Source organism: Rutidosis leptorrhynchoides, chromosome 3 (genome assembly GCF_046630445.1).
Source record: "Rutidosis leptorrhynchoides isolate AG116_Rl617_1_P2 chromosome 3, CSIRO_AGI_Rlap_v1, whole genome shotgun sequence".
Taxonomy (NCBI): Eukaryota; Viridiplantae; Streptophyta; class Magnoliopsida; order Asterales; family Asteraceae; genus Rutidosis; species Rutidosis leptorrhynchoides.
The window spans coordinates 391,629,779-391,701,867 of NC_092335.1; the positions used below are offsets into that span (position 1 = coordinate 391,629,779).

The window sequence follows — 72,089 nt, forward strand, 5'->3', positions numbered from 1 at the left end:
GAGAACTGTTCGAACACACCTAAAATTGTTCGACCATGCGTAAAAATTGTTCGACTACGAATTCTCATAGTTTTCTCCAATTTTGAGTTCTCATGGAATCCTCACTGTAACAATCGATGTGGGACGGATGCCTCCCACCTAATTGGACATAGCATCCCCACTGTGCACGTTGGTCTGTGGTGGATTGTAACATCCGTCCCACATTGGTTGGAGAGGGGAACGAAGCATGCCTTATAAGGGTGTGGATACCTTTCCTAGCATGACACTTTTTGGGACTACAAGCACAGCAGATCCCATGAGAACTCTGCAGTTAAGCATGCTCAAACGAGAGCAATAACAGAATGGGTGATCTCTTGAGAAAGTGTTCCTCATGTGTGGTCGCCAAGAAAAAGTGGTGTGTTTGCGGGCAAAGCGGACAATATCATCCTATGAGGTGGCTGGACTGTTACACCCAGGAATCCCCTAGGCTCGGTCATTAAAGTTGGTATCAGAGCTTGTTGACATATGTTTATGTAATAGATTAGTGGCGTACGGTTTTAATTATGTAATATTTTGTATTTACCTTTAATTACCATGGTAACTTTGTAAGTCATGTAACTTGGGAGGTTGTCATATATAAACAACCTCCCCACCATTTTGTTATCTAGTTATCATATTTACACCTACAAGTTTATCTTGTTTCTCTCTAGTGTTCTAGACAACTAATACCCTAACCCACCAATACATAACAAAACCGATCGGTTTAGGCATCAATAGGGACTAACAATTGGTATCAGAGCAGGACTTGCTATCTTGCTTGTAGATCCAAGGATTGAAGCCTCTTGATTCATGTTTTGAAGTATTTGGTGTTCTTCGGTTTAGGTATAACGATAACTCACTTGTTGATTAATTTTTTGCTAGATTTTGTTAAAATTATCGATTATAACTGCTTGAAATCTGCCTGAAATTGATTTGCTAAAACTGAAAATTGCATGTTATAACTCAGATTCAATAGTTCTTGAAAGATTTATGTATGAAAACTGCAGAAAAAGCTTAATCTGTCTTGTTTATACTATTGTGTAGATATTATTTAACATGCTCTTACGTCTTAAAATTGATTTATGTATTAAAATGGGCTTGAATACGTGAGAATATCTGTTAAATATTGTATTTAGTTCATGCTTATGTACCAAGTTCATGTTTCTGCTGTTATGATTTACTTCTCACCATTTTATTGCTTAAAACATGAATTAATCGTAATTTGCATGATCATAACTACTCAAAATGGATTAAGGATACTTAAAAGTGATAGGACCCTTGACACATGAATATCAACGAATGTGAAGATTAACCATTAAGATTGAGAGAGAAAGTCAATCAGTCAAGATTGACTTTCCACGGCTCTCTTGAAAATCTCTACATAATAGTGGCTAAGCTTAGCTAATCTAGGGAGTCTTGGATCCTTTATATAGCCCTCGTATAAAGGATCCTCCTTAAGGCTAGGAAACACGTTTTACTCCTTCTCGGGTAACTAACAATCTCCCCCCAGGAGTGAGACGGGTTTCCAAAAACTAACTCCCTAGTAAACATACAACATTACAAGGAAAGAATCAACTATTGCTAACTAACTCCCCTCTGAATGATGTACGACCATTGATGAAGATCTTGAAATCTTCAAAACTTGATGTCATCGTTCTTTCAACGGTCTTTGAGTTTGCACCGCGGAATGCTCAAGGTAGACATTCATCATTGCATCACTTCATGTTGATGAAGAATACCTCGAATTCTTAGAATCTCCCCCTTCAAAGTACTTGGGCTTTCCTACGTGAACTAAGAACGATCTTGAAACAAGCATCTTCTAACTTAGCACGATTATCGAAAAATTGCTAAAGTCCCGGCTTTTGACTAAACCCCAGTGTAGAAAGATCTTCTTTGAAATCACTTAGCTCCCCCCAACACTTGATTTGATTAGTAAGCTCGAAAAACTTGAGAAACTCCCCCCGAAATGTATGGGGCATACGGCCAATCAATTGTGTACTCATCACATCTTTGATAGCCTCAATTATTCATATATTGCCGGTATCAATATAGTTGGCTTTGACGTGGCTCCTTCAAAGTTCCTAACGTCTCCAATACTCCCCCAAGGATGTGGAAGTCCTTTTCGTTTTCCTTTGCTCACTCGTCAAACAAGTAATGCTTTGACTTTGTCTCTTTGAAGTCTGAGTCCAATACCGTACGCGTATTGAAGTCACACGCACATCACGTCAACCATATCTATATATCCCCCACAATGATGCTCGCATGAAATAAAAGCTTCATTGTTTAAATGGTTGACGTGCTCGGCAAATCTCCAAAATATCATATAGGACGCGTATGAGAAAAGCCGTGTGAATTCGAGCCTCGAAAATAATTGAAAAATATGTTTTGGAGGTCCAGATTCGGTAAAGGACCATCTCTGAAAATTTTGATAAGCTTTAGGGGCTAAAAATGTTAAAATTTGAGCCAGATTCGGTATAGGACTGTCTTTGCAAAAGTGTGTAATCTTTCAGGGACTGAAAGTGTCATTTGTCAACTAGATTCGGTAAGTGGACTGAGTGTAAGCCCAATAGTGACTCGGTAGGCCCAAGTAAATATTGTATTCCCTTGTTGGGCTAGATTGATTGAATTGCCCATTGAGATTCGGTACCAATATAACAGCCCAAAAAAGAAACAAATACAATACCGAATGTATTGAATAATCCAATCAGGCATCTGACATCACCAATACCAACTCATCATCAATACCGAATACCATCAAAACTACCGAATATCCTGGAGTATACCGAATCGGATAGTGAATCAATACCGAATGAAATACCGAATCATAAGCAATCCACCATACCGAATCAGATTCAAGTAAAAATGCCGAAGCTGTTTGTTTACCGAATCCATAACTGCTCAGTGAATCAACCGAATCCTGTTCTTCAACAAGATTTGTACAATAACCTTCATAGAATCATTCAAATCCAATATCTGATGAAATTGATGCTTAAAATAGAGTGTAACACCTTTTAGATGCAGCGTTTTAGGGATTTTATTAAGAATCCAGATCCAAAACTTCATCAAAATAAAAATTCGAATCTGAGACAGTATCGGTTATCATCAACTGCACTCAAACATGATTTTTCGAATTCATCACTGTTAGGATATGATTCCTTCACAAATAATGTTGCAAATGATGTGTCTAACACTCGTCAATCAACAATCAAACGTGAAATCAACATAATCGATCCAATTGATTCGTTGACCGAATATGAACAATCGTTGACTTTGAGAATTCGGCTTCTATTTTGTTTCTCCACTCGATTTAACAATTCACGAAGCATAAGCAAATTGTGAGGAATTCAAAACAATTTTCAGATCGAAAAATGATTGAGTAAATCACTCCAAAGTCATTGATCTTCATGTTTTCAGTAAAACGAAGAACACGAGTTCAAATTCAGTGAAACTATGGATGTAATTTGAACTTGAAGTAGTAGTAGCTGAGGAATCATGTGAAGAACGAATTACAATTGAAAATGTGTATTGATAAGCTCTGGATATGAATTTGACATTTTGGAGCAAGTAATGAATAAAGGATCGATGTACAGTAGCTGAATGATCATAAGTATGATTTTGATATTTTGTTGTTGAATTCTGAAATTGTGATCTGATATGAAATCGTTGTTGTGAATGCATTGTGTTTTGTGATTTGAATAAGTTTCGATTTAGATTCGGTAAATGAGATTCGGTATCGAATGAATCTCATTTAGTTGTGTTTGTGTTTTGGTGAGATTCGGTATCGAAATTTTTTTCGATAATTTTTCGAAATTTTTTTTGAAGATCTTCATATCTTCATGATGAAGATGAAGAAGGTATGATGGTTTGGTGTTGAAGGTTTGAAGGTAGTGGGAAAACATTCATGAATATTCATAGGATCTCCTTCGTTTTGTTGAAGGTTAGGCTCTGAAACCAATTGATATGACCCTTGACACATGAATATCAATGAATGTGAAGATTAACCATTAAGATTGAGAGAGAAAGTCAATCAGTCAAGATTGCCTTTCCACGGCTCTCTTGAAAATCTCTACATAACAGTGGCTAAGCTTAGCTAATCTAGGGAGTCTTGGATCCTTTATATAGCCCTCGTATAAAGGATCCTCCTTAAGGCTAGAAAACACGTTTTACTCCTTCTCGGGTACCTAACAACTAGATTCATTAATTTTTAGCCATCAAATCCTGTTAAATCTGCTTAATCTACTCGAAATACTTGAACTTTTGTCACAGACTACTTGCTTGAAAACCATTTTAGGGTTTGATTTTGCTCGAAAACCTCTTAGGCTCAACAGATAACAGGAAAACCCTAAGGTTTTTGCTCGAAAACTTGAACTTTGACCCACTTGTTGACTGAGATTTTGGCTCCAAATTTTAGACCCTTGGCCAATACCCACCGAAACCCTTTTATCATATAGGTTTTTAGGTAGAAAAGGACATGTCCTTGACATAATCCCTTGATTTATGTCACAGAGGACAAAGGACTTGTCCTTTTGTGCAAGGGTTTTTGGTCAAAAGTCAACCTTTTTAAATGTTTGAATCTGATTGAAGTTGTTCACAGACAACCTACTCGAAAAACTTGCAAAAACTGAACTGTTCTCGAAAACAGTGTGAAAATTGTGACACTTTGCTCGAAAACACTTTAAAATCTTGAACTTCTGCTCTAAAACAGTTCCCAAATTTCAAAAAGTGTTAAAAATTTGTTAGTTACTTTGCACGAAAACCTTGCTCGAAAACCCCAGGCTGCTCGAAAACTTGCTTGAAAACCTTGATTTTTGTCTTTTAGTGCTCGAAAACTTAGTTGTCAGAAAACTTGGTTTTGTTCGAAAACCACCTTGTTTTAAAGGCTTGGTTTTGTTTGAAACCCTAGTTATTTGCACGAAAATAAAGTTTTGCTCGAATATTTTGGTGCTCGAAAACTAAGTTAGTGCTCTAGAACAAAATTGTGCTCGAAAACTTTACCTGCTCTAAAACCTAGTTGCCTGCTAGAAAATCAAGTTTGTGCTCGAATAATTTGGTGCTCTAGAACTAAGTTATTGCTCTAGAATCTAGTTGCTGCTCGAATACCTGCTCTGCACAAAAACTACTAGTGCCCCAAAACCTTGTCTGCTCGAAGTCCAGATTTTTGTTTGAATATCTGTTTGCTCGAAAACTTTGTCTGTTTTGAAATTTGGCTTTGCTCAAAAACCACCCTGTTTCATAAAGGTGGTTTACACCAAAACCCTAATTTCACTGCTCGAAATTCTTGATCCTCTTTGCTCAAAATCCTTACTTGACAATATCTTGTTGAACCTCTACTCTCTTGCATCACTCTGTTACCATTCTTAGTTAAGATGGCAACTGCAAACCGTGATGCTCTGGTCGTGGGCTCGGATACCCGTCCACCCATGCTGTTCGAGAGATTGTTCAACGAATGAAAAGGAAGATTTGACAACTTCATCTATGGAAAGGGAGAACAAACCAAAAATCTTTGGGCGTCATTTGTCAATGGCCCAAAGGTCTTTCTTCACCCTAAAACTGGTGTAGCCCTAAAACCCTATAAACTTCAGGGTGAAGATGCTAAGAGAGCTCAAGCTGACATTGACTCTAGGTCTATCATCATGCAAGCCCTTCCCCATGACATGTACAAATCCGTCAGCTCCCTGAAATCAGGAAAAGAACTTATAGATGAAATCACTCGTCAAATCTGCCGCAATGTTTAGCAAGCAGCTAAGTCTCAAGAGATCATCTGGCGGTTTCAGCAAAAACAACAACAATCGAACCTCATCCAGCTCCTTGTACTACAAAAAGCCTGAAACCTCAAACGAAAAGATGCTGAGTACTACAAGAAAAATATACTACTCGCACAAGATGTTGAAAAAAGGATAGGTTTTCAAACCCTCAGATGATGTTTGGCTAAACTGGTCAGACAATGAACAGGAGCCAGAACGTGCCAATGTGGTCAAACTAACCAACATGTCCCGCGCACCTGATCAAATTTCTTCTGATGTTGAGGAAGAGGTACAACTATACACTGATATAACTCATGAATATTATAACTCTGTACATAACAATTCTGAATTTATATCTGATATACTGCATGCTCCCTCTGAAACTCCTAGTGTTCAAGACTCTGACCCACGTGTCTAACTTAATGTGCCCATTAGTACTGAACCTGTCCCTAGCAGTCAAGATAGAGTGTTTCCTGAACTGCTTGATATGTATATTGACAACTTTGCTAAAATGAGTAAAGACCTTAGATCTTTTGCTAGTCAAATTAGTGGACTACAAAATGAGAACCATAGGTTAAAAGCTGATTTGAAAATCAAAGTGTCAAACAATGCATACATGAACCTTCAGAAGGATCTAGCTGAGAAAGTAGCACAACTAAAAGAGCTAGAATCTAGTGTGAGACCTCTACGCATAGAAAGAACATACTTTAAGTTAAGGAATGAGGTTCTTAGTGAGAAAATTGATAATGCAGAGAAAGAAATTAAGAAAATCACTGACTCTAAAAAAACTCTTCTAGATACCTTAGAGCAAAAGATATGAGAACCCTTACATGACCTTGCTAAGAAAACCTCTGAATGTCCTAAACTAGCTTCAAATAACCTAGAGCTTCAAACACATCTAGGTCAATTTGAAGAAAAACTGTATAGAACCGAACAGTCTAAGGTTGTATTAGCTAGTCACATCTCCAATCAAACCCTGTTCATGAATCGACCAAAGAACTCCACTCATCCTGACCAATATGGCTAAAGCTGAGCCCTGTCTGTATGATTGTAGATACTTAAATATTGGCCTACCTGCATGACTCACATTTGCATCTAATAGTGAGATTTAGGAGGCATTGGCTAAACGATCAACCAAAATGAAATGAGAAATTGCTCTAATCTATGATAAAATAAATGCTCTTTGTTTGAAAAAGAAAAATTCATTTTCACATGAGAGGATACTTGATATGTTTAAAGAGAGTGAAAATTCAGAAGGTCAAAAGCGTATTGTCTATTTACCAACACTAGTTTTAGAAAAATACATCATTAGTTAGAAAAGGAACTTGATGAAAACAAAATGAAATCTTTTGACAATGAACTTAAATTTCAATTGATCATAAAAGCCTTGCTACACCAAATCTCACTCAATGAGTCCACCAATGATCGACTTGTATGAGATGTGCATAAACTTGAAAAATAGATTGCTAGTCAAGCGACTACTTTCTGTGAAATGATCTCAAAGACTCCCTCACTGAAGGATCGTCAAATGTCCTCATTCATACTCTAAGGGAAGAAATCGTTGAATTAAAACTTCAACTAAAAGGCTCTAGAAAACATGTTGAACTTATTGAAAAGGACAACATCGATTTACAAGTAAAAGTTTTAATGAAACGCGACAATGAAATTGCTAAGAAATTTTTTGGTCCATCTGTCACACTTGGTTCTAAACAAAACTCTTTACTCCAAAAGGAAATTGAACCAATGCAAGAGAAATTTGTACCATGGGTACCAACTTATTCTCAACGAATTCTTCCCCCACATCACCAAGGTTTTCCTTACACTACTGTAGTGAACTCAAGGAAACCTGTCATCCCGGCTGTCACCATACTAAAGAACCCTAATGCTGGCTCTCATATAGAGATGATTGTTACAAAAAGGGGTGCTGATCCCAAACCACCACATTTCGCAACCCTGCTGAGAAAACCAAACAACCCTGTTCGAAGAATAATCCAAGAACAAGGTGGATATGACTACTCAGCAAGAAATGTTCTAAACCACCCTGAACCGTCTATCCTAGGTAGGAGGGGTGTTTCAAGGAACACTTTCGTTAATAATAAAACTAACCACTCTAACCCTTCCTAGAGCAACAGTGGTAGGACATTGAAACAAAACCCCAAAATCATCAGAAACCTGCAATGTAAAAATCTTAACTATAAGGAGAACTATGTCTCTAACAATGTTTCTCAAAGGGTATCTGGTGGTTTAACTAAGATTTAAAACTGAAATAGTCGCAAATGAGCATAAATGGCTAGACAATCATTACTTAACAACATGATTCGTTTTCAAACTGAGCCTAAATTTGGTGTTTTAAATTCCACAGGACCTGAACCAAAACAAAGCATTTTGAAAGCGTGGAAACCCAAGACTGAAATAGTTCAAGCATCGTCAAGTCTTGCTTCTCAGTCAGGGCCATCAAAATGTATTAGATGTAACAGACGTCTGTATTTTGGTCACCAAAACCATGATTCGTGTGTTGTAATTAATCTTCAGACTTTGTTGAATGAACCATCTGATGGACTTAATGTTTTAAATTCTCTGAAAGTGTCTGCATACAAGGAACTCGAGATAACTGGGGTACCTAAAACCCGTGCATAACTCTCTTTTGCAGGTTATCCCAGCATGTGTTTGGTATTTGGATTCTAGTTGCTCCAGACACATGATTGGTGATAAATCAATGTTGACAAACTATGTCGACAAGTTCTTAGGTACTGTTCGCTTTGGAAATGATGAACTTGCAACAATCGAAGGATATAGAGATTATGTGTTAAACGGTGTAACCATCAAGCGCGTGTCTTATGTGAGAGGCCTTGGTTGCTGTCTCTTTAGCGTTAGTCAATTCTGCGGCAGTGATCTCCGCGTGATCTTTGAAAGATCCATGTGCTGTGTACAAACCATGGAGGGAGACGATCTCCTGTATGAAAATGTTCCTCCACCCTATATACGTTGGCTATGAAAAACATGTCATCCAACCCACAGCCACTTTGTCTGGTTTCAAAAGCTTCCTCCAAAACCTCATGGTTATGGCATCACCGGATGTCACACCTGCATACTCAGAACCTCAACAAATTGGTTTCCAATAATCTTGTTGATGGTGTTCCACTTATCTCATTCGACTCCACTCACATTTGTCCTGCTTGTGCAATTACTTATGCTGCATATGGATCTCTGTGGACCAATGCGTGTCTCTAGTCTTGGCGGCCGGAAGTACATTCTGGTAATTGTTGATGATTACTCTCGTTACACTTGGGCCAGATTTCTGAAAAGTAAATCCGAAACTCCCAAAGTAATCATTGATTTCTTGAAAAGAATCCAACTGTCTACCAATAAGCTTTTTCGCATTCTCATAACTGATAACGGCACTGAATTTCATAACTCCATACTCAATTCATATCTTGATCATGCCGGCATCACCCATCAAGCTTCCGCCGCCCGTACTCCACAATAAAATGGCGTTATTGAAAGACGAAATCGTACTCTTGTTGAAGTAGCAAGGATAATGCTTGTCTACTCCAAACTCCCTCCATCTCTCTGGGCAAAGGCTGTCAACACTGCGTGCTTCACTCAAAATCGCTCCATCATCAATCGTCGATTTGACAAACCTCCATACAAACTTCTCTTTGATCGAAGACCGAATGTGAAGTACTTTCGCATCTTTGGGTGTGTTTTCTATGTTCTGAACGATGAGGAAAATCTTGGAAAATTTGATGTTCGTAGTGATGAATCCATTTTCATTGGCTATTCGCAGGATCGTGTGGCTTACGTGTATATAACTGTCGCACTTGCATCATTAAAGAAAGCACAAACGTTAAGTTTGACGAAATGTCCGGAATGATACTTGGACACAACGGTTCACGACCCGGTCTTAATCCTTCTACATCTGAATCTCCATTCCAACATGTTCCACTTGCAACCTAAGATGACTTCGATGTGTTATTTGAACCCATTATTCCACCAATCTCTCCAATTCTCGCAGTAGTTCCTGAACATATTCCCCCAGAATCAATAACTATTGGTTCTTGCCGTGGGCGAATCTCCTTTCGATGAAAGTGATTCATATGATTTCCTTCTCCTGGATGACCTTGACACAGGAGTGTCTTCGTCAACCAATGCTCCCACTGTCGACTCTCCTATTCCAATTATTATGACGTCTCCCCTCGAAACTGATGAAGCTTCTCCCTCCAATGAAATAAACATTCCTGTTTTTAAAGAAAAAACTCCTCCTATTCTTCCCACGGTTCAAAATATTGATGTACTCGTACCTCTGTGGGAAGAGAATGCTACCTATCCTACTGTCAATACAGAACCAATAGGATCGTCATCCTCTTCATATGTTGATACCTCCCTTGACAATGAAGCCAATTCTTCACTTCTGCACACCACCAAATGGACCATGGATCACCTAATTCATCAAATCATTGGTGATCCAGATGCTCCAGTTCGTACTCGGAATGCATCAAACAATGAATGCCTCTTTGCTGCCTTTCTGAGCAAAGTAGAACCCAAAACAGCTCATGAGACTCTTCAAGATCATGACTGGTCAATCGCCATGCAAGAAGAAATTCATCAATTCAAACGTCTTGAAGTGTGGGAACTTGTTCCACGTCCACCTAGCAAAACCATCATTGACACCAAGTGAATTTTTAAAAATAAGAAGGATCCTCACGGTATTGTCATCCGTAACAAAGCACGTCTGGTTGTCAAAGGCTATAGATAACAAGAAGGGATCGACTACGACGAAACATTTGCTCCTGTAACTCGATTAGAAGCCATCCGTCTGTTCCTGTCCTATGCTGCTCACAGGCGTTTACCGTCTATCAAATATATGTAAAAACTGCTTTCCTAAATCGCGTACTTCAAGAAGAAGTTTATGTCAGTCAACCTGAAGGTTTTGTTAATTCTAAACGTCTCAGTCATGTAGATCTCCTGTCCAAAGCCCTTTATGGACTAAAACAGGAACCCAGGGCTTGTTATGAAACCTTGACTGCCTTTCTTCTTAAAAACGTCTTCTCCCGTAAAACCATCGACACGACTCTATTCATCAGAAAACAAAATGAACACATCTTGTTGATCCAAGTCTGTGTTGATGATATCATATTCGGTTCCACTTCCCCTGCTCTGTGCTATGAGTTTTCTGAACTCATGAAAAGCAAATTTGAAATGAGCATGTTTGAAGAACTTCACTTCTTTCTGGGTTTGGAAATTAAACAACTTCCAAATAGGATTTTCATCAGACAATCTAAGTATATCCCTTATATGTTCAAAAAGTTTAATTTTCCCGAGATGAAAATAACTCTACCCCAATGTCAATTAATATCTCCGTACATGCTGACCTGGACGGACAACCGTTTGACCAAATGCTCTACCAAAGCTTGATAGGTTCCTTGATGTATCTCACTGCGAGTAGACCTGATATCATGTTTGTTGTATGCCTGTATGCCCGATTTCAAGCTAACCCAAGATATTCCCACTACAAGGCTATCATGAGTATATTCAGCTATCTTAAGGGCACCGCTCATCTTGGACTCTGGTATCCCTTCGGGACTGGATTCAATCTCACGGCATTCATGGATGCTGATCATGGAGGTGACCAAGTTAATCGGAAAAGCACCTCCGGAGGACTTCAATTCCTAGGTTGTAAATTAGTCAGTTGGTCATCTCGCAAGCAAAACTGCATCTCACTTTCTACTGCTGAATCTGAATATATTGTAGCCGCGAGCTGTTGCTCCCAAGTCTTGTGGATGCAAACCCAACTTCTTGACTATGGATTCAAAATCTCGATCTATACTGACTCTCAGAGTACCATTGCTATTACCACCAATCCGGTTCAACACTCTCGAACCAAACACATTGATATTCGCTACCACTTCATATAGGATCATGTTGAGAAAGGGAATGTTGAACTATACTTTGTCCCCACTAAAAACCAACTAGCTGACATACTTACCAAGGCCTTAGATGAACCCACGTTCAAATACTTGGTTGGTGAAATTGGCATGATTGATTTCTCTGCCATCTAGAAACACGGCAAGTGCCTAGGGGGAGTGATGTACTTGCCTAGGGGGAGTATTGTGTTTTTCAAAATCTGATGCATCATATTTTAAGGGGGAGATAAGAAAGATGGCTCTCACATAAATTACAGTGTGAGACCCGGTGACATAATATGATTTTCAAAATCCAAACTGGCTTTTTCACACATAACAGTGTAAAACCCGCATATTCAAAACATAACTCTCCTAACACCTGCAACAATCTAGGGGGAGTTAAGATTCAAATCTCAGCAATGACGGAGGATGTGTCCTAGTGACTGCCTCAGGAGGATGTGTTTAAATGACTGCCTCAAACCAAACAGTCAGAAATGATGGAGGATGTGTCCCAGTGACTGCCTCAAGAGGATGTGTCTAAATGACTGCCTCAAAAATCATAGTCAGCAAATGACGGAGGATGTGTCCTAGTGACTGCCTCAGGAGGATGCGTCTAAATGACTGCCTCATGATTCCGGACTCAAAAGAAGTAAAACCTGAGAAAATTAAAATTTGAAAAATAATTGAAGTTTAAATTTTAACTTAGTTATTTCACATAATTTGTTAAAATTCTTATGGTTTTCGAACTGTCCAAAATAAAATCCCATTAAATCCAAACCTACTTCAAAAACTCTGTAATTTTCGAGCATCACCAAAAGTAAAAAAAAAACACATGCTCGAAAACTCAATATTTTCGAGGAAGTTCAAAATCTGATGGTTCTCGAGCACAAGTGACTGAAATCAAAGGTTCTCGAGCAATATTAAATACACTAGTGATTCTCGAGCAAACCTGACTAAAAACTTAGTTTTTTAGTCATCAAGGGGTTATAAAAGATTAAAAGTTTTCATTTGTTCCTATCACTTTCAAAACCAATTTTCAAAATTCAAACCCACTTGCTCTCAAAGAGACCTCGACGACCACTGTTCATCATCTTCAACCCCGCTATAATTTGGTATTTGTTTCTTATAATTCTGAGTTTAATTTCATTAAGATTATGTATGTATGAACTAAATGTATCTTGTAAACCCTCAATCTAGGAATAAATACTCTGATTTATGTGTTGATTGTCTAATCCTTATTTATGCTCACATGAACTTTCGAACCCTAGGAACAGAAATAACACCCATTAGTGATTAAACCTATGAAATTGTTTCTTTAATCGACTTAGGGTTGATGCTAGATGATGACTATTTTAATTCGATGATAAAAAGGGGATGAAATCTAGGGTTCGTGATTTAGTATACATTCAACTGGTATTAGAACTTACACATATGCTTAATAAGTTAGGATTGATGCTAATTTAACATCTTAGAGTTGAGTATAACATGATTTGATGATTCAATCTTTGAAACCTTCATGTGTGTTCAAACAGACAGAGTGCTCGAAAACTTCATGTTTTCGACCGCTCGATGGTCTGTATTGTTTACCATTGTGAATCGGTGCTTCAATCCAATGCAAACTGGAATCGACCATATCACCATATTCCTGCTTAAGATCTTCTATGGGATTGTGTTTCTACCCAATGTTGATTTTAGCCGTGTTATATGGGATCGTATGATAGAAATCCACTCGGCTCCACTTTTATCATACATCCAATTCCAGAGATTCTATGCCACAATCTTATCAAACCTCTTTTATGAAACTAAATTATCTCCTGATCCACTACCTAGGGATCTCACTAACCCTTTTGTAGAGAAAGAAAGTATCTCCTTTATTCAGAGGCGAATTGGATCTAAGAATGTAGAAGCTCAACCTATTCCACCTCATTTACTGAATATCGGACCATGCAATGATCCACGAATAATAAGTTATCTGAGAGAGATAGGAGCTCCTATGGATCCCCTACAACCCGGGGAACCTGCCCAAGGAGCTGATAGGGCACCTGGTGAGGGGTCTAGTAAGCGAGGGTCTAAGAAAAGAAAGTCTGAGGGGAAAAGAACTGAGAGTGATAATAGGCCAAATAAGAAAACCAAACCAAAGAAAGTAACATCTGAGCAACTCCAAAAGGCTCTTGGTGATATTGATAGGAGTGATATGATGGAAATGAGGGTGTGGTTGAAAAATCAAGAGAGGTTATGCGGACAGGGTGTCACGACCCTACTTTTTTCATTATCTTTTACCGTTTATTATTTAACATCCGTTAATTGTTATTCGTGCCACGTCATTTTTATGACCTATATTATTATTTTAGTAATAATGTATTAATTATTATGTGTTATGTGAATATTTGTATTCATATTTTAAATTGTACGTTTCTACGTGTCGTGGATTTCTATCCAGCGAATCTTTTCCGTTTTTCAAACCAACGGTCAAACTTTTGGGATTTTTAAATCCAAATTATTTTAAATATGATATTTTGATATCATATGATTATATATAGTGTTTATATATTTTATTCGTCGCGTATTTATTATCTCTCCGAATAATTAATCGCGTAGTAGCGTTTTCGTGTTTCGGGCTTCGATCGAGCTTTCGGGCCACAAGTAAACTCTTTATACATCAAATTGGGCCATGTGGGCCCACACTTGTGCATGTTTCGGTCGAGACCCCATGGGGAGGGGGGTAATTTGACAAAACTTGGAACTTGTTTATCCCTTGATCAAAATTGGTTCACTACTCCTTCATTTAACCTAATTACATTTTATTTTCACTTCTCCCTCTCTTTTTCTCTCCCTTGGTCATTCACCATCATCAACCATCATCATCATCTTCTTCAACAATTTATATTGGAGATTTAGGGCTTTTATCATATCCGGATTCACCATTTCAAGATCTACGCAACCATACTCTTGATTCTTTGATTGGGGTATATTCATTAACCCTAATTTTTCTTTTCTATTTCATTTTTACTGATTTTTATTATATGTTGATGCTATAGTACTTGTATGTTGTTGTGTTGTTGATTTGATGCTTAGAAATGCTCGATTTCATATGTTTTCGGTTTGATCAAAAGCGTACAGCAGTTATTTGTTTAAAATCAGTATACTTAACAGATGTTTTTGATTAAATAAAGTGTATAGATGAGTTCCTCTTATCAATACAATAATTTTAGGCTTTGGATTCATGTTGTTTTGAGTTTCGGATCAAAAGTTATGCCCGATTTAGGGTTTGGATGAAATTAAAAGGTAAAAACAATTTTGATCAGTTGGGATCTGACTTTGTGACCATATTTGGAGTCTCTAGGGTGTACCATTGGGTTAGGATTGATGATTGAATGAACATTCATGTTCGGGTCATCAAAATCCGAGCCACGGATCATCCGGAAAGGCTAAAACAAGATTTAAAACGGATTAATGAATATGTTTGGCTAATGGCTGTAGGTCACGGCTTATGAACTGAACTTAGAGTGTTCTTGAGCTCACTAAGGTTTCGGGTTAGTTGGTTAGATGAGGATATATATAAAATACGTCAAAAACCGACACCTGAGGCTCAAGTTATGACCCGACGAACGTTTAATTAAACTTATGGTTATAAAATTGAACCTTATGTTATAAATAATGTTTGGCATTATAATTAAATTACTTATGATATAAAAGTAATTATTTTTAATTAAGACTTATGATAGTATATATATATATATATATATATATATATATATATATATATATATATATATATATATATATATATATATATATATATATATATATATATATTTATTATATCATTTATTAATTACTTTATGATTTAATTAAACTTTTAGTTAAACTGATGATTAATAATACTTTTATTATTAACGAAAAATACTTATGATAAGTGTTAAACTTATGTTATGAGATTATTGTTATAAGACTTATAATAAAGATTAACTAATTATTTAATTATTATAAGACTTAGTTATTATTTATTTATAATACAATTTAATTATTAAATACTTATGGTTTAATAAGTATATTAAAATACTTATGATATTATTAATAATTCATTATTAATTAATAATACTTATGATATGATTAGAAATTCATTTTAAATTAATAATACTTATGTTATGATTAATATTTAATTAATTAATTAAATACTTATGTTATATTAGTTATATCATTTAAACTTATGATAACTTTATAATTCAATTTAATTTAAAGAAACTTTTGATATGACATGATTATACAAGTATGACTTTAAATAACGTTATAACTTATATTATTAACATAATTCACACTTTTAATTTCAACGTTGACTAATTTAGACCAAGGTTGACTTTTGAGTTGACTTTCGGTTGACTTGACTTTCTGTTGACTTCTGTTGACTTTTCTAATTAAGGAAACTGTCCTAAAATAGAAAATTTTCCAAAAATAGAAACTTTCCAAAAATGGAAACCTGCTAAAAATAGAAACTTTCTAAAAATAAAAAGTACGTGTTATACGCTGTCATGATCATACAGAAACTTACTGAGTGTTGTTCTATGTTTATTTGCAACAAGTATTATAGCTATCATACTAAGTCTTGACCTAAGTTAGTAATTTATATCGACCTGCTTTATTTATAGGTCGGTGTTGTGATCATTCTTGATCACTTTACCATTTGTTGTCACATTTCTGTGTTGTTGCTTCGTTACGATAAGGTGAGTTATAGTCTCATTTTTCTATTTTATATATTTTGGGATGAGAATACATGCATTTTATTTTTCATATTGGACACAAGTGGAAGTTGGTTTAAATTATTCATTGTGAGTCGAATAAAAATATTCCCTAATCTGGTAATTGTAATCACTGGTTTCTACTGGTGAACACGAATCCTATGGATAGATCTATCGGGTTTGATAACCCCATTTCGAGCTAGTCGCGCTAGTAATTTATAATCGGAATGTATTAGTACTTCGTAATTATTTGAAGATACACCTGTTCAGTGTATATTGTTGTTTGGTAAGGGTATGGAAATGGTTAAGTGATTACCAGGTGGCTCACGGGTTAATGGATTAATGTTTTTATATGTTTTTGAGCATATAATTTTGTGGTCCACAATGGGTCTTTATGTTTTCAAACATAAATTTTATGGTTTAAATTAAATATTTTTGCAATATTAAACCTATAATTCACTTAACATTTTTGTTGACAGTTATTCGCATGTTTTATTCTCAGGTTCATGATTGATTGCTTCCGCTGTGCTTAGAGAGTCTTCATATTTATGATGGCAGCTTTTGTTAAACATTAACTAGCATTCTATTTGATACATTAAATTGTGGGTGTTTGTTGACTTTGTTTTGGTCAACTTTTGGTTAAGTATTTATGTATGGTTTTTCTAAACTTATATATTTTGGTAGGTTTTCTTTATAGGAAATCATTTTTTAAATAAAGAATGCAAGGTTACTTATTAAATTCATTTAGAGTTATGATCAAGCTGTGGGACCAAAATAACGATGGTTGTCAAGTGTACTTTGACGGGTCATTAAAGTTGGTATCAGAGCCTTGGTTGTAGGGAATTAGGCTGCATTGATGTCGTTACCCAAGTCAATATGGTGCATTAGTGAGTCTAGTCTACAGTCCGGCCTATAATGTATTATTATATGTGATTATTTGTATCGTATTAGTATGTATATTGTTTTCATATACGTACATCTCCTTCATATGTTCTGAATCCGGGAGGAACTCCCATTCCACTTTAAAGGTATCCTCCGACTCATTAGAGTTTATCTTCTATAAGAACACATCAGTTAGTGAAACCGAGGGATGTCATTCTTGACTTCTAGAATTCTCGACATTTCTATGTCATCTATTATGGTTATGTATATAACGTTTAAGTTATATTACGCAAGACGTCATTCTTGACTTCTAAATGCTCGGTATTTCAATGTCAGCTGTTATATTTAGGTATATAACATTCTTGTTATATTATGTGCCTTTGTGTCGTTATGCCTTGTGCTTTGGGTTGCGAACCAGAAATGTCATTCTTGACATTTAAAGATTTTTGATACTTCAAAGACATTTTTATGTCATCGTTACTCTTATTCATTACTTTTGATGTTTTTGTCTCTTGTGCCATCATTAGCACATTGTTTAAGAAATCGTTTTAGAGAGATTGTGTGGAAATTCTAGGTTAATCGCGTGTCCTGACCTCATGTAGTGCTATTGGAATGGAACTATGAATTAGTATAATATAATGACGTCAGGCCAACGTGATTATATTACAGTAATGCATAAAGAAATTACAATATTGTGACATGAGGGATAGAAAGCGAGTCAAAGAAAAGTTTTACACCGCTCATTCAGAAATTCCAAGGTACTACATGGGTAGGGAAAAATACTCATTATCTTTATTTGTTGATATACGAGAAACTCGTTTTAACCGAACTACCTATCTCATGCTTTATCCTTCATACCTCACTTGGTAGCAACAGCTTCGCACGTGAACAGTTTTGGCCCAAGGACTTATGTCCTGATAATAGTCAAAACAACATTTAACTCATTGGTTTTCATGACCTCGTAACATTTGTTGGTCAAATGTCGCACGACAATTCAAGTCCTTCACTCAATCTCCAATGATCTTACTTTAACTTGTAACCTTTGAAATATGAATACCCTGCTTATCATCAGAATTTTTTTACACATTTGTTTAATTGGGCAGTCCTCATGAGATTTATGGACAAATAGAAGTAGTAAGATTTTCTGTCACGTATGTAATTTATTCTAAAGCCACTCCTTTATTGAGTTGTTTTACCGAGTCAAATTGTTTTTTATAAGATGGTACACGTTGTACATTCTTCTAAATTTACTAAGAACTTCGTTCCGTTTATGTTGTCACATCAAACGTTTAAAGGTTTTTCAAAACTTCTTTGGTTGGTTATATTAAAGATTTTCGTATTAATCTACAACGGGTATAGATCACACTTCTTCTCATCCTTCGTATAGGGATGAAACTTACCATTAGGATCCTTGTTAAAAACTCTTACGCCACTTTGGATGGCGGTCTTATAAAATTTGTTAGGAAGTCTTTGCGCTCATAAAATTTTCATTCTTTTCACTACAAGAAAACTGCGTTCTTAGGACCCCTCATCTAGGACCCCTGCGAAAAAGCGTCCTAAGCGACTAAAAATTGGGACGGGGTAATTCTTGGGGTCCTATAATATCCTAAGCTAATAAAGTGGGGTCCTAAGAATAGGACACATAATTTTTGGGTCATATTATTGATACGCTTATAAATCTTTGTCCTAAAAAGATGTTTGATATGACACACAATTTTAGGGTCCTATTATTTTTTAGGACACCTAATTTTTGGGTCATATTATTGATACGCTTATAAATCTTTGTCCTAAAAAGATGTTTGATATGACACACAATTTTGGGGTCCTATTATTTTTTAGGACACCTAATTTTTGGGTCATATTGTTGATACGCTTATAAATCTTTGTCCTAAAAGGATGTTTGATATGACACACAATTTTGGGGTCCTATTATTTTTTAGGACACCTAATTTTTGGGTCATATTGTTGATACGCTTATAAATCTTTGTCCTAAAAAGATGTTTAATATGACACACAATTTTGGGGTCCTAATATTTTTTAGGACACTTATAATAAGGTCACAAAAATAGGACACTTTTATAATAAGGTCGTAACAATAGGACGCTTGGGTATTTGAGGTCCTAACTCTTAGGACCCTTAAATTCGTAGTTGCATAAAAATGTACTTAATAGGACACTATCTTGTTGGTGTCTCAAAATGATCAACCAATAAGATAATACGGTCACAACAATAGGACGCTTGGGTATTTGAGGTCCTAACTCTTCCTACCCTTAAATTTGTAGTTGCATAAAAATGTACTTAATAGGACACTATGTTGTTGGTGTCTCATAATGATCAACCAACAAGATAATAAGGTCAGAAAACTAGGACGCTTGGGTATTTAAGGTCCTAACTATCATATGACTATATTAGGACCCTTACTAAAGTCGTATAATTGCACTTTTGTTACAAAAATTACTAAAGTATTATATAAGTTAACTTCCATTAAATATTCAAAAGCATTGATGGCGTAGTGGCTTATGTGTTATTATTTCAAGTGATTGACCTGGGTTCAAATCCATTTTATGTCTCTTTTGTTTCTAAAATTAAAAAAATATAGTTGGGCCAGATTTAAGCTGGGAATTGTAGTAGGACCAGATTTAATGGATTCATTTTTTATTTTCGAAATTTCAGCAGGGAATTGTAGTTGGACCAGATTTAATGGATTCATTTTTTATTTTTGAAATTTCAGCTGAGAATTGTAGTTGGTCCATATTAAATGGATTCTTTTTTTAAAACCATAAACTATTACATTAAATTCATGAGATACAAAACAATATAGGTAACAGTTAACATCATTAGATTAACAAAGCAGTTATGTTTACAATCCATTGAGCCTACACATTTTACAACTTATAATTCACATTTCTCAACAACATTTCTATCCAATAATCCTTCCATATCGATGCCGATTTTCCATCGGTAGACCCTTAACAATTCATTGAATAAACATGGTTGTCGATCAATAGTTAAAACATAGCCCAAAAAACATGATTGTTTCTTTTGCAGGATAAACAAACGTGTAAAGTTTTTATGTTTCTTAATGAGCTCCCAAACCAACATTAATGCAGAAATAGGTTATGTTTCTCAATGCGTATTCAGTGTATATATATTCAGTTTACATGATTGCAAAGTAACTCACCCAAATAATACATAATTAATGATATAATTAATGATGTTAGTTAATGATCTAATTAATGATGCGAATTGAACACGACCCCTAGCCTTTTCACATTTACTTGGGATAGAATTATTAGCATTGAATTCTGCAGTTAAGAAAATAAAAGAATATGAGTAGTTGAATTCAGTTCTGCACTCAATTGAATTCTACAGTAGAGACAAAACATAAAAGAAACAAAACAAATGGAATCCTTTCTTTTTAAGGTATATTAGTTGAACTTTGGATCAGAAAGGGACTAATGGCCGGTGACAGTTTTAAGCAACAAGTCAACAACAAATTGCATACAAACATATATACAAGTAAAAGGGCAGAGTTAGTCAACAACAAACATTAAAAAGGAATCACCTTTTTGGGTGTTCTTTGTTTCTATTAGCATAAAGAACATAAATTCGTGCAGCCCCATTGATTGGTTCATGTTAAAATGTATTAATTAAAAACTATGTTGTGATGATAAACCCTAAGCAAAATGGAAGCAATCCAGATAATATGAAGGAAAAATGGAAGCAAATAAACTGATCATCATATAATTAATAGAAATTACTACTAATATTTACATTAAATTAAAGGAGTATAATTTATACAAAATCTAAAAGATACTGACATAAATCTAGTTATATGCAAATCGGTTTACAAAAACACCCAACTCATAGGCCCAAAAACACGACATGCATTCCGGTATCATGAGTTCAAACCCATGGATGTGTGGAAAATAACCATGATGGTCAGAGATAGGGCACGGCATTGCCACGTCAGCAAAAGGACGGCGGTTAAATAACCATAAATATTGCAGCAAATCAAAAACCCTTGTTCTCACTGCAACCACCATCTCCAGCTCTGGTGGGAATGTTTCATTTCAAATTTGTAAACCGACATGCTTTTCCTCTATTTTGCAAGAGGCAAACATAATTAAACCATAAACATAAACAGCCTCTTTAAGTTGGCTGTTCGAAGCTTGCTTGAGATATTCAAGCCCATGATCGATATGTCTACCGTCAAAATAACGTATCAAACCCCAGTGAAATATCGCATTAGGGTTTCCAAAAATCGTACAACGAAATAAAAAAACAAAGAATCTAGGGTTTCCCCAAGGTAATAGAGACCTCCGATCTAGGGAAAGCCTTTTTAATACTAAAGGATCTTTGGAAAGCTTCGAAAATCTTTTGCAAACCGACTTACACATGAACAACTGGTCAGATGAGTAACTTCCAACTCGAGATAAAATTTCCACAAGCATATCTTGTGGAAGATTTTCGATCATCTTTGGTTGAGTAACTTCCATTTTTTTTTAAATAAAAATAAGAGAAAAAAGGATGAAATTGGTGTACTTAAGAGAAATGTGTACAGGAAGATGATTGAAAGTATAACAGAGAAAAGACTTGAGAAGAAAATATGCAACTTGCTTTCTGGCATTAAAAGTTGATTTTTGGTGAAAGTGAATCGACAAGTTACCACGTGTGCACTTAATGATGATTTTATTTAAGTATAAAATATACTTCTAATTTTATTTCAATTAGTATCTATAACAAAGTCAATATATATTACTAGCAAATAATATTAAGTAAAGGATTACATGGCAAATAATAACCATTAGATTATTATGAGGACTATTAGATCAAACTCAATGATATATTTTCCAATTTATGATATAATTCTAACTTGGTACAAAAATATGAATGATAATCTATATATATATATATATATATATATATATATATATATATATATATATATATATATATGTATATATATCTATACATATATAAATATTGACTCCTTAGTCAATAAATGAGCTCCATATAAATGTAGGTATTTACCTCAAAAAAATAATTTTCCCCTCAAAATAAAACAAATTATTATATTATTTATTAGGTTTCTTCAATTCTTAATTATCTTAATTATTAAAAAAAGTTTAAAAAAAAACCGCCGGCCCAAATGCTTTCATTTAACTATGTTTCTTCCTAGGTTTGTTCAAAAAAAAATAAAAATAATTTCAATGCGATTAAAACAAACCGCCTCCCTTCTCTTCTTCCCCTCTGTCGATCCTTCCATTACCCCTTGCATTAACTTCAATTTCATTATGTTCATTGATTTCTATCCCAATTGGTTCAATTGCAATTGTCTGTTACTTCTGCATGTAACCAAACGAATCGCTTTGTAGCCTTCGGTTTCAATTGCATCTAAATTCAGAATGTGGTTCACCTCCCCTATACGGTACAATTCTTTGTGTGTATAAATTTCAATTGCCTGCTTTATTGTTATGCATATTAATAACTAATAATTCAATTTCTATTGCAATGGCATCTGGTAAAGCTAAGGTTGCATCTGAGGTTAACACAAACGCATACGCCTTCCTCAATGAGTTGGAAATAGGAAAACAATCGCAGGTCAAGCTGATGATCTGCAGAAGTTGGGACACACATACGGTTTACGGGAGATATTTGAGCACGGATTTTATTGCCTCAGACGAAAAGGTATGTATAGATATGGGCCATTGATTTCTTAAATCCGATTATGACTATATTTGTTAAGTGTTAACTGTATTTTTCCCTCATGCACCGAGTCTTTTCCCTATTGCCTAGGATTGTTATGGTTAATTGTTTCTGTAACTTCGCCTCCTTGCACATTAAGTTGGGTACCTGAGTCCCCTATAATAGCCATTGTAGAGGGTTAGTGTGATGTATTGGGAATTTTTTAAAATTGGGGAACTTCATGGTACTCTGGTTATACAAATTATATACCTGTGTTCAGCGACGCCCCCCCATTTTCTTACTGAATCTATGGATTATGTAAGTGTTTTGTTTGGTCATGCAGGGCAACATCATTCAGTTGACTGCCAAAAGCAATGTTGCACATCACTTCATTGCCCGACTAAAGGACGGTGTTGTTTACTTGCTGCATGGCTTTGATGTCATCGCCAACCGAACTGAATATCGTATCATGAAGGACAACAGCCTCATGATCGAGCTCACCGGCTCCACTTTCCTCAGGAGACAGTCAACTTCTGACACCACGGGCTTTACGCGCCATCCCTTCAATTGTATTGAACTCGAGGACTTGGAGCCTACAATGGGCAAATTTGTTGTCGGTATAAATTTCAACACTCTTTCCCTTTTTAATACATTACATTTTTCCCAATTAATGTACTCCTCATCTATCATTATCTTTTAGATGTAGTTGGCTATGCTGTGAACATTGGTGCACCCGATCCGCATAAAGCAGGATCCAACACTCTTGAATTTGATCTGGCTAACGAGAGGTAAGCTCACACTTTTTCTTTTGACACCGAATCTCAACTACTGTACCAGGCCACAATTCCATGTTTCAGCCCATATTCCGTTTCTTTAAAGTTGTTAGTTTTAGCTTTCGATTGTTTGCCTTCTGAATGGACCAAGTTTTTGCAATGTCTTAGTTTCATTCGTCTCCGCTTCATAACTTTGCTGCTATGCTAAAGACCGTTTCAATTAATACAATTGCTATTTCCCACCCAAAAAAAAAACCAACCACTTTTTAATTTTAGTATTTAACCTGCCGTCTTAGCGACAAGGCCATGAGGTAAAAAAACTACTTTCTCACAGTCTACCTACATTGTGGCATTTGAAAGCGTATATTACGTTACATAAATCGACTTGCTAATCGTCGAATAACTGATCACCAATTTAAATGTGTAAATGCTTAGTAACAGGTACATGATTAAGAATCTAACGCAACGTTTAGGTTCACAGAAATAAAATAGGAAAAATAGGTTTAGATTTTCCCTAGGCAATCTTTGATACACTCAAATCCTATCGCTGTCAATCGTGATATAATTGTTGTTCACCGACCAAATCACACCATGCACCTACTAGGATAAGAGTTGGCTGATATTTATTTATATGCAGGGGTAAAGCGATCCGAACTACACTTTGGGGCAGTTTGGGGCCCGCCTTCCTGGAGAGGCAGCCCTCCGCACCTGCATCCTACTACATTCTCTTGAGCTCGGTTACCGTCAAACAGGGTTACAATAGTAGGTTTTGGCCATCACCAACCTCATCTTTGTAAGATTTATAATATGCTGTACTAAATTTAGCTCCCATTCATTCGTAGATGCGATAACTCTCTCAAGCACGTCCGCCACACTTCTTATAGACGACCTCCAAATACCAGCACTCAGTGAATTCAAGCAGAGAGTAAGGTATTACTTACAATTACATCACCAACTTTGTTTATATGTTGTCTATTACCACCCGTCTTAACTTACAGCTCGACTATCCTTGCAGTGCCATTGAAACCCCCGTGATTGTTCAACCTTCTGCTCCAGGGTGGCAGTTGCCGCCGCCAACTGAGGGGACACTTCGTGAGCTTCTAGATATGGTACGCAAGGGCAAGAAGAACATCGTGAGTATTGCTAAAACTTTGTTTTCACCCACTACTCCCATTTAATGTAGTCAGCTCGCCTAAATCACATTTATTTGATACACGTTTAGACAGGGGACGCATTCAAATGTAAGGTTGAAATTGTCAACATCCGGATGAAAAACTTTTGGTACTACAATACTTGCAGTGTTTGTCAAGCAAGAAAGGGTCTCGAAAGGAGATCTGGACACCACTGGTGTGAATCGTGCCAGGCTAATGTTCCTGAACCAATCACCAGGTATTTGTCACCTTTTCCGCCACACTGGACATTATTTACAAGAGGTTCTTCCTTCAAAACCTCGGTTGTCATCCTGATTAATTTTATACCAACTGCTAATCAACAGGTTCCGCGTTATATGTGACGTTTGAGATGAGACGGCGAAAACGGTTATCGTGCTCTTCGACGACACTACCGAGACGTTGACCAAGAGCACTGCGAAGGCTCTACTAGCTGAAGTCGATGAGGTAATAAACGACATTTACATTCACTTTGTTTGGCCACTGTCACCTGTCTAACAATACGTATAATCTTCAGGAAACATGTAACACTGTGCTTCCGAATGCACTTGCAAACCTGCTAGGGACCACACAATTGGTCCTGTTGAAGACGGCATCGTACTATGATCAGGGCCCGTACGAGAGTTTCAATTGTATTAAGGTTTATGTGGACGAGCTGGTTCCCACAGAGCAGCCCTCCCCAACTGACATGAAAAGGCCTGCACTACCAGGGTCAACGTCATCCTCGGTAGTTGCTCCCGCATTTTCAACGCCCAAAGCACCAAAGAGGGCCATAGAGGTCCCTACACCAGCAAAGGATTTGGAGCGTTCCAATCGGCGCAAGTAAGTGTCCTCTTCTCCCCGTCCTCCGGTTTGTATATCTGCCACCAACACATACACACACAGAGCCACGTATATAAATATATATATATATGTATATATATAAATATATACATATATATATCCCTATACATGTATATATGAATTCCTGTATTCATGTATGTGTGTATATATATATACATGTATATATACACATATGTATATATGTATGTATATATGTCTATATGTTTGTATTTGTATGTCTGTATGATCATCGATTAATGCACAAACAACCCTACACATACCCTGTGCTCTTCGTTACACTTCTGTATCAACTCTTACATCTACCTTTTATACTGTTGGTTAGGTTTGTTGTCACGACCGACTCGGGGGATGAAGACCCTGCTGATGAAGATAGCCAGCCTGAGAAGGAGTCTGTGTGCTCTGAATAGTAGGTTTCGCTTGATTTGTCAATAAATAGCTCACCTATTGAGCCCTTTCCTTTATGTCATTGGAAGTTTTGAACATGGTTTGTTTCCCGTATCACACAAACAGTGGCAGAAGGCAAACAACCCGTGGCCACGTTACTATGCGAGAATATTACTGTTACCGAATTCAGCAACGGGAAAGCGAGGGCACAACAATTCTTAGAGGAGGTCGGTTATTCCAGCAATACTTGGTTGACGCGTACACCGCCGTAGAAGAACAAAGGTTGAAGTGGCTACGACATCACCAAAATGAACTTCGGCTTGATTTGTATAGCAATGTTTGTGACGCTGTTACAAGGGGAGATACATCAGCCACTTCAATTGGGAAACGCATTATTCTGCCGTCCTCGCACACAGGCAGCCCACGGTACATGGTTCAAAACTACCAGGATGCAATGGCTTTATGCCGGGAATATGATAACCCCGATTTGTTTATCACTTTCACTTCCAACCCGCGCTGGCCCGAGGTCGATACGATGATCTCCTATATCGATGGGCAAAAATCAGCTGACCGACCCGACATTGTCGCTCGAGTATTCAAGATGAAACTAGACGACCTCATGGCTGACATAATGAAAAAACAAATTTTTGGCACATGCCAAGCAGGTATTTTTCCCGACTGTTTTCCTGTATTATAATATTATTATATTTCAGAAATCGTAATAAACTATTATAAATGTCCATATTTTTTTTGAATATTCTGTTTAAGCTCATGTTATCTATTTATATATTTTATGTATATTTTTTAACACATTTCCCTATTTATTAATAATAAGTTTTAATTACATATTTTTACATTTTAGTCGACAGCTTATATTAAAAATAATTTGCTCCTCACCAGATCCTATTCTATATAATTGGCAACTTCAAATTTTTTCACAATGTTTACAATCCTACATGATACATACACTTTCATTAGCAGGCCCACAGTTTACTACCATTTTGTTAATTGAATTCCATTGTTACAGGTATTCATATCATTGAGTTCCAGAAACGGGGCCTGCCACATGTACACATGTTAATATGGTTGATCTCTGCTCACAAATGCAAAACACCCGCTGCTATTGATGACATAATAACAGCTGAGATTCCATCTGAGAAAGATGATCCGGAGGGGTTTCGGGCCGTTACTGAATACATGTTACATGGTCCGTGCGGTGGCGTCCATATGAACGCTCCCTGCATTATTGATCGACAATGTTCCAAGCATTTTCCGAAGCCGTATTGTACAGAAACTACAATTGACGAGGAAGGATATGCTAACTATAGGCGACGAAACAATGGCGTCAGGTTCACTAAAAACAACACCCCCCTTGACAACAGCTCCGTTGTCCCCTACAACAGGTACCTGTTACTAAAATACAATGCCCATATCAACGTTGAGTGGTGTAATCGATCTCGGGCAATAAAATACTTATTCAAATATTTAAACAAGGGCCCTGATCGAGCAACAATTGTCATCCAAGAAAATCTAATTCCGGGTGATGAGTCCAGTGGAGACAAGGTTATTGATGTTGATGAGATAAAAAATTATCTAGATTGCCGTTATTTATCCCCCTGCGAGGCTGTTTGGAGACTGTTTTCGTTCGACATCCACTACTCTAAACCATCCGTCATTAAGCTGTCATACCACCTGCCAAATCAGCAATCGATCACTCTCCATGACTCACAAAAACTGCCTGCACTTTTACAAAGGGAAAGTATTAAAGAGACGATGTTCACCCAATGGTTTGAATTGAACAAGCAAGATGAGTTTGCACGTACCCTGACTTATGCAAAAATCCCTACACATTATGTATGGAATCAAGATGCTAAAATATGGAGCCCGAGAAAACTTAGAACCTGCATCGGTCGCATTGTCTACTCAAACCCTGCATCGGGGGAACGTTACTACCTGCGTATGTTACTAAATATAGTTAAGGGCCCCCGGTGTTTTGAAGAACTACGTACAGTGAACGGTGTTTTGCACCGAACGTTTAAAGACGCGTGCTTTGCATATGGGTTAGTAAATGACGACAAGGAATGGACCGAGGCTATCTCAGAAGCAAAAATATGGGCTACGGGTTCACAGCTACGTGAGTTATTTGTTACTATGTTACTCTTTTGTAACATAAGCAAACCGCTTCAACTATGGGAATCAAGTTGGGAGGCTTTGTCAGACGACATCTTGCATAAAAGAAGGAAACTATTTAACTTCCCTGATCTAATTCTGACAGAATCCCAAATTAAAAATTATTGTCTGTTGGAATTACAAGCCTTATTAAATAGAAATGGCAAGTCCCTGGATGATTACCCCGACCTACCACAGCCCGATCCATCTATGCTAACCCAAATGGACAACCGTTTAATTCGGGAGGAGCTAAACTACAATATAAAAGAAATGCACCTGCTCCATGAAAACCTGTTCCGTTCACTCAATCCCGAACAACTAACGATATATCAACGGGTTATAGATGCAGTTACTACAAAAAAAGGAGGCCTCTTTTTCTTATACGGTCCCGGGGGGACTGGCAAAACATTCCTGTATAATACCGTTCTCGCAAAACTAAGATCAGAAAGGCTGATTGTTCTCGCAGTTGCATCCTCAGGTACGTACATTACTTGGGTTTTTTTTTAGGCATTACATTATCATAAATATTTACCACAAACAGTGACTTTCATTTCATGAAAACTTAATAACAAGCCTCCTGTCTCAACAACAGGTATTGCATCTCTCCTATTGCCCGGCGGCCGGACTGCCCATAGCCGATTTGTGATCCCCCTAGAACTTATGGAAAACAGTACATGTGGAATTAAACAAAAAACACACCTAGCGGCGCTTATCCAAGAGGTTAGCTTAATTATTTGGGATGAGGCTCCCATGACGCAGCGACACGCTTTCGAAGCGTTAGATAAAACATTAAGAGATATTTTAGGAGCTAAAGATGATGCAAACAGGTTTAAGTTATTCGGCGGAATGCCTATCTTATTGGGCGGCGACTTCAGACAAATACTCCCCGTTGTTACAAAAGGTAAAAGACAAGAGGTCGTCCACGCGTGCATCAATAGATCAGATTTATGGGAGCATTGCGAGCTTCATACACTTTCGCGTATTATGCGGGTCAACGAACACACAGTCGATGGTCAAATTGATGCCCGCAAACGCACTTTCAACCAATGGGTTCTAGATATAGGTGAAGGGAAGGTCCCCGCATTGTGTAAAGATGGAGAGGATGAACCAACCTGGATACGCATCCCCGCTGAATTCATTGTCAAATCTGACAAACCCCCCATTGAGGCAATTGTAGACACAATATTCCCAAACTTCATTAGTAGCCAAGAAGATGAAGATTATCTGCGTGAAAGGGCAATTTTGACCCCTAGAAATGACGATGCTGCTGAAATCAATAAACATATGTTCAAAAAATTGCAAGGTGCAAAGATGACGTTTAAAAGCTCGGATGAAATTTGCAAGGGCTCAACCGACAACATCGACCAACACTATTCATACCCGGTTGAATTCTTAAACAAGCTAAATTTCCCCGGCGTACCCCCACACAAACTGAAACTCAAAATTGGACAGCCAGTCATGCTACTACGCAATCTCAGCCCTAGCACAGGGATGTGTAATGGCACACGCCTCATCATAACCGACTTTACCAAGTTTGTCCTTCACGCTAGAATCATCACTGGATCACATATAGGGAAAATGGTCATAATCCCTAGAATAGTCCTTACTTCAACAGAAAAAAAATGGCCCTTTGTCATGCAGCGAATCCAGTTCCCAGTGCGGCCATGTTATGCGATGACGATAAACAAAAGTCAAGGGCAATCGTTGAAATTAGTAGGCCTATACCTCCCTAAACCTGTATTCAGCCACGGTCAATTGTATGTAGCTCTCTCACGCGTAACCGACCCCGATGGCCTGAAAATCGTGATGATGGATGACAGTTCTGATTGTTTAAAGGACCACACAAGAAATATCGTATACAAGGAAACGTTCAACAACTTAAACCACCAACTATAACGGTAACACTTAAGCCTACTTATAATTTCGATTTTAATTGAATATTATCACTTTATTTTTCTTAACCCTAATTAGCAGTAACCTCCTTACACACAACATTCACACACTATAATTCTAAAAACTCGGAACCTAACTGGTGCTGGAATGCCGATTTCCCATACCTTATATTTTTAACTAAAAAACCTTTTGCAGGAAACCCGCGCCTCCGTGTTAACAGGCACAATGCAAATTATATCCGGCCCGTTACTTCCTTTTACATAAGGTACACTTTCATCTATTTTCATAAATGTTAACAATGTGCTGACATTCAAGGTATAAAGACCCTGCTAATCTGTTTACAATTGTGATTTTGTATGTTGGAAGATAGTGTAATTTTTTATGGATGTTATCATTATTGATAGGGGTAGATTCAAGATAATGACTTTTGTATACTGATTCTAAATCTTTTTACTGTTAGCATTACTTATAGCATTCTTTATGCAACTTTTTTTTTAAAGTATATAGTCGCTATATCTTATGTGTCGGGTAGTAATGTAAGTTTCCATTCATTTCGGAATTCATGATACAATAACTGTGATACATACAATAACTGTGATACAGACTTCATCCATTGTAGAAAAGTCACCTGATTAATTTCATAAAATGGGAATCATTGCAGGCATTAGATTTACATGATTGCAGAAGGGAGACAAGTTGGAGTAAGACTTTTGTTTAGCTTAGTTAATAACATACAAGCTTATGGTGGAAAAACTCAATATGTAAAATGGGCATGGGATGAAGGTGACTCTTTGTCTGGCCCTTAGCCTGAATTTTATTACTTTTCATCTTCACACAATATTTCATTCACTTGCATACATTGTAGTTTTAACAAGTCGCTCAACTGCAGGTCAGCTCCTTTTGAACAGCCAGGAAAGTACCCACCGCCTGATCATTGGAGTCACCTACTTATGAATACAACAATGCTGCAACATAATGCTCAGTTCATGGATCTTCCTTGCAAATTTTCATTTTACAGTTATGTTTACTCATGTGTATGTGTATGTGTACGGACTCGACTTAATAATTGGTTCATTTATATTTTACTTTGTCCACTACATTTTTGGATAAAATCTCTAGCACAATGTTGCACGTTTAACCGCCTTGCAACAAAACCTCCACTTTTACAGCAAAAACCACACCCTCCTGGACCCAGCCTTCAAGCCATGGCACAACCGAACGTAACACATCAACCGTTATCCTCTTCGTGCAACGCACGGGCAATAAACCTAGTATTACTAAATACTGACTCCAAACAAAATAAATTATTAGAGTTTTTAACTTCATATACCCTTCTTAACTTTTAAAATCACATATACATACCCACTTACATAAATTAATAGTATCATATATGCCCATTACTAACATTTGAAAAAGCATATTTACCCATATAAACTAATAATATCATATGCAATTTGAGAGGTTTCTTTTACAAGAAGATTTTTGGTGATACAAGTTTTCTATATTACCCTTAAATTGCTATTAGGTTAATATACCATTTATGGGTAAGATAGACAATTTATATCCTAAAATAACTAACTATACAAAAAATTTATCAAAACTAAATAAAAAGTGGGACCTACAAGTCCATCACAGCACACAGTCCATTAATTACCCACATAATAATTACTACATAATATGGATGCATTTACCTTACCCATAAAGTATGTTACAAGTTACAACCATTTTGTACTATGGTATTTTTTTTTATCTCTTGGATATAGAAATTACAACACAAATAAAAACTAAAATCCGTCATAATCTATAAAAACTTGATCTCTTTGTGTTTTCACCTTCACTTGGACTGCCTTGACCACGAATAGTTCTACAAAACACAATAATAATAATAATAATAATAATAATAATAATAATAATAATAATAATAATAATAATAATAATAATAATAATAATAATAATAATAATAATAATAATAATAGCAATAAATAATAAATGGATCTTAATTAATAAATGGAATGATGATTTTTAATAAAAATCACTCAAAATGGCACCCACTCTCGTCCCAATTTATGTTTACTACAACGGTGAGTATTCGGATGATTGGAAATGGTATACACTTGGCTAAAGAAAAACGTTCGAAAAAGTGGAGTAATTTGATAATTTATATGGTGTTGAGGTATGGAAGAATGGACATGTACTCGTATTTATATAGGAGAAAACCTAGCTAACCGTTGCAAATATATCCGTTGTATAATAATCTTCTATTCTTATCTTTTAAAAGGGATAATTTATACGGTGTTTATATTTATTTTAATAATAATCTTCTATTCTTATCTTTTAAAAGGGAGTTTGGGGTGATGTAATGACATGTTTTAGGCTATTGTAACATGTGCTTCAAACAATTGTAAAATGCTATTGATGATGTAATAATTAAAACAATTTAAATTTAAATTAAATATGTGTATTCTATAACTAAATGATCAAAATATTGTTTTCTCAACTTTATACGCAACTTGATTTCCAATGTATATCCGCCAGAGTGTTCCCTTGCACACACAATCAATCCTTATACATAATCTTTTACATTTTATATTTTTTCTAAACCAATGTAATTTCTTTAAATAGCAGTTTACCCTTTTCAAAATCAACATACATTTTATTCCAATTTACACTTCAACTTTTAAGTGTCCATTATCTATCCACCATTTTCAACACCCAAATACAAAATCTAGGATCATGAAAACCTGTCTTCCGGATCATTGACCCTCATGGTGTTTGCAATGCATTGAGTCACGATTCCATAATCAGATCAGAGAGATCATAGTTATTCTGATTGTGGAAACGTGACTCAATCCGTTGCTAACAATAGCATGATTTTTGACCTGTGGGTTTTGGGCCTGAAAAAAGATCTTAGAAAGCACATATCTCCATCTTTTTCATCTTATAGATATACATGTCTTGCAAAAATAAAACATAAAAAAAATAACATCACTAAAAAATAACATCACTAAACATTATGAAAAAAGATCATGAAAAAATAACATCACTAAACATTATGAAAAAAGATCATGAAAACCTGTCTTTCGGATCATTGACCCTCATGGTGTTAGCAATGCATTGAGTCACAATTGGTAGTGAGGCATACCCAATTTAGATGAAAATTGTAGTGACCAATTTAGATGTAAATTGGGTCATGCATCAATACCATATGGGAACCAATGAAGCTCCATCTTTGTCTTTTGTTTAAAAGATGAAAATTTTCTAGTTTTGTGTTTAAAAAAAATGACATCACTAAACATTATGCATTGTTTGTTTGTACAATACAACCTTTAAAATTGATAGATCCACTATTTTTTTCATCTTCATTGGTTCCCAAATGGTAGTGAGGCATTACCAATTTAGATGATATATGTGTACTTGAGAGATTTATTTTACACGAAGATATATGATATATATGATGGGAAATACAACCGAAGATAGAGAAATAGGTTGCTTTTACAAGAAGATTTTTGGTGATACAAGTTTCCAATTTTACCCTTAAATTGCTATTAGGTTAATATACCATTTAAGGGTAAGATAGACAATTTATATCCTATAATAACTAACTATACAAAAAAATAAATCAAAACTAAATAAAAAGGTGGGACCTACAAGTCCATCACAACACACAGTCCATTAATTACCTTACTACTGTTACCGATAAAGTAAGTTACAAGTTACAATTTACAACCATTGTGTGTTGGATATAGATATTACAACACAAATAAATTAAGTACAAGTTACACTCGTACAACACTAACCATTCTCTATATTTGAAATTTGAGATTATATATGTATCATAAGAAACATAAATTCTGTCATCGTCTATAAAAACTATAGTTTTGGGATATTTTTTATAAATACAAAAGAACTAAATGACACACACACATTTGCTTAAATACCAGCATTAGTCATAACAATATTTTTCATAAGTACTACCAGTATATATTGTCAGATTATAGGCCCCTTTAAATTATGAGCCTTGTTCTAGCACACATGTTGAACACTCACAAATCCACCCCTGATCATGATAAATTTGATTTTTATCTGTAGCAGCAACTAAAGTATCATCGTCAACAATGGCCCCATCCAAATCGCCTCTAACCATATCAATAGTCTCATTTTCTACAAGTTGAGGACCCATCGGTGTGTCACTCTACAAATGTGTTTCTACATCATCGATACAAATTTGTTCATCCATATCAAAATTATCTCTAGGTGTTGTCTTGATCACAACTTTCCAATCATTACAAACAGGATCTGCAACATAGAATACTTGTTGTGCTTGCGAAGCTAGGACATAAGGCTCTTTAGTTTGCTTCAGACCTCGAAAATCGAGTGTCGTAAACCCATTCTCATCAACTTTTATCCTGGAACCACTTGATATCCAATCACAATGGAACAAAACAACTTTATTCTCATCACCTTACTGCAACTCGATTATATCTTTTAAAACATCGTAGTAAGTGACATCTCCCACAATAGGATCGTTATCTCTAGCACTTGAGAAGCTACTTGTTAGAGCCTGAAGTATGACTCCGCTATTTTGTGTTGTCCTATTCTTCTCTACATCTTTAATGTGAAATCGGAAACCATTTATGACATATCCCTTATGTTTCTTTACAACCTCACTTGGACCATTTTCCAATGTCTCTATATCACTTGTGATTCTGTTATCCCGACTAGTCATGTCCTCATCAACCTGATTTGAGGCAATTTATTTATACAATAATAAGTTTGGCTCAGTTATATCATCACTACATTATCGTAATAAAACTAGCAAAAATAACTTACGTAATCAGACAGCCACTCCTCAAACTCCTGACTATGTAAATGTTGAATGTCACGCTTACATTTTTTCGGATTTTGATGACTAAGAATATTCAGATGCTCTCTGCAATCAAAGTAACAAAAAGAGAATAATGTACATTATCGTCAAAATTACACAATGTCATATAAAAAATAATCTCATAACATAGTAAATTTAAATAACTTACGTTCGTAAGAAATCTATTTCACTACAATTGAACAGCACATGTGAGTGTGCAATAGCCAAAGTGTCATAGCTGAGTTTTACTACGCTTGTTGCATCAATTGGTCGACCAGGCATACAAAATATTGGTAAGACATTATCATCACCACCATCATCATAATTTCGGCTAGTCTTATTATGTATGGTCTTGACATCACTGGCTAAATACAGAAAACAAAATGACAAACACTCTTCCGCTAAATATCCTTCTACAATTGAACCCTCGGGTTTACTCTTGTTTCGCACATAAGATTTTAATGTACCTAAATACCTGAGTGGTCAAAAAAAGTTTATATCAGATTCAAAAAAAAAGTTGTATTCAAACGAGTATAATTTACTACAGCATAAATGGTCACCTCTCAATTGGATACATCCAACGGTAATGAACAGGCCCCCCTAATCTGGCCTCTTAAGCTAGATGAACCAATAGATGAATCATGACGTCAAAAAATGATGGTGGAAAAATCCTTTCTAAATCACAAAGTATTTTTCCAATATCTTTTTCCATGTTAAATAAATCATTAGGATTAAGAACTTTTGAGCATAATTTTCTGTAGTACCGACATAAGTTCATGATAACAGAACGCACATACTTCGGTAAAATATTTCTTATTGCTACGGGAAGCAACTGCTGCATCAAAATATGATTATCGTGACTTTTTAGGCCTAACATTTTTGGAGTAGGTTTTACCTGAATGCATCTAGAAATATTAGCAGCATAACCATCTGGCACTTTCACCTCTTTTAGCAGATTACAAAATTTTCTTTTTCTTTTTTATCCATTTCGAAACATGCAGGAGGCAAATACACTTTGTCATTTGATAAAGGTTCTGGATGAAGTTCATGTCTAATACCCATTTCTTCCAAATCACGACGTCCTTTTAAATGATCCTTGGTCTTTCCATCTATATTCATTAACGTTCCAATGAGACTGTCACATACATTCTTTTCAGTATGCATTACGTCTATATTATGACGTATTAAGTTATTTTTCCAGTATGGTAACTGAAAAAAATACTTCTCTTCTTCCAAATATATGGTAAGGATGGGTTATCCTTCACAAGTTTTCCAAATTTTATTTCAAAACCTTTCAGCTCCGCAAGCACTTGTTCCCCTGTTAAGCTATGCGGTGTCCCTTCACATTCTTTCGTTCCATCAAAAGAATCTTTATCCATACAGAAAGGATGCAACAATTCCAACCAGCGACGATGTGCCATGAAGATTTCTTTGTAGGAGTTTGATAACTGTGTTGATCTGGTTTCCTTATGGCATGAAGGACAAGCTAATTTACCTTTAATGCTCCAACCCGATAAATTCGCATACGCAGGAAAGTCACTTACCGTCCATAACAAAGAAGCACACACTGTGAAGTAACTCTTAGTTGATGTGTCATAAATATTAACTCCAGTATCCCACAACTCTTTCAACTCATCAACTAGAGGTTGCATATAGACATCTATATTATTACCTGGAGCAGATGGACCGGGTATAAGTAAACTTAGGAATAAAAAAGGTTTTTTCATGTACAACTATGGAGGTAGATTATATGGCATCAAAACAACAGGCCATGTACTATGTGAAACACTCATGTTTCCAAAAGGGTTAAACCCATCACTCGCCAAACCAAGCCTCACATTACGAGGTTCTTTAGCAAATTCACTATTCTCATAATCAAATGTTTTCCAGGCTGGTGAATCTGTAGGATGTCAAGATCTACCATCTTTCATACGACTCTCTTCATGCCATCTCATCGACCCGGCCGTTTTAGGTGACATAAACAATCTTTGCAAGCGTGGTATGAGTGGAAAATAACGCAACACTTTTGCTCCAACCTTCTTAGCTTTATAATCACCGTCATTATCAGCTTCTGTGGTTGACTCATTTTCAGAATCATTATTAATTTGTTTATATCTTGAGGTCTGACATACGTCACACTTAATTTTATCCTTGTTTTCTTTTCAGTACAACATACAATCATTTGGACAAGCATCAATTTTCTCATAACCTAGACCTAAATCTCTTATTATCTTCCTTAATTCGTACAATGACTTTGGTATGGCAGCATGAGAGAAGGCTTCCCTCATTGTGTCAAGAATCATGCTGAATCCTTTTTCATTACATTTTCCAACACATTTTGAATGGAAGAGTCTAATAATGAACGAAAGAACAGAGAACTTACAGCAGGGATATAATTCTTTCTTTGAATCTTCCAATACTTTATTAAAATTTTCATCATTTAAGTTTGGTACAGTCTGATTTTCAGTTTGTTGGATATCATCTTCATCTTCATCTTCATCTTCATCTTCAAACACATTAAAGATGCATTGGGCCAATGCTTGCATATCATCTTCATCAGCATCTTCAAACGTTGGTGTATCATCCGGTTCGAAATACACATTTGGAATTTTATAACCTTCGAAAAACCCGTCACATAGCAAATGTGTTTTACCATGGACCCAATCAACCCGTTTGTGATTACCGCAATATTTGCATGGACAATATATATGACCATCTTTTCCCTTTTTAGAGAAAATACGTTCTATAAATTTGTCAAGTCCTTTTTTGTATGCAGGGGAAGATCCACACAAGGATATCCAAGTCGAGTCCATCATATATAGACCTGTATTCTACAAACACATTTAATTGGACATAAATTAACGTGGTTCAAAATCAAAGATTGTACCATAAGAATTAAGGGGTATGGACATGAAACAAAAGAAATTAACCTGGTTCAAAATCAAAGATTTAAAATTAAGGGGTATGGACAAAGCGTATGAAACAAGCTGACCCAATTTTTCGATGATTGCAACTTATATCTTCAATTACGTATTAACTGATTAATAATCGATTATTGAAATTAACTTAGATCTGTAAACACATCTTCAAAAACTGATGATGATTGCAATTGCAATTAAATATGTACGATGTTATTATAAATTGTTAATAGTAATAGTAATAATAATTATTATTATTATTATTATTATTATTATTATTATTATTATTATTATATGATGATTTTGATACATCTAATAAGATCTAATACGAGTATAAGTTTAAGATAAAGATTCAAATAATTAATAAAATTTAAAATAATATACATAATGTAGGTTAAAAGTTGGCCGGTGGTGTACGGATCATCACCCTTATGGTTTAGGCCAGGTATAGGGTTATGGTACATGGTTTAATGTTTATGGTATATATGATATAGGATTTAGGGTATCGGGTTTAGGATTAAGTGTTTATGATTTAATGTGTACGTTTACGGTATATGGTATAGGGTTTAGGGTTTAGGGTTTGGGGTTTAGGGTTTAGGGTTAAGTGTCTATGATTTAATGTTTAGGGTTTAGGGTTTATAAACCCTAAACCCTAAACCCCGAACCCCAAACATTAAATCATAAACCCTAAACCCTAACCTTAAACCCTAACCCTAAACCAAAAACTCTAAACCCTATACCTTAAATCTTATATCGTAAACACTGAACCATACCCTAAACCCTATACCCTAAACCATAAAGGTGATGATCCGTACAGGTATAGGGTTAGGGTACATGGTTTAATGTTTATGGTATATAGGATATAGGATTTAGGGTATCGGGTTTAGGATTAAGTGTTTATGTTTTAATGTGTACATTTATGGTATATGGTATAGGGTTTAGGGTTTAGGGTTTAGGGTTAAGTGTCTATGATTTAATGTTTGGCGTTTAGGGTTTAGGGTTTAGGGTTTATAAACCCTAAACCCTGAACCCCAAACATTAAATCATAAACCCTAAACCCTAACCCTAAACCCTAACCCTAAACCAAAAACTCTAAACCCTATACCCTAAATCTTATACCATAAACACTAAACCATGTATCCTAAACGCTATATGTAACGACCCGAATTTTTCTGACTACTTGATTATACTATTTACATGATTTAAAAATTCTGTCTTGATAAGCAATAAATTTTAATAAGTCTTGAACCTCCGGAAAGAGTTTTACACAAGCTTTTGATCACCCTTTTATTCCGATGATTCACGAACGTCATAACTTGATTTAATTGTTTAATTATTGTGTTTATATATGAATTTATATATATTTAACTTGAAAATATGAAAATTAAATATCTCATTAAGTATATTAACAAAGTATTATATATATATATATATATATATATATATATATATATATATATATATATATATATATATATATATATATATATATATATATATATATATATATATATATATATATATATATATATATATATATATTTTTTTTCATACTACTAATTTAAAGACTTTTTTCAAACAATATATATATTACTATTTAAACGACGTAATTAACTTATGTTAAAATGTATTTATATATAATGTATTATGAGTGTAAATACATCCTTACAAGTATTGAATACACTTTATAATATACCAATACATATAAATGATAGCTATACTCGTATTTCCGTTCAATTTCCTCAAGAATTCTACTCACATTCACACGGTATTTTTACCCTTATTATACACAGCTTCTAGAAGTATTTACTATTGGTATATACTAATAGAAATCTGCAATTATTTGTGTAATATGTCATCCATGATCTAATCAATTTAATATATCATGCATGACTTAATACAATTTAACTTATCTTAGATATTTTCACTAAAAGCCAAAATTATAAGCTTATAAATAAGGACCATTTTAACTCATTTTTACTCCACATTTTCTAAAACTAAAAACACACACTTGAATGCTCTCATATCATACTTTAATCTCAGAAACTTCCCTCTTCATAATCAAAGTAAAATACTTCTCAAGATCCTTGTTCAATTCCTTGTATAGTTGCTATCTTATTATACTTATAAAACTTGTAAAAACTAGAACTTGTTTTGGTGAACACCAAGCTTGTTTGAAAAACTAATCTAATCTTTCTAACTTAACTCTAATAACACTTATTTATATGTATTATGATGTTATATTAAGTTAATATAAGAACTTATAACTTGTACATATGAAGAACACCTTGAAACTTAACATATATCCTTTAATCTCCATTCGGTAAAAAGCGGTTTATTTTGGGATGGGAATTAAAAACCTATCTTAGAGTTTGAGTTCCAGGCTAAGACTTTTGAAATATGTTAATATATGTAAATAAGACTTCCAGTATTTTTTTCATGATTTTAGACAAAGTGGAAGTATTTTATCAAAAATCATATATTGGGTGGATGCCGGGATTTTTCCAAATCTGTCCACCGACTCAAAAAGAGGGTAAAGCTCTAAAAATTACTACTTGGGATGAACTTTTCGAATTGTTTTTGTAAAATTTACTTCTTAATGAATCCATAGCAATTTGATTCACTTTAAACGGAGTTGTAATGAATATTTAGCGAGCAAAACAAAATCTGCTAAAATTAACGTTGTATGGACGAAATTTATATTATAAAAACTATATTAACCATATCCTTGTTAACTTTTCCTATATCCTATATATATTTGGACATGTTATCAGTAGTATAATAAAATATTATAATCTTGGTTAATTCTGTGATTGTATATATGTATAATAATATTCTTGGTATATCCTAACACAATAAGTATACAATACGTTTTGATAAATCCTAAGACAATACGTACACAATACGTCTTAGTTAATTCTAAGACAATACGTATACAATACGTCTCTGGGTTAATGCAAACACAATACGTATACAATACGTCGTGGGGTAACTCTAAGATTTTATATATATATATATATATATATATATATATATATATATATATATATATATATATATATATATATACCGATTATTGGACTGTTGGACTTTTCGGACTATTTTGGACTACTAACAAAGGACTACTAACAATGGACTACTAACATAAAATGTTAAAAATTATTATATAAGTATTTTATGAACTTGCTTTATTTTATTCATATGTCGTATTTCTAACGACCCGGCTTCGTTTTACCAAAAACACGCCCTAAAAAAAAAATTCTGGGACAGTACATCTGGACGGCGTCCAGTTATCTAGACGGCGTCCAGCAGAGAAGACCAGGACGGCGTCCGAGCCATTTGGACAGCGTCCAATTGAACTAAAAGTTCATGATCAGTTTTTCAAATTCACGCGAGCGGAAAACCCGCTTCCCGACACTTTTAAACGAAACAACTTTCACAACACCTCATATTAAGTAAAACTAAGTGATTTCCGTAATGAAAATAAGTTTTACAACACCGGGCCCACAATGACCCGTTTTACAAATAAAGTAGCGATTTCGACCCATTTAGCTCTTTAGACGGATTAGGACTCTACAACCCAACCCAATACCAAGAGCATAATCCCGGGGACTACCAAATCCCCAATCCGCGTCCAAACATCCAAAAGCTACCCCATCGAGCCCAAGTGCTCCTACGCATCTAGTCTAACAACTAGCTAGCTTCATAACACAATACCTGTAAAAAGGTAAACAACGAGAGGGGTAAGCAAAAAGCTTAGTGAATGCAATAATTATACACATACATATATAACCTACTTACTTGCAATCACTTACACATTTACCGCATACACGCTAGCAATATAATTAGCATACCATCGCAAAGTATAACGCTAAATCTCCAATACGCAAGCTAGCACAAACGATAGCATATAAGTCGAACAATATAATATGCTACACTACAACACATAACCATGGTTAACCAATCGTACAATGGAATGGCGCTCGCGAAAGGCCATCAGAGTTCACAACATCCATTAGTATACTTAGCACCTCGTATAACTAAGAGTACCATAGACCTCACAATCGTCCTAAGAGTAGAACAATTTACCGACAATCACCGTTGTCACGCCTCCCGATCCTACGAAACACAACCAAGCCCGTCATCCATAACATCATATGGGAATTCTAAGATCTCACCACAAGCTAATGATTACTAGCGCACACTACCGCAACAAACGGTATCTCATACACTCAACGTTCAGAATTCCCACTTAGGAAAATATGGGAAACACCATTATCCCTTCAAATAATCTCGGCTATAACTCGTAATAAGCTATATCCATAACTATATCACCCAACGCGATCTACTAAATCCACCACGTCGTGAACCATGTCTTGCATTAATCCCAATCGAGAAGGATTCATGCTTCCTTGAAACTCCGTGCTCCATCGGTTCATAAACGTACTACTCAACCGGTCATTCATGAACATTCTCTGGACCGAGAACCAACTTCCTCCGGATCCACAACTGGGTCATTCCTTCAACGAAGAAATTTCGGTAACCCCAAAATAATCACTTAGGAGCACCACTTTCCCACCAATTGATCCGCACACAACCATCCGTCACTGGATTAATCCAGGACGACAATAATACACCACGAGTTAGACGAAACATCAACACTCGAGACAAGGTTTCTCCCTTAAACCCTACAACACATCCATACACTATGGCTTCCTAGTACTATCATGGAAACTATTCGTGTACTAGAATCCCGTCAGCAGCGAATTATCAACATAACAATTCGCAATTCGCCACACGACCCACAAAATATTCACCAACGCCGGGTGAATCCTCCTACCTAGACCGTCCATTGAGGATGGCTTCGACATTTCGATACAACCAACAGGTCACATCACTAGGGAAAATATTCTCGCAAACAAACAACATCCGCGTGTCTCGATGTGAGACAATCAGAATCGACACTTTCCTCTTCACAGTCATCCGTAAAGTGGAATAATCCACTGACAATCTCCACGATTACATTTACCGACAGGGAAAATACGATATTCATCACGATATCGAACTCGTTCTCATTCAATTATACTGTCCGGGTTTCACGACAACCCAGATTTTTCACTACAAGAGCACCCGCAACGACAACTTCATTCTCTCACTCCGGGATCTCAAACTTCACATTTGGTCTCATACCACACATTGACACTACACGACCACCTTACATAGGAAGTCTTACACTTCCTTCGATCCCATCATCACAAACTTCACTCATAACATTCCAGAGTTGTAACTCACAATCGTAAAGCACGATCTCGAGTCGACATTAGCAACCCGTCACTCTTCCTTATTAGGAACTCCGAATACCTATTGAGGCTTAGCACGGTACACTCTGACACTTCGCTATATATAGAACCACTGGGCTTCCTCATGCGGCAGTAAAATCCCCCACTTAGAATTCCACTCCACATTCTCACCGCCAAGATGATAACATCCCGCGGAGTTGTCACTCTACAACACACATGACCATTCTCATCGTTGGTTATACACACCAAATCACTGCAATTTCACTTTAGGCTCTCAGAGCCGTCATACACATTCGCTTGAAGTGTCGTACACGCGACGCTATGGCACCTTCGTACCATAATTACAAATAACAGTCCTTCACCATTCGCAAAGCGTACTCCACCAAAGTCCCACATACGCCTCTAAGCCTAGGCATATGTCACTCCGCTTAATCAGTCATGAATCTCAGTCGAGATCACCCGATCTTCCACTCAACGAACCATTATCAACAATTGCTCACTCTCATGGAGAAGAATGACCAATTCCGACACCCTAATTGTGTCCACCACAATATCAACACTTCATCATACCCTTCAGACTAACCGACCATTAAGTCCGTCACCAGCTCACCGGTCATCCTTACCCGTCTATCACATAAGAGCAACAAGATTCGCTCACCCGTCACTTCATAAGAAGTATTCAACACAATGCTCTTAAACTTCGACTTTTGCAACCGTCGAATTACTATCACCCGTCGATCACTATTATAATCTCCGATGCTTCCAAGGGTATCTCAAGGACACCCTAAGCACAAAGTGATCACACCATCACTGGAGTTGAACATTACACTAGCAGGTATAAAAAGGTACCTGGCGCAGTGTCATGCAGACTCCCACCACAATCAATCGAATATTAGAAACTCGATCTTTAGGTTCCGTACACTCGATGTCACCCATCTCTCTATAATAATGACCCGAAGTCATACCTACCTGACAACCTTACGGTTTATTGTCTTATCGAAAGTTCCAAGCGATCACACGCTACCCGCAATTTTCACAAGGCCAAATGATATAGCCTAATGAAACCTTCCGTCTAATGCTAAGAGCTGCTTGGAACACCAAGTCTTACACCCTTCCAAATGTCGACACAACCACTACGACAAGGGATATTCCGTTAGGAATGTTACCCTATAATCCATAACACGCTAACACACTGACGCAATCACAATCATCGCCATACGGGTCTCACTCACATGAGTTGAACGACCCGAGGACTCCTCGACTCGCCAATTCTAAGGCGACTTATAACAAGAATCCCTACACGATTCTCTTACCGCACACTCTTCCAAGTGTAACCCAATACCACAATCATTAGACTTGTTGCATCCCAATACGGAATTCAAGTCCTCGACGCACACACACACACACATTAATCGGTCATCTTAGTTACGATGGGTAACTACAACCAATGACGATCTCAAATAATGCACCCATTACGTAGGGTGACTAAATATACGCCGAACTCGTGAGTTGGCTCACTCACTTAACTAACCGAATTCACCGTAACAATTTCTGACTCACAACGAATCCGATGTGACAACAAGCACATCACCCGAGACCACTAAAACCTAGGAACCAATAAAAGATTCCTTATTTATCCCGAATCTACCCCAACCATATCACGTTTCCTCCGTTCGGTACTCATCATGTCATGCTTGATGTCAAGATACACTTTCGTAATAATGGTGATCGGTCACTATTACAAATGCGTACCTTACCATTTTCACATGGTCACGCAAAGTACTTTACCCGGACTGACGCAACATTCACACAAAATAACATGCGATAACTCCTAGTACCCGAATGACCAAAGTCCTTACCGCGAACTTGATCACTCAAACAGACAAACATGCGAATCTCTCCAATAGATTCGTCTCTAGGACACCGCACCAATAGATACCTATATATATACACCAATATACAATATAATAATAAACGTACACAAGTACACCACAACAACAAGTCAACCTACAACCTAGGTGACTATCACTGAAACAATGTCCAAGTTCGCCTACTTACATTAGGCACTATCTGTCTAAGGCACTAATTTACACACGAAATAAGGCCCCACATAATCACACTTTGGACAAAAACAAGTCCTAGTTAGTCACCTACTCTAACGCACTAACAAATCTCAATCCGACCCGTATTCCTACAAGTCCCTCAAATAACGCACAACGGCCAATAAGTCTAAGACTAGGCACATATTCCAAGGTCACCTAATTCCCTTAGACTATGCTCTGATACCACTTGTAACGACCCGACTTCGTTTTACCAAAAACACGCCCTAAAAAAAATACTGGGACAGTACATCTGGACGGTGTCCAGTTATCTGGACGGCGTCCAGCAGAGAAGACCAGGACGGTGTCCAAGCCATTTGGACGGCGTCCAATTAAACTAAAAGTTCCTTATCAGTTTTTCAAATTCACGCGAGCGGAAAACCCGCTTCTCGACACTTTTAAACGAAACAACTTTCACAACACCTCATATTAAGTAAAACTAAGAGATTTCCGTAATGAAAATAAGTTTTACAACACCGGGCCCACAATGACCCGTTTTACAAATAAAGTAGCGATTTCGACCCATTTATCTCTTTAGACGGATTAGGACTCTACAACCCAACCCAATACCAAGAGCATAATCCCGGAGACTACCAAATCCCCAATCCGTGTCCAAACAACAAAAAGCTACCCCATCGAGCCCAAGTGCTCCTACGCATCTAGTCTAACAACTAGCTAGCTTCATAACACAATACCCGTAAAAAGGTAAACAACGAGAGGGGTAAGCAAAAAGCTTAGTGAATGCAATAATTATACACATACATATATAACCTACTTACTTGCAATCACTTACACATTTACCGCATACACGCTAGCAATATAATTAGCATACCATCGCAAAGTATAACGCTAAATCTCCAATACGCAAGCTAGCACAAATGATAGCATATAAGTCAAATAATATAATATGCTACACTACAACACATAACCATGGTTAACCAATCGTACAAGGGAATGGCGCCCGCGAAAGGCCATCGGAGTTCACAACATCCATTAGTATACTTAGCACCTCGTATAACTAACCCCTGGGTAGCATCTTAACACCTTGATACTTCACCCTCGGGTGGCGTCTTAACACCTCGACACTTCACCCTTTATTATGGAGTGGCGTCTTAACACCTCGACACTTCACTCCTAGGTGGCATCTTAACACCTCGATGCTTCACCTCGAGTGGCATCTTAACACCTCGATGCTTCATTCGTCACATGAAACGTGGTGTTTTAACACCTCGACACTTCACATCTCACGCTACAACAAATAAATACATTATATACATACGCATATAATTATTCCACTCACCTTGGAATGCCTGCACAAGTCATGTACAACATGATCTCCGTCCTCAAATCCGAGCAAGTAATCACCTATATTACACATAGGCAAAAATATACACATAAATAGTCATTCCCTAAAAGAGAACCCGACAAAAACATCCTTTAGCCGAGGGATCACACCTTGCTCGCCAAAACCCGCCCATTTAACACCTAATGGACATAAATCGATTACCACTTCGGGTGGTAATTCATACTCAATCTACAAAGTACAATTTAACTCAAATTATACTTAACACCAATTAGACCAACCTAGGTCCCGTCACTATGTTACTACTTAGATAGTGACCATTTCAGACGCCTTTTACATCAAAAAACATAACACGTGCAATATCGACCCATATTGCATTTGACTACCTTTGACTTATGTTAAAATATCACTTTAACCCATAATTACTTCTCGCGAGTAATTACATCCAAAAACATCATTTAACACCTAACAAAATCATTTATCATTCATTTAATCCAAAATTAGTGTCATCATCAATTTTGACCCAAAATCAAAGTCAACCCATTTGACATAAGTCTCAAAACGCCCAAAATCACTAACGACTAGTGATTCTACTTCCAAAACACCAATTAACACTTAAATCAAGTATTTACATACTTGATTCACCAAAACTTAAGTCGAATCTTAGTTTGACACTAAATCAAAGTCAACACCCATTTTAACCAACTAACATGTTCTTATGAACATCTATACACTAACACATTTATGAACTAGTGATTTACACCCAAAACCATGAACAAAATCATCATCAAACCCTAACCCACCAATAACGGGTCAAAACCCATCTATTAACCACAACAAACCCATTTCATAACCATTTAAGGGTTTCTAACAAAATCAAGCTCAAACCCTAATTTGAATATCAAAATCAAATAATGAAAATCGGAGTTAGAACTTACCAACACTACCAAGACGTAGCCGTTAACGAGATGAACAACTTTAAAACTCGCGACTCGACCTGACTCACCCTTCTTCTTTCCCAAACCAAGTTCTCTCACTCTAAAATGGTCCCTCTCTCTCTAGGAATGGATGAGAGTGTGTTGTGTGAGTGAGAATGAGCTCCAATGGAGTTCTAGAGCAGTTTTGATGATCCCAAACTGACCCCAAGTGAAAAGACCAAAGTACCCCTTTTAAAATGAGAAAAATAGAGCTGCTGGCCCGTCAGGACTTTTGGAAGGCGTCCAAAAAGGTTGGACGGCGTCCAAATTAACTGAATCAGTTTTCTGAACTTGTTTTGGTCGTAACTTTCAAACTGTAAATCCGTTTTCGATGAATCAAATATCGTTGGAAATGTGATGAGATTTCCTATCCAATGGTAAGTTTTTAGAACATCAAATCCAACTTTATTTGGGATCCAAATGTACGCTTACATGCCTCGTATTTCGAATGTCGTTCGAAATAACACGTAACTGAAAACGGGTGTTACAGTATTATTATCTGAATCGTTATTATTGTTATAGGTTCATGAATCCAAGGACGACGGTCATATTTTTAATAAGTTGAAAACTTATTATTAATATACTTTTACTAATGTGAGTATATAGTCCCATTTTTAAACTCTAAAAATATTTTGGGATGAGAATACATGCATTTTATGTTTTACGCCATAGACACAAGTACTTAAAATATATTCTACGTTGAGTTGTACCACTTTGCATATCTTCCCTAATAGCTTGGTAACTAATATTTACATGTTGTAAGAACATGTAAGCGCGAATCCTATTGATAGATCTATCGGGTTTGACAACCCCAACCGGGCTAGTCGCTCTAGTATCGTAAACGGTTGCATAGTACTTCATTTTTACTACACTTGGTACAGTGTAGGGAGATTTCATAATAAAGAGAATATGCCACATTAATGGTTAAGTATGTTTACCGAAGCACTCAACAACTTATAGAATACTTTTATACACTTGCGAGTGTACATATATTTATAACTATGAAATCTTGTGGTCTATATTTATATCGATGATAAACCTATATATCTCACCAACCTTTGTGTTGACTGTTTACGCATGTTTATTCTCAGGTCCTTAAGAAAGTCTTCCGCTGTTGCATTATCTGAGCAAGCTGTGCATTGAGTCTCATACTTTTATTTAAATAAAGTGTTGCATTCAATAAAACCTTTGTCATGTATTATATTCGACTGTTACGTCACGTGTGTAGTATTTTGAAACCGATGTATTTTGGGGATTATTTTCTTAAATAATCGCCCACTTATTTAAAACATGTATTATGTATAATAATGATGTGCTTTTTATGAAACGAATGCAATATTTTCTAAAACATATCATATAGAGGTCAAATACCTCGCTATGGGACCAATGAGAATGTACTGTGTTTATAGTAATATGGACGGGTCGTTTCAGTTGGTATCAGAGCAGTGGTCTTAGCGAACTAGGTCTTGCATTAGTGTGTCTAACTGATAGTTGTTAGGATGCATTAGTGAGTCTGGACTTCGACCTTATCTGCATATTAAAAGTTTTGTTTATCATTCTTGTCGAAAATTACCTGTTTATCATCTTTAGTCTAGACGCGTCTTACTGCAATTATTGCATAGGTAGTGTATAGACACATATTCATATCTTATCATATCTATCACGGTAGACTTTTCCTGACATCTTTTGTAAATTCCTTTGTAACTTATGGGATTTTGGTATTAAATATACATATGTAAATTATGTATTAAGAATATCAATCTAAGTCCTAAATATTTTTCATATCAACAATCATTCCTCTGAACGTGTAAGGCGGATTCTTCACAAAGCTCGAGTTCATTGGATTCTAAAAGCTATTCCGATATGGAATTTCATTTAAGCTCCGAGAGCAGTCTAATCGTAATGAACCAACCAATTAGTCATCACCTCTTCTGGATGAATTGGGGGTGGATTCGTGGACGAATTAATCAATTTAGACAATAAGAAGGCGATCTATTTCATGAATCTAATTCGCCTCTCGGTGGAGAACATGAGGCACTTACCAGCGAACTCGTTCGTAACACCGTTTTCTCTCTCCTTTCCAGGATATGCCGCAACGAGTATAATATTACTAATATTATTGAGGCTATCTGACCTTTACTTCGTATCTTGCATGGTGAATTATTTAGTAAAAAAAAAATTAAAAATTATTGTCATGAAAAGCAAAACTTCATTAGCAAGTGCATCTACATCATTTCATTCCCTTTATAAAGCTCTTGACCTCTATTTTTATTTAAGAAACTTTAAACATCTTCTTTCACAATACAAAACAAAACAAATTCTCATCATCTATACTCACATCAAACCACTACCAGCACCAGCAGTACCAACAACATCACAAGCCTCAATATCGCAAGTCGCATTACGAGCATCAACATCATACGCACTGCAGGCACTGAGGGATACCAACAATAATGAGTGATGAAGTATTAATTCATTATTTCATTTACGTTGAAGAAATATTCCGCGGCGATTATGTAATCTCTAAAGTTTTAGAGATTATTCATTTCTAGTTCCAACCGTAAACCAAATGAGATTAATATAATATTAACTCATTAAATCCATTTTACATCTGAAGAAAATATACATACATATATTTTCATAAAGACTGTAATAAAAATTCTTTTGTACAAAATATTACTTGTGAAATTTTATTTTAATGGGTAGGTAATACCCGAGAAATACTTAAGTTCACATTAATATGTTACACTGTACATTTTCAATGATGTTTCGACAATCGTTAATTATACTCTCTCCTTTCATAGCAATATACATCATTTCACAAAATTCAAGACAACCATTTTCCATACCAATTCAATTACATATTCTGATTTTGACAGATCAAAATCCAAGTCAAGATTTAAGAGGTGCCATCAATCTTAAATTCCTACATCCTTCAAAATCATACTTTAAATTCAAACTATACTAGAACATCACTTTCATTCACAGAACTCATAAAGATATTTGTATCATTCAAGATTCACGATGAATTCATTATACGGATATTGACAATGACAACATGTGTCTAAACCCTTCAAAATTCTTGAAAACATCTCAACTAAGGAACAATCGAGAGAATGAACCAATGACACGATACATACGAAGAATATATGCATATAGATATGCATTCGAAGGACACTTGAACCTAAGCAAAGGTTCAACACATATCCGTGTCAGATCCTTTAGCATTATTATTACCCAAAATAACTTTACAATCCCTTTTCAAAATAGCGAATTTTGTCACAGCTCCAAAAAGGCAACTTCGACTTTTCATCCGAAGTAGCCTTATTATAACCTTGATATATACGTTGTCTTTTCACCATCGTTGCTGGGGAACCTTTTATATTCCACCACATTAGTAGTAAGCTTACCAGCAACTTTATTGCTCTTTGACTTAAATCTCTCTGAAAGATCACTATAAAACCTTGTCATTTACCCATCTACATCTTGTAACAATAATTGCCTTACCAAACCCCAGGAAGCATCAATAATTATTCTTGAATCTCACATCATTTCTGCATATACATATAACGTTATCTCCTGGAATTATAATTCTGAAATCCGGAATAGCACTTCAGCCTACGAAGCAGTACTATGAAGTTTTGAAAAAGCTGAATGAAGCAGCAGAAACTGTAGACAACCGTAACAGTCAAAAGTTGTTGATAAAGAATATTGTGTTAGCAAGGCACAGAAAAAGAGAAGGTCTGGAACTGGAAAACGGATTGAGCAAACCCTGAAGGAGGCTGTGGAAAAATCACAAGGACTAAATCTGCCTTCAAAGAATCCAAATGATTCATTGTCTGCTGAAGTCTTTAGAGAATACCATGCTCCTTACTCTAAACCCTTGTGGGCAATATTCTTCATCATCCTCTGATCTTAGATATTCTAAGATATCATCGTATCTTTCATTATAAATATCCTTCATATTTCTGAAGATATTTTCATAACTATTCTTATCTGAAATCTTTTATCTCTTCGCGCTATCAGTGATACGTCATAAAGGAAACTGTTTTAGTTTTTAAATCTCAGAAAAATTCAAAATTTAAAATATGAATGTTGTTGAAGTAGTGTTGGGAGCTGAAGCATGAGTTAGTATAATATAATGATGCCTGATCAACGTGATTATATTACAGTAAGTCATGCTGAGTTTCTAATGGAACATGATAATTTATAGATCATACCGTCATCATGCTCTATGTTACACGACTCTTACATTCAACCTAATCTCTAAACGTATCAAGAACATATTTTCCTGATAGTTCTATCTTTTCTCTTGAATTCTGGTAATTTGACTAATCAAGATCGTGCTATTACAAATTCTCTCTTAGAACATTAGTCATGTTCATCCGAAACTCCATACCGACGAATTCTGGACCATTACTCGCTTTACTTAAAATCGAGAAGAGAAAACAAAAGCATGAAGCTTCGAAATAGGAATAGGAGTATAAATCATAGCAAATGGAAGAGAGCAATAACCATGAATGACAATACACAAGCATAGGAGCTTCGAAATATAAGGAAAAATATAAGCACGACAATAACACAGAGAATTACAAACCATGTATATCAATGCGTATAGCAATATAAAGACATGGGAGAACTAAAAACACTATGAACTCAAGAGCATAGTAGAAGTAAACAGATTCCTCCGGTGGTAGATGAAAAAGAAGAATGTCAGATGTGATAGTCAAGAATATATCAAGAATTAGAACTGGATGGAGCATATTGATGATTGTTTTGGAAGTATGAATTAAGGAAGAAAGTATAGAAGAAGAGAGATGTGGAAATAAGGAAACGAAGGGGGGTGTTAATTTATAGCGAAATATCAGACATAGCAATCGAGGCAGATTACGCACCTAATCGAAGAAAATTCTAATTTCCTTAATTACCGAAGAATCAAATCTTATTAAGATTACAAAGATTTTCTTTAATCCAGAAATCAACCGTGATGACGTCAAAAGTTAAGACGAATCTTTACTTTCCTTATTTCACTATTTTGCGATAGCTTCACTCATACACTTCACATAATCGAAATTGTTTTATCCATATTACTCACTGATGATAAAACTCTAAATTTCAACTCGTATTCATCATGAAAACATACTTATTGTCAGCCATGACGATCTCGGTCAAATTTCGGGACAAAATTTCTTTAACGGGTAGGTACTGTAATGACCCGGATTTTTCTGACTACTTGATTATACTATTTACATGATTTAAAAATTATGACTTGATAGGCAATGAATTTTAATAAGTCTTGAACCTATGGAAAGAGTTTTACACAAGCTTTTGGTCACCCTTTTATTCCGACGATTTACGAACGTCATAACTTGATTTAATTATTTAATTGTTTAATTATTGTGTATATATATGAATTTATATATATTTAACTTGAAAATATGATAATTAAATATCTCATTAAGTATATTAACAAAGTATTATATATATTTTTTCATACTACTAATTTAAAGAGTTTTCATACAATATATATATTACTATTTAAACGACGAAATTAACTTATGTTAAAATGTATTTACATATAATGTATTACGAGTGTAAATACATCCTTACAAGTATTGAATACACTTTATAATATACCAATACATATAAAGGATAGCTATACTAGTATTTCCGTTCAATTTCCTCAAGAATTCTACTCGCATTCACACGGTATTTTTACCCTTATTATACACAGCTTCTAAAAGTATTTACTATTGGTATATACCAAAAGAAATCTGCAATTATTTGTGTAATATGTCATCCATGACCTAATCAATTTAATATGTCATGCATGATTTAATACAATTTAACTTATCTTAGATATTTTCACTAAAAGCCAAAATTATAAGCTTATAAATAAGGACCATTTTAACTCATTTTTACTCTACATTTTCTTAAACTAAAAACACACACTTGAATGCTCTCATATCATAATTTAATCTTAGCAACTTCTCTCTTCATAATCAAGGTAAAATACTTCTCAAAATCCTTGTTCAATTCCATGTATAGTTGCTATCTTATTATACTTATAAAACTTGTAAAAACTAGAACTTGTTTTGGTGAACACCAAGCTTGTTTGAAAAATTAATCTAATCTTTCTAAATTAACTCTAATAACACTTATTTATATGTATTATGATGTTATAATAAGTTAATATAAGAACTTATAACTTGTACATATGAAGAACACGTTGAAACTTAACATATATCCTTTAATCTCCATTCGGTAAAAAGCGGGCTGTTTTGGGTTGGGAATTAAAAACCTATCTTAAACTTTGAGTTCGGGGCTAAGACTTTGGAAATATGTTAATATATATAAATAAGACTTCCAGTATTTTTTTTCATGATTTTAGACAAAGTGGAAGTATTTTATCAAAAATCATATATTAGGTGGATGCCGAGATTTTTCCAAATCTGTCCACCGACGCAAAAAAAGGGTAAAGCTCTAAAAATTACTACTTGGGATGAACTTTTAGAATTGGTTTTGTAAAGTTTACTTCTTAATGAATCCATAGCAATTTGATTCACTTTAAACGGAGTTGTAATGAATATTTAACGAGCAAAACAAAATCTGCTAAAATTAACGTTGTATGGACGAAATTTATATTATAAAAACTATATTAACCATATCCTTGTTAACTTTTCCTATATCCTATATATATTTGGACATGTTATCGGTAGTATAACAAAATATTATAATCTTGGTTAATTATGTGATTGTATATATGTATAATAATATTCTTGGTACATCCTAACACAATAAGTATACAATACGTTTTGATAAATCCTAAGACAATACGTACACAATACATGTTAGTTAATTCTAAGACAATACATATACAATACGTCTCTGGGTTAATGCAAAGACAATACGTATACAATACGTCGTGGGGTAATTCTAATATTATATATATATATATATATATATATATATATATATATATATATATATACCGATTATTGGACTGTTGGACTTTTCGAACTATTTTGGACTACTAACAAAGGACTACTAACAATGGACTACTAACATAAAATGTTAAAAATTATTATATAAGTATTCTATGAAGTTGCTTTATTTTATTCATATGTCGTATTATTATCTGAATCGTTATTATTGTTATAGGTTCATGAATCCAAGGACGACGGTCATATTTTTAATAAGTTGAAAACTTATTATTAATATAATTTTACTACTGTGAGTATATAGTTCCATTTTTAAACTCTAAAAATATTTTTGGATGAGAAAAACATGCATTTTATGTTTTACGCCATAGACACAAGTACTTAAAATATATTCTACGTTGAGTTGTACCACTTTGCATATCTTCTCTAATAGCTTGGTAACTAATATTTACATATTGTAAGAACATGTAAGCACGAATCCTATTGATAGATCTATCGAGTTTGACAACCCCAACCGGGCTAGTCGCTCTAGTATCGTAAACGGTTGCATAGTACTTCATTTTTACTACACTTGGTACAGTGTAGGGAGATTTCATAATAAAGGGAATATGCCACATTAATGGTTAAGTATGGTTACCGAAGCGCTCAACAACTTATAGAATACTTTTATACACTTGCGAGTGTACATATATTTATAACTATGAAATCTTGTGGTCTATATTTATATCGATGATAAACCTATATATCTCACCAACCTTTGTGTTGACTGTTTACGCATGATTATTCTCAGGTCCTTAAGAAAGTCTTTCGCTGTTGCATTATCTGAGCAAGCTGTGCATGGAGTCTCATACTTTTATTTAAATAAAGTGTTGCATGCAATAAAACCTTTGCCATGTATTATATTCGACTGTTACGTCACGTGTGTAGTATTTGGAAACCGATGTATTTTGGGGATTATTTTCTTAAATAATCGCCCACTTGTTTAAAACATGCATTATGTATAATAATTATGTGCTTTTTATGAAACGAATGCAATATTTTCTAAAACGTATCATATAGAGGTCAAATACCTCGCTATGGGACCAATGAGAACGTATTGCGTTTATAGTAATATGGACGAGTCATTTCACTATACCTTAAACCATAAGGGTGATGATTCGTACAGGTATAGGGTTAGGGTACATGGTTTAATGTTTATGGTATATAGGATATAGGATTTAGGGTATCGAGTTTAGGATTAAGTGTTTATGATTTAATGTGTACGTTTACGGTATATGGTATAGGGTTTAGGGTTTAGGGTTTGGGGTTTAGGGTTTAGGGTTAAGTGTCTATGATTTAATGGTTAGGGTTTAGGGTTTAGGGTTTATAAACCCTAAACCCTGAACCCCAAACATTAAATCATAAATCCTAAACCCTAACCCTAAACCAAAAACTCTAAACCCTATACCCTAAATCTTGTACCATAAACACTAAACCATGTACCCTAAATACTATACCCTAAACCATACACCACCAAAAACCAAATCCTACACATTAAACCACAAACTCTAAACCATAAACCCTATGCCAACCCTAAATCCTACCTATACCTAAAACCCTAAACCATAAACCATATACCCTGAACATTATACTATATGCATGAACCTTAAACATTAAACCCTAAAGCCTAAACCATGCACCTCTCAAATTTGGGTAAATTCAAATTTCACCTCCAAACCCTAAAATAATAAAATGTTAAATTACGATAAACGATGTTAAATTATGATAAATTTTGATATATTTAAAAAAAATACATTTTATTAATAATTAAATTAATTTCGTGTACATTTATTCTATAAAGTTTATAAATTAATTACCAGTAATAGCTAGATAATAGAGAAGTTATACGGCCTCAATTAATTTTCACCAAAACTTACCCTCTCAAAAGAAACCGCTAAATATCACGGATTTCGGACCCAAATTTTGAACCTGATCGTAAATTCAAACATCACCTCCCAAATTTGGGTAAATTCAAATTTCACCTCCAAAATTTGGGAGGTGATCTTTCCACACTAGCATTTGATCCATCCACTCTAAAATAATACAAACTTCCTATTTTACCCTTAAACTACTAGTAAGTCAATGTACTATTTATAAGGGTAAAATAGGTAATTTAGATTGTTTTGGTGTAGATGGATCAAAACTAGTGTGTGCGCCAATTCAAATTGGGGTTAGCTAGTTAAAAGGTTTTTGAACAACTCACTTATCTCTTTTTTCACCAATTCAAAGAACAGTTAACTAACTCTCAAAGAACACATATATCTTTTTTCACAATATCGAACAACGGTATCTTTTTTCACAAGAACTGTATATATTTTTTCACCAAACTGTATATCTTTTTCATGAAAATGGATTAACGATTTTGTAATTTTAATTGTTCCTAACTACTTTGTATATAAAATTATTTATAACTCTTTTGCGTTAATTGATATAATTGCTCATTATTGTTCTTTACATTCTTGTAGATTATGGCAATTGAAGGAATCAAAAAGTCTTCACTTAGATCCTCTCAACAAGTTGAGGCTAATACCATGAGAAAATGCCAGTTCGTTGCACCCAATACCATCAGAAAATGAGTTAGTGTTTCTCATGTCTCCAAAGAATCATCCTCAAAATTCAAGTCTCAAAAGGGCCATGTAAGTGATAAAAGGCCGAGGTTAAGTAAAAGTAAAGTTCAACGAGTCAGCCAAGAAGAAGGTAGAGGTTTGGGTCGTCTTCAACTGCAAGATGAAGATACGGAGCCCGAGGATGATGCACAACGACAAAATGAAGAATATGATAATTACACAAGCTATGATGAAGATTTTGAAGAGCATCGTCAGCAAGGTGAACTACAACAAACTGAAGTACAACTAACTGAAGTACTACATGAACAACCTGAAGAAAGTTCAGATGTGAATGAAGAAACTGAACCAGGTTATTTTTTCTTTTTCTAATTTGGTTTGTTTATTCGATTTATATTATTTCTAGTTTAGTGTATCAGTTGTAAATCAAGTGCAAATATTTTGTAGATAATCATTCGAGAGGACCGACTCTTATGATTTATATGCAAAAGCCACATGTTCGACTTCCTATTACTGTTAATGAACATGGCCAGCCAATTGGTGCAAACAGTAGTCAATTTACCCATTTTCTTGGTCATTTATCGCGGAGTTACCAATATTGTCCAATTTATAGACCGTGGAACAAAGTTAAACCCGAAAAGAAAGATAAGTTACTGAAGTTCTTAAGGGTACATATTTTAAAATCTGTGTGATAATATGTTTTTTTTTTGTTCTCATGCATGTGATTTATATGTTTTTTTTTATAATTTGTAGACAAAGTTTGATATTCCACCAACTGCTAATTCGTGGATACTCCAATCATATGGGCGCAAGACAAAAAAATTGGAGGGCGAGAGTTAAGGAATGTTACTTTGACCCGTCTAAACCAATGGAGGAGCTACTAAAGTCACCACCTCTACAACTAACCAAAAGACACTGGAGAAGACTTCTTGAATATTGGATCGGAGATAATGTGATGGTATGATATATTCTTACACTTTCATGTAGATAGACTAACCATCGTGATTTGATCTCCTCGAATACTGACCACTCTTTTCTTGTTCAGGAGATGACCGAAAAAAACAAAGACAACGAGGCTAAAAAGAAGTTGTCACAAATGACGGGGGAAAAAAGTTTTGCAAGAATTCGTGAAGAACTGAAGGTAATATATCATGGGGGAATTATTTATATAGTACGTATAGCTTTTGAATAAACATCGTTAATAGTTACCTCAGTTTTACTCATTGTAGGTGAAGTTGGGAAGAGAGCCAACTAGGGTGGAAATGTTTAAGGAATATTACAAAATCGGTGAAGGTGAAGCTGCTCGTGTCTTTGTAAGTAATTTTACAAAAGTAGATCAAATATATCCTACACATGATATCTGTAGATGTATATTTATATATATGATAATCACCATAAACCACTTGTGAGGTTTTTATTTCATTTGAAGTATACTTTTAGGTCGGAGATAAAAGAAAATATCTATTAACCATATATTTAATTTAATTAGTTACAAGGGTAAGCATTGCATATACTATGATTGGGCTATACTGTGATTGGGCATTGCATATATCGAATATCAGAGTAGAATTATAATATGATAGTTATCCTTTGTATAGCTTACAAATTAGTTGGCAATTTTCCATGTATATCGATGCCATCTCCTGTATATATACTGGTCATATTATTGAATCAAATATCAACGATTTACTATCTCTTTTATGCAGAAACAAATGAAAGACCTAACCGAGAAACTCGGTGATGGTGCAACTGATGCACCTGGACCAGATGATGTTTTTGCCACGGTAATGGGTAAAGCTAAAAATGGTACTGCAGAAATGTACGGACTTGGTGTTCGCGCCAATCATTTGTGGGGTACAGGACCTAATCGATTAGCTGTTAGCAAAGCAAATGCTCAGCTGATGTCTAGAAATTCACAACTTGAAGAAGAAAATGCAAGGTTAAAAGTTGAGAAGAACAATGGTCCGGGTGCTCAGAATGATGGTTCACGTGTTCATGCTAATGGTTCGGGTGATCACCGTTTATGGGTATGTTTCAATTTAATAGCTTACAGTTTTTTCTACCCTTTTAGCGTTCATAAATGTTTTTTTTACAACTAAATTTTAGGTAGATAAGGAAGTTTATGTAAAAAACCTTACAAACTTTGAGAACGTAACAATAGGAAGGTTGAGGAGTGTTGATCCAAATACGGTTCTTAATGGAACAGAACTTGGACATGGTTGGTGTGAGGTCCATGTTCAGGTGGCCATTAAAAAAGATGAAGCTTTGTTTAGGCCATATGATTATTTGAAATGCATTCGTGACGTCACTGGTACGTCTATTGCTTGGCCTGCTAAGTTAATCGAGGTATGTCCTTGTTAAATTTGTAATAATTAAGATTAATTTTTATAATGTGCACCTTTATGCTTATACATGGATGATTTAATTTGTAGTTGGTACGTGAGGATTGATCAAGATTGGATGGTGAAGGGTTGAAGAGTTTTTGTGTTTGTTAATGTGGGCCGGTTTATTAATGAATGTTTGTGTTTGAAACAATTTGTTGATACGATGTATGTGTTGGTGTGTTTGAAACAATGATTTGTCCTGTCGTGATTTTATTATTTTTGAAACAATATAACTTACTGTAAATGTAATCATGTGGTGATCAATATTATAATTTATATTTAATTTGTTTTGTAATTTAAAAATTTAAAATTATTGTAATTGCAATGTATAATAAATTGATGCAATCAAAAGAAAATTGGATCCGAACAGGGCCCAAAAGGCCTAAATAGCTGAAGCAGGCCCGAAAGGCCCAGTAAACTTAAACGTGGCGACAAGCCCAATTAGCATAATCGAGCACAAAAGGCCCAATTATCTGAACTGGCTTGCAAAGGCCCAATTATCATAACCTGGCCCAAAAAAGCCTAATTATCTGAACTGGCCTGGAAGGGCCCAATTAACATAACCTGGCCCAAAAGGCCCAAATATCTGAACTGGCCTTGAAAGGCCCAATTATCTGAACTGGCCTGGAAAGGCCCAATCACCATAACCTGGCCCAAAAGGCCCAATTATCTGAACTGGCCTGGAAAGGCCCAATTACTATAACCTGGCCCAAAATCCGAAATGGACATGAATACCCGAACCGGATATTCAAAACTTGATGTTATGCGAGGGATATATGAAATAGTATTAATTTTTACAATGAAATACTATTAAATACGTTACAATTTTATACAAGATATTTATTTATTTATAGAATGGATATACCTAAACCTTGCTACAACACTTATAGGCAGTGTACCTAATAGTACAGTAGTGTAGTTTTTAGTAAGTCCGGTTCGTTCCACATGGATCTTTTAAACAAGCTTAACGCTATATTAGTTTTAACTTATAATTGTAAAAATACAAAAAAATATATATAAGTGGTATTATTATTATAAAGGGGGTTTTTACCGTTTAATGATCGTTTTGTCGATTTTAAAACTTTAGTCGCAGTTAAAACCTAATGTAAAATATTAAAAATAAATATAACTTAATTTAAAGCGTAAAGTAAATAACGATAATGAAATTACGATAAATAAAAGTGCGATAAAATAAAATTGCGATAATTAAAGAGTACGATACTTAAAAATGCAATTAAATAAAATGACAATAAATAAAAGTGCGATAATTAAAAGTGCAATTAAATATGAAATATATAAATTATGCTTATTTAAACTTCCATAATCATGATGTTTGACGTGTTGATTTTTAGTTTATTCCCATGGGTTAATTGTTCTTTGTCCTGGATTATTCAATATGTCCATACAGATTTGTCCATAATAGTCCATCAGTCATAATCATAAAATACGGAAGTCTTCGTCAAATTATTCTTATTCCCGAAGTCAAATATTCCAACTAATTGGGGATTCGAATTGTAACAAGGTCTTAATACTTTGTTTAATGAATACACCAGGTTATCGACTGCGTGTAAATCAAGGTTTTACTACTTTGTTAACAATTACACCAATTACCCTTGAATGTAATCCACCCATGTTTCAACACGTCTATTAACTATTAATCCAGTTTCGTGTCCGGTAAAATGAACAATTATTGGTATTTATAGATATCCCGCCCACCGTGCCCAGTTAAGCGTATGTGGTTATATATAAATACGTCAAATTATAAGTCTATATATTAAATTAACGAGGTATCGTTTAGTTAATATAAAGCCCATTAATAGCCCATAGTCTAATTTTCACAAGTGTCGTTCTTTTATCCAAACCCCAATTATGGTACAAAGCCCAATTACCCAATTTTAATATTTAGCCCAACATCACGATTATTTCGGCATTAAATAAGCATAATAATAACTTAGCTACGAGACATTAAATTAAAAATAACATTAACCATAACTTACAGTGATTAAAAATAGCGTAGCGTTACACGGACAGAATTTCGACTTACACCCTTACAACATCCGCTAACATACCCTTATTATTAGAATTTAAAATTAAAATTAAAATTATAATATATATATATATATATATATATATATATATATATATATATATATATATATATATATATATATATATATATATATATATATATATATATACGTGAGTGAGATAGAGAGATGGATGGATATTGTGTAAAAAATTCGTCCAAAACTCGCGAACTTTATAGGACCTGACCTGATACTGTTAGCCATGCGATCGCATGGAAAATGGTCATGCTGGCCATGCGATCGTATGGCCCTGGAATCCAGCTCACATGTCTTTGTTTGCATTCTGCCGACGGTTTTTATTATAATATATAATATATAAATAATTTATATAATTATTTAAATATTATATTTTATTCTTGTGCATAGTTGACTTGTAATTTTTAGTCCGTTGCGTCGTGCGTTGAGAGTTGACTTTGGTCCCGGTTCTGGATTTTTGAACGTCCTTGCGTACAATTTAATATCTTGTATTTTGCGTTTCGCGTCTTGTACTCTTGTAATTTTTAGACGTTTCTCATTAATAATTGGAACCACTTTGATTGTACTTTGTACTTTTGAGCTTTTTGGTCATTTGCGTCTTCAATTCGTCGAATCAGTCTTTTGTCTTCACCTTTTATTATTTTAAACGAATATCACTTGTAAATAGAACAATTGCAACTAAAAGCTTGTCTTTCTTGAGGGATAATGCTATGAAATATATGTTTGTTTTTAGCATTATCAAATATTCCCACACTTGAGCATTGCTTGTCCTCAAGCAATATAGTCTTGAAATAAAAATACTAGAATCACTTCTTTATTCTTCACACTTTGTACATCAGTGATTTTTATACGGCGGTATGAACAATGGTAGTAACGATGTAGTTTACAGTCCCACATGACTATGAAAATTTAGATCCTTTATGAAATTGGATCTTTATGAAAACATTTGATCTTTTGAAAATACAATCTAGATTTTACCCTAGATAAGTTTTCCGGAATAACCCTTCACCGGTGTTTGCAAAATGTTTTTGTGGGTTTGGTGGGTTTCATATTTGAAAATTTTAGCTCAAAACTTATGGTTTTGTGTCACCCACTTGCTAACCTTGTATTGGGAAAGCAACACGTCCAGTATACTTGCTCCGTATATTACCTTTCGGTAAACTACCGTCCGGTTGTAAAGGAAAGTGTTGAACAATCAACTGTTAAGGCAATGTTCCCTGACATGCTTTTAATTATGGTCTATAACGTGTCGGATGCAATTACTATCCTTGGTAGGAGCAATAGTAAAGCTCACCCTATAGTTTTTCGGTCTGGCACAAGGTCCTGTCTTCGACCATGCTATGCAACCACCGTTCTTACGGTTGACACCCGATTTGGTTCATGTGACCTAATGAATTCCAGGTGAATTCCTAGGATTTTACGTTCAATGGTAATGAACACATTAAAAATGGGTTTTCAGAAAACAAATCGGTTTGTAATTTTGATCAAAATATTTTCTCGTTCAAGCTCGAGTTTAGATATCATCGAATTCCATGAGTTTGTAATTCTCTATCTTTAAGATCAATCTCTAGGATTGAGTAATATCAGGCTTAAAAGCTGATTTTTGATCTTTTAAGGAGGTTATCCTTTCTGGGGATCTGATTCATTAGTCTTATCAAGCTAATTTGCACGGCGTCCTCCCCATTTTACGAGACAGATCCTCTCATGGTTAGGATAAGTCTGACCACTTGGCGACCCTGCTTGATGCTGAGATCCGTGGATTTCCAGCTGATTTTCGAGAAAACTTTTCAAGGTTTTTCGTAGACTCTACAACTGGTCTGGACGACAACTTCCTGACCTTAATCAAGAAGCGCGTTTCTTTTTCGGAAGACTTTACTTCCTTTTAATGATGGAATTGATTCATCGTGTAGATCCATCTTTTTTCAAATATATTACAGTAAATTGGGTAAAACTGTTTAGATTAGTCCAAAGTAAAAGTATCTTCAGTTATTTGTACAAAAATATGTGATATATGTTTTAAATAACTTGGTAAATTTACTCACACTTGGCTTTTATTTTCTTTTATTTGCCTTTTTATTGTCCTCTATTCCATTTTAAATGAATTCTAATATTTTAGGCTGTTTCTCAATTTATGTCCTTTCCGAGGTAACAATAATTTCGGTGTTAACACCTAGTTTTATCGTTCATAAATATGTATAAACATGATTTTGAATTCATTTAATTGAAAATTTTGAAAATTTTACTAGAATTGGGTAGTCAGTATATAAGACTAGGGCTGTTCTTTATTATCAGAGAGCACTAGATTCTAATACAACTACTGCATTACTAGTATTTCTAATGATAACCAAGTGTTTAAATTTAAAATTTTTAAAATCTGAAAGACTTTAACCTCTTCCCACACTTAAGATCTTGCAATGCCCTCATTTGCAAGAAATCAGTAACAATTTAAATTATTGAGGGTGATTAGGGTAGAAAAATGATTAAATTTTACCAAAGTTTCTAAACATATTGGCGTTTGTTTGTTGAATGATAAATGGTGCACATCATTTGTTCATTCCGTCTTGTTTTTACATCACATTTGTTTTTCGTTTTGTCGTCAAAAGTACTAGCTTTTGCTGAACTTAATGCCAGTCTTTGAAAATGCGATGTTTTACCCTGTTGTGTACAATTGACAATATACATACATACAAATATAAACATGCATGGTAATTTAAAATGGGACTTAAAATCCCACTTTCAAATCAAATATGAAATATTAGTACAAAATAATAAAAAATATTAAACAATACATTAATGTATCACAATATCATATGTTTAAACATAAATAAAAATCATAAAAAGATAAAAATCATAGAAATCACCAACAGGAACTATATCAATCTGGATAGGGGTTCCAGTTCATGTCATCGTCCGGGTTCCATGGTTGGTGATAGGTGTACTGGTAGGCCTGGTTAGGGTCGTAGAGAGTATATGGTGGTCTTATCTCGGGCTGGTGTGGAGGATAGTAAGCGGGTCGGGTTAGGACGTAGTGCTCCTAAGGTGATAGCCGGCTCATAATCTGACGCTGATGATAGTCCCATCTATCATGCTGTCGTTGCCTGGAATGTTCGTAATCATTCCGGGCTTGCCACTGCTCCATCCAACGAAATCTCTCCGCGTTTGTCATATCTACCTCATCTATATGCTGGTAGATGTCATTCATAGCCTCCCGAATGACATCCCTAATGTCATCCGCTTCCTCCATTTCCTCGTCTGAACCTCTCTCTACCTGAGGATGACTACCTTCATAGGGTACTGCCTGATTGTGTCTACTCTTTAATACCTTAGCACCCTGATAGACCTTCAATCCTAAAGGCTCAACCTGTTCCCTACATTCCAAAAGTGGACCCCCTTGGTCCTTATCTACACCTAAATACTCTCTAATGAGAGTAACAAAAATACCTCCTCCTATAATCCCCCTTCCTGTATTCCTTCCACCATCTTAGACAAATAAAAACCAACACAGTATGGGATATTAACAAAGCTTCTTGGGTCTCGAATACACTTTAGGTAAAATAAATCATGTAAGGTCATTTTCTCCTTATTGTGACCTCTCTGTGTAATCGAGTTAGCCAAAAATCTATGAATTATACGAAGCTCGGCTTTGTTAATATGTAAGTAGGAGTGTTTTCCTCCCAGTGTAAAAACATTATAGTTTGACATACGCCTCCAGACGGCGTTCGTGTCAAAATTCCTATCTACCCTTTCACCACGATAAATCAATTTCATACAATCGGGTAGTAGTAATTCACTAGGAGTATATATCTGTAATGCCCAGGCCATGTCCAGCATGGACATCCTGTATATCCTACGGCCAAGTATAAATCTAAGAAAACTTCTATCATCTAATCTATCTACATCTACATTTAAAGCTATAGTACTCATCAGCTCAACACACCATTCTTTATATACAGGTCTACGAATGGTAAATAGACGTTCCCAATCGGTAAAAGAAGAACTGCCATACCTTTGGATCAGATGCTCCCTAACTGAGTTAGCTAGTTGGACCCTTTCCAAAGGATCCCAATCGATTACCCTTGGCACTTCTACATTTTTCGGTATCAGTTTAAATTTGTTACTTTGATATGCCGGGTAATCCCTCCAGCTTCTATCGAATCTCAGATTAGGATGCAACGTGTGTTCAGGAATCGTTGGGTATTCTACTGGTGGATGTATCGTAAATACTATAAAGGCATCAATAAATTGTAGCGGATCATAATAAGGTACATGTTGATCAGGCTGTTGTTGTGGTTCCTGTTGTTGTTCTGGTTCAGGTTCATATTGCATTTCAGGTTCAGGTTCTGGAGCAGGTCGTCTAGATGATGATGATGAACCTCCAGTATCAGTATTAGTAAATCTCTGCAAAACACATTAAACACAAAATTTGTGCATCCAAATATGCGTTAGTGTTAGCAAAATAACAAATTAACATAATTACAATAACATGTTAAATCAAACTTAAACTTATACGCATTTTCACAATTTTAACAATTCTACACTTTTTCAAATAAGCATAAATGAAAATGTTTACAAAGTTCATAAGCATTCAACTCAAATAACATGTCAAAATAGTCATTACTAGTAATTAAACAAGTTTCAAATGGCTTTTATATCAAATTAATCAAGTTCATGAATTTTAGACTTAAAAAGTCCACTTTAATTCTCAAAAATCATGTTTAGGATCAAAGTTTGGATCATTTAACTACCTAAACATGTTACACTACTTAATTTAGCAATAATTCGTGACAAAAATCGGCCATAACCTGTTTATATCAAAAAGCCCCAAATTGCTCAAGAACACAAACCCTAGATTCCTAAAAATTTTGAAGTTTTTGGCTTCAAATCATGTTAAATAGCATCAATCTAGGTTATACATGCATAAAATACTACAATTTAACTCTAATTACACTAGAAATTAACAAAATCAATTTAGGTAAAATATAGCTCAATAACACTAAAAATCAAATTTAAAGAGATTTAGGAGTGAAATTGTTACCCTTTTTGATAAACTTCTTATCAAATTCATGTTTAGAGCGAATTGTAGCAAGAATTTTGGTGAAAATTTGCTAATTTTTTGAGAGGGTTTTGAGTGAGTTTCGTATATGTGTGTGTGAATATTGTGGTAATAGAGAGCAGCTCGCTGAGCTCTTGTATCTGACCAGAATTTTCTATCCATGCAATCGCATGGCTCCAAAGGCCAAACTCCATGCGGTCGCATGGAGTCCGGGTACAGTACTTTCAGCCTTTTTTTTTTTTTATAATAACCTTATAACTTTTAAAACATAAATTAATAAAATTTTAAAAATTTATTTCTTTTAGGATGAGGGCGTTTCGGATCGTTGTCCTAGTCCGTCCCTCGATAAAATTTTGAAATTTGTCATTTTTAAGCGCGGTTTTAAAAGTAAAGATTTTTGGGTTTTTTTAAATGTTTTTGGCATACTTTAATTCAATAAGCTTAAAAATAATGATAATAAAAGTTCTCGTCCCTCCCTTGGGTAGAGCAATTTCAGTTCAACGACCTAGTTTTCAACTCACGACGAATTTTAAAAATCACTTTTTTAACTTAACGAAATAAAGTAAATTTTTGTTTTTAAATTCACATCAAACTTACATTTAAAATGCATAAAATTAAAAATTCATTGTATTAAAAATAAAAAAAATACACCAAATTTATATTTTTGTTTTTATACATACAAACTTATATTAAAAATATTAAATTTTTCAAATATTTACAAACTTATATATATTGATTTAAAAAGTTTACAATATTAATTTAATATTAATTTTAAAAACGAAGTAAAAATAAAAATAAATTAAAAATCTTTTTGGTCTTTTATCCCACTTTAATCAATCAAATATTATCAAAAATATACGCCCCTCTTTTCGGTAAAGTAATTTCGGCTATATTACCTAGTTTTACTCCTGACGAATTTCTGAAATATTTTGGGTTGATTGATTAAAGATATTTATACCTTAAGAATAAACGGTAAATTTCGCAGTGATGTAATAAATTTTTGTAAGATATCAATAATTTCGGTCGCAAAACCTATTTTTATTGAATACCAATTTAATACTTTATAGCGAACGATTTAGCGTTTATTATCAAAAGGTTAAAAATAATAACAATAAAAATAAAAAACTATACATACTTACCTGTGAGATAGAATTCTCAGTGACCTGCTTTAGCCCACTCATAAGATAGTCGGACTAATTGGTTTTCCATAGCTACATAGGCGTAACCTCGAGCATTCAACATTTTTTCTTCGAAACATATGAACGGTCCTTCTCGGCATAAAGTAACAAATTCGGTATTTGAATATGTTTGATTATTTGAACATTTACCTTCGTGTGACCATTTTCCGTATTTGTGACATCTTTCAAGGTGTCGTGCTCTTCTTTTCGCTGCGGATTTTGATTTTCCTTTACCAAAATGTAACTTATTATTTTCGTTCCTGGATTCTTTTCTTACTCCGTCCAATTTACCTCTGATTAATGATACCAATTCACTTGGAAGGGTGTCATTATTCCGTTTAGTTATTAAAGCGTATAGCATTAGACCATGGTTTAGTTTACAGGAAGTCTTCATCTCGTAAAACCTAAAAAAATAAAAATTCAGAATGGGGGGAGAAGACTAGTTCTTTAGGGTCTGCTAGGGAAAGACCATTCGGATTCCATTCTCGAGAACTACACAAAAACAGAAAATCTAACTCTAACAGAATTACATATTACCCGAAAAAGATTCGAATCTCCCCACACTTAGTTGAAATTTTGATTAATGTTATTTTCAATTGGATCATCAACAACTTGTATATCTCTGACTTTTGCTTCAATCCATTTGTTGATTTCCTCCGTAACTTTCACAAATTCAACTAACATTGCCTTTTCTTTTAGCGATAAATTGGATAGTAATCGGTTACATAACTTAAAGTTTCCCTTAATCCTAGCATCTTGAATCCGTTTATAAAGTTTCTTCGTTGAACTGTTAAAAACGGGTTCATCTAATTTCGTATCATCAACGGGGTTCTTTGTGATCGGATCATCATTAAGTGTTTCTTCATCTTCCCCACACTTATGCGTTTTTATTGGTATAACAGTTTTGGTTGGTGAAGATCTAAACTTTTTGTTCACAAAGGTGATCGATGTATCACCATCCCTAAGTGTCATTCTACCTTCTCTTACATCAATGAATGCCTCGGTGGTTGCTAAAAATGGGCGACCTAAAATTAGAGGAATATCAAGGTTTTCCTCCATATTAATTGAAATGTCCCGTTCTTATTGATTAAAAACGTTCCATATTAATTGATTTCGTTGCGAGGTTTTGACCTCTATATGAGACGTTTTTCAAAGACTGCATTCATTTTTAAAACAAACCATAACCTTTATTTCATAAATAAAGGTTTAAAAAGCTTTACGTAGATTATCAAATAATGATAATCTAAAATATCCTGTTTACACACGACCATTACATAATGGTTTACAATACAAATATGTTACATCGAAATCAGTTTCTTGAATGCAGTTTTTACACAATATTATACAAACATGGACTCCAAATCTTGTCCTTATTTTAGTATGCAACAGCGGAAGCTCTTAGTATTCACCTGAGAATAAACATGCTTTAAACGTCAACAAAAATGTTGGTGAGTTATAGGTTTAACCTATATATATCAAATCGTAACAATAGACCACAAGATTTCATATTTCAATACACATCCCATACATAGAGATAAAAATCATTCATATGGTGAACACCTGGTAACCGACATTAACAAGATGCATATATATAAGAATATCCCCATCATTCCGGGACACCCTTCGGATATGATATAAATTTCGAAGTACTAAAGTTTTCGGTACTTTGGATGGGGTTTGTTAGGCCCAATAGATCTATCTTTAGGATTCGCGTCAATTAGGGTGTCTGTTCCCTAATTCTTAGATTACCAGACTTAATAAAAAGGGGCATATTCGATTTCGATAATTCAACCATAGAATGTAGTTTCACGTACTTGTGTCTATTTTGTAAATCATTTATAAAACCTGCATGTATTCTCATCCCAAAAATATTAGATTTTAAAAGTGGGACTATAACTCACTTTCACAGATTTTTACTTCGTCGGGAAGTAAGACTTGGTCACTGGTTGATTCACGAACCTATAACAATATATACATATATATCAAAGTATGTTTAAAATATATTTACAACACTTTTAATATATTTTGATGTTTTAAGTTTATTAAGTCAGTTGTCCTCGTTAGTAACCTACAACTAGTTGTCCACAGTTAGATGTACAGAAATAAATCGATAAATATTATCTTGAATCAATCCACGACCCAGTGTATACGTATCTCAGTATTGATCACAACTCAAACTATATATATTTTGGAATCAACCTCAACCCTGTATAGCTAACTCCAACATTCACATATAGAGTGTCTATGGTTGTTCCGAAATATATATAGATGTGTCGACATGATAGGTCGAAACATTGTATACGTGTCTATGGTATCTCAAGATTACATAATATACAATACAAGTTGATTAAGTTATGGTTGGAATAGATTTGTTACCATTTTTCACGTAGCTAAAATGAGAAAAATTATCCAATCTTGTTTTACCCATAACTTCTTCATTTTAAATCCGTTTTGAGTGAATCAAATTGCTATGGTTTCATATTGAACTCTATTTTATGAATCTAAAGAGAAAAAGTATAGGTTTATAGTCGGAAAAATAAGTTACAAGTCGTTTTTGTAAAGGTAGTCATTTCAGTCGAAAGAACGACGTCTAGATGACCATTTTAGAAAACATACTTCCACTTTGAGTTTAACCATAATTTTTGGATATAGTTTCATGTTCATAATAAAAATCATTTTCTCAGAATAACAACTTTTAAATCAAACTTTATCATAGTTTATAATTAACTAACCCAAAACAGCCCGCGGTGTTACTACGACGGCGTAAATCCGGTTTTACGGTGTTTTTCGTGTTTCCAGGTTTTAAATCATTAAGTTAGCATATCATAAAGATATAGAACATGTGTGTATTTAATTTTAAAAGTCAATTTATAAGGATTAACTTTTATTTGCGAACAAGTTTAGAATTAACTAAACTATGTTCTAGTGATTACGAGTTTAAACCTTCGAATAAGATAGTTTTATATATATGAATTGAATGATGTTATGAACATCATTACTACCTCAAGTTTAGTAGGTAAACCTACTGGAAGTGACAAGAAATGATCTAGCTTCAAAGGATCTTGGATGGCTTGAAAGTTCTTGAAGTAGGATCATGACACAAAAACAAGTTCAAGTAAGATTTTTACTCGAATTAAGATAGTTTATAGTTATAGAAATTGAATCAAAGTTTGAATATGAATATTACCTTGAATAAGAAAGATAACCTACTGTATATAACAAAGGTTTCTTGATCTTAGATGATTACTTGGAATGGATTAGAAAGCTTGGAAGTAAATTAGTAAACTTGAAGGGATTTTTGAAGTGTTCTTGAAGTGTTCTTCCTATGATGATTATAGCTTGATTCTTGAAGTGATTTTTGATGAAGATGATGATTAACTACTGGAAAAATACGTTCATAATAGTGTGTGTGTGTGTTGAGAGAGAATTAGAAAGAGAATTGGAAGTGAAATGGAGTGAATGATGAGTGGTAATTGGTGAGTGGTGAGTGGGGTTAAAAGGAGTTCTAGTTAGTTGATTAGCTCATGGTAGAAGTTAAAATTGATTAGTCATATATGACATAATCAAGAGTGGAATCCCATGCTAGTTCCTATTGGTATATACTCATAGTAAGTACGTTTTGAAGCTGTGTATAATACGGGTAAGAATACGACTAGAATTCTTGATGAAAGAAAAGAATGGAAAAGTAACTGTAACCATTTTCGTTAAGTATGAGTGTTTTGATATATGTCTTGAATTCTTCCAAAAGTATTTTAATACATCTAAATACACTACATGTATATACATTTTAACTGAGTCGTTAAGTCATCGTTAGTCGTTACATGTAAGTGTTGTTTTGAAACCTTTAAGTTAACGATCTCAATTAATGTTGTTAACCCACTGTTTATTATATCTAATGAGATGTTAAATTATTATATTATCATGATATTATGATATATTAATATATCTTAATATGATATATATACATTTAAATGTCGTTACAACGATAATCGTTACATATATGTCTCGTTTCGAAATCCTTAAGTTAGTAGTCTTGTTTATATGTATATAACTCATTGTTAATATACTTATGGAGATACTTACTTATCATAATCTCATGTTAACCATATGTATATCCATATATATATCGTCATGTCGTTTTTACAAGTTTTAACGTTCGTGAATCGCCGGTCAACTTGGGTGGTCAATTGTCTATATGAAACAT

General features: G+C 34.9%; 5 protein-coding genes across 5 annotated transcripts; 3 read left to right on the forward strand and 2 right to left on the reverse strand.

Annotated features, from left to right (window-relative positions):
- Nucleotides 1-21,356: 21,356 nt before the first annotated feature.
- On the reverse strand, nucleotides 21,357-21,782 carry LOC139901340 (putative F-box protein At1g67623). Its single transcript, XM_071884068.1, has one exon. The coding sequence runs from the start codon at nucleotides 21,780-21,782 to the stop codon at nucleotides 21,357-21,359; it is 426 nt and encodes a 141-aa protein (XP_071740169.1).
- A 1,015-nt stretch (nucleotides 21,783-22,797) lies between these two features.
- On the forward strand, nucleotides 22,798-26,163 carry LOC139901341 (uncharacterized). Its single transcript, XM_071884069.1, has 10 exons — nucleotides 22,798-22,974; nucleotides 23,315-23,588; nucleotides 23,672-23,759; nucleotides 24,382-24,497; nucleotides 24,587-24,674; nucleotides 24,760-24,853; nucleotides 24,967-25,177; nucleotides 25,266-25,360; nucleotides 25,431-25,735; nucleotides 26,079-26,163. Exons 1-10 carry the CDS (start codon nucleotides 22,798-22,800, stop codon nucleotides 26,161-26,163), a joined length of 1,533 nt encoding a protein of 510 aa, XP_071740170.1.
- Nucleotides 26,164-26,300: 137 nt separating this feature from the next.
- Nucleotides 26,301-31,426, forward strand: LOC139901342 (uncharacterized). Its single transcript, XM_071884070.1, has 6 exons — nucleotides 26,301-26,805; nucleotides 27,168-28,787; nucleotides 28,902-30,128; nucleotides 30,398-30,467; nucleotides 31,092-31,236; nucleotides 31,322-31,426. Exons 1-6 carry the CDS (start codon nucleotides 26,301-26,303, stop codon nucleotides 31,424-31,426), a joined length of 3,672 nt encoding a protein of 1,223 aa, XP_071740171.1.
- A 2,968-nt stretch (nucleotides 31,427-34,394) lies between these two features.
- LOC139901343 (uncharacterized) lies at nucleotides 34,395-37,879 on the reverse strand. The gene is made up of 9 exons (XM_071884071.1): nucleotides 37,243-37,879; nucleotides 36,844-36,966; nucleotides 36,289-36,738; nucleotides 36,027-36,175; nucleotides 35,864-35,961; nucleotides 35,236-35,541; nucleotides 35,033-35,132; nucleotides 34,669-34,940; nucleotides 34,395-34,608 (listed from the first exon to the last, which is right to left on the reverse strand). Exons 1-9 carry the CDS (start codon nucleotides 37,877-37,879, stop codon nucleotides 34,395-34,397), a joined length of 2,349 nt encoding a protein of 782 aa, XP_071740172.1.
- A 20,196-nt stretch (nucleotides 37,880-58,075) lies between these two features.
- On the forward strand, nucleotides 58,076-59,657 carry LOC139901344 (uncharacterized). The gene is made up of 6 exons (XM_071884072.1): nucleotides 58,076-58,165; nucleotides 58,253-58,348; nucleotides 58,437-58,520; nucleotides 58,914-59,234; nucleotides 59,314-59,553; nucleotides 59,640-59,657. The coding sequence occupies exons 1-6, from the start codon at nucleotides 58,076-58,078 to the stop codon at nucleotides 59,655-59,657; spliced, it is 849 nt and encodes a 282-aa protein (XP_071740173.1).
- Nucleotides 59,658-72,089: the final 12,432 nt, after the last annotated feature.

Coding starts and splice junctions, on each gene's coding strand:
- LOC139901344 (XM_071884072.1), top strand. CDS start 58,076: ATGGAGGAGCTACTAAAGTCACCACCTCTACAACTAACCAAAAGACAC. Junction 58,166..58,252: donor GGATCGGAGATAATGTGATG/GTATGATATATT, acceptor TTTCTTGTTCAG/GAGATGACCGAAAAAAACAA. Junction 58,349..58,436: donor GAATTCGTGAAGAACTGAAG/GTAATATATCAT, acceptor TACTCATTGTAG/GTGAAGTTGGGAAGAGAGCC.
- LOC139901341 (XM_071884069.1), top strand. CDS start 22,798: ATGGCATCTGGTAAAGCTAAGGTTGCATCTGAGGTTAACACAAACGCA. Junction 24,498..24,586: donor CTCGGTTACCGTCAAACAGG/GTTACAATAGTA, acceptor ATTCATTCGTAG/ATGCGATAACTCTCTCAAGC. Junction 24,854..24,966: donor TTCGTGAGCTTCTAGATATG/GTACGCAAGGGC, acceptor ATACACGTTTAG/ACAGGGGACGCATTCAAATG.
- LOC139901340 (XM_071884068.1), bottom strand. CDS start 21,782: ATGGAAGTTACTCAACCAAAGATGATCGAAAATCTTCCACAAGATATG.
- LOC139901342 (XM_071884070.1), top strand. CDS start 26,301: ATGCGAGAATATTACTGTTACCGAATTCAGCAACGGGAAAGCGAGGGC. Junction 26,806..27,167: donor TTTTGGCACATGCCAAGCAG/GTATTTTTCCCG, acceptor CCATTGTTACAG/GTATTCATATCATTGAGTTC. Junction 30,129..30,397: donor AATCGTGATGATGGATGACA/GTTCTGATTGTT, acceptor AACCTTTTGCAG/GAAACCCGCGCCTCCGTGTT.
- LOC139901343 (XM_071884071.1), bottom strand. CDS start 37,879: ATGGACTCGACTTGGATATCCTTGTGTGGATCTTCCCCTGCATACAAA. Junction 36,176..36,288: donor ATATATTTGGAAGAAGAGAA/GTATTTTTTTCA, acceptor TAATGAATATAG/ATGGAAAGACCAAGGATCAT. Junction 35,962..36,026: donor AAAAAGAAAAAGAAAATTTT/GTAATCTGCTAA, acceptor AGATGCATTCAG/GTAAAACCTACTCCAAAAAT.